The 72089-nt window shown below is 41.0% G+C and overlaps 2 protein-coding genes across 7 annotated transcripts; one reads left to right on the forward strand and one right to left on the reverse strand.

Moving 5' to 3' along the window:
• Nucleotides 1-27544: 27544 nt before the first annotated feature.
• LOC147857874 (uncharacterized) lies at nucleotides 27545-35552 on the reverse strand. Of its 6 annotated transcripts, none has more exons than XR_015530470.1 (6): nucleotides 35411-35552; nucleotides 34879-34944; nucleotides 34759-34792; nucleotides 29671-31175; nucleotides 29420-29545; nucleotides 27545-28150 (listed from the first exon to the last, which is right to left on the reverse strand). XR_015530470.1 is itself a non-coding variant. In XM_087327223.1 (5 exons), the coding sequence occupies exons 1-5, from the start codon at nucleotides 35512-35514 to the stop codon at nucleotides 29539-29541; spliced, it is 1716 nt and encodes a 571-aa protein (XP_087183349.1). In that variant the 5' UTR covers nucleotides 35515-35552; the 3' UTR covers nucleotides 28550-29538. The 6 variants fall into 6 exon arrangements, 3 of the variants coding, with proteins under 3 accessions (XP_087183349.1, XP_087183350.1, XP_087183348.1); XR_015530469.1 differs by having other exon boundaries at nucleotides 29420-29555; XR_015530468.1 differs by having other exon boundaries at nucleotides 27545-28387; nucleotides 29420-29555.
• Nucleotides 35553-60297: 24745 nt separating this feature from the next.
• On the forward strand, nucleotides 60298-63046 carry LOC147857875 (Single hybrid motif superfamily protein). The gene is made up of 6 exons (XM_087326657.1): nucleotides 60298-60477; nucleotides 60561-60609; nucleotides 62065-62191; nucleotides 62291-62361; nucleotides 62455-62527; nucleotides 62719-63046. Exons 1-6 carry the CDS (start codon nucleotides 60300-60302, stop codon nucleotides 62836-62838), a joined length of 618 nt encoding a protein of 205 aa, XP_087182783.1. The 5' UTR covers nucleotides 60298-60299; the 3' UTR covers nucleotides 62839-63046.
• The last annotated feature ends 9043 nt before the right edge of the window (nucleotides 63047-72089 follow it).

Genomic DNA, 72089 nt, shown 5'->3' on the forward strand with positions numbered 1-72089 from the left:
TACACTTGTGGGGGTTTCCCGGAGTGTCCGGACTATCGCGGCCCCACGCCTTGATAGCCCTCTCTAAAAATCCTCTCGGCTTTCGCCCCCGAGGGTCTCGCGGTTCCGCTCATGGTTCGGTCTCACCGTCAGGAACTAGACCAAGTGACGCCCATCCTGGCTCTTGACCCTTGCATAGGCCGAGCCGTTGTCCAGCACCTTGGTCTCCATCCGTGCTGTCGTGATGTACATTTCTCCTAGTATAACCGGATGTGAGGACGTCTCCTACACGAAGAAGTGTTGGTCAATCTCGACATCGACGATCTTTACTCGTACATTCGAGCAGGCTCCATGCAGTTCTTCGGTGGCACGCGTCGCTGCCCGTATTTTCCACCCGTGCTTGGTGTTGATCGGCCATTTCCCCTTCTTGTAGAAGTCCATGGACATCAAATTGATTTCTGAACCGTGGTCCACCAACGCCACCACCGGTTCATGAACATCTCCGATCTTCACGGGGGTCTCCGTGGTCGCTCTGGCCCAGTGCGGGCCTCGAATAGTGGCTCTCCGCCAACTCGTCTTCCAGCGCCATGTCCTCTATGTGCGTCGTCCACACCTCCACCGGCTTCTCCGGTTCTGTCTCCGTCGATAGCCTCTTCCTCTTCACTAAGTCTACGATGGAGTCGTGGAACTCCTTCTTGGTGATCCCGAGCAATTCCCTCAGCGACAGTTCCACCTTGCTGTCGAGGATTCGTTCTTCCAGGACCTTTCGCAGGTCCGTGGATCTTTCGATTTCTGTGCCCAGCCGGTACCGGCCCCTCCTGGGATTATCCTGGGCGCCGGTTACACCGGCCTCATTCCGCCTTTGCCCGAATCGAGTTTCATATCGTTGCGAGGGCCCAGCCCCTCTGGTTTTCCCTACCCGCTTGTCCTCCACCAGAGCCTCGTAGTTTTGACAAGCGGCTTCAACGAAGCCCGTCTTTTCTTCCACCGGGTCACTCCACCCAGTTACCTCCCGGACCCGTTTTTCCGCGTGGTCCGCCTCTTCTTTCCTTAGTCTCGCGCCGGCGAGGCCTTCTAGCATCGTCGGCCAGAACCCGGCTTTGTTCGTCTTCGGGGCCTCGCCACCTCCGACCTGAATACCAGCTGACACCAAGTAGTGGACGGTCTCAGCATGGCGAGCCGCCGCCTCCTCCATCAGCCTTTTCATACCTCCTCGCCCGACGTTCAAGTCTAGGGTCCTTCGGGTCTTGCTGGCGTGCACCCGACCGTTCCACAGGTACACCACGTTGCTTCTCATCGCCTCGGCAAAGTCCCCTCAGTCCTTCCGGATGTGGCCAACCGCGTCACACCACATGCACCTATTCCCAGCCAGAGGTCGTCGGTCACGGGCCTGTTCGCCACCATCCCTCCGTGCCTGGGCAATCTAGAGATCCTTTACCATCCACGTCAGTTCCTCTAGAGCTGCTCCCCCGGACGAGCCCTTGACCATGCCGGTCGAAGCCGATCCGGTCTCGAGCCAATCTCGGGTCTCTTCCCTTCGCGTTGGTGGTGTTGGCTCGAGCTTCCTTGCTGCGATAGAGCCCGCCCCTGTCGATCCTTTGTCAACCCATTCCCTCCGTTTGTCGAAACGGCCACAGACCCTCTTCACCACAGCCCAGTCGGCCGTCAGCCCATCATCAGTCTCCAATAGGAGGCCTACTTGCTCCCGATCCCGCTCGTCAACTGACTTAACAAACAATAGGACACGACTTGTGTCCAGAATGGTCCGGTCAAGCACCGAGAGGCGCGCGAAGCGTTCCTCAAACTCCCGGAGGAGCACCGACACGTTCCTTCCTTTGTCGGGGGTCTCCACCCACTCCATGAAGTCCCGCTTCGAAAGTCGAAGCGCATCTTCAAGCCCGTATTTTTCGAGGAGCCGACCTTCGAACTCCTCCCAGGTCCAGCTCTAGGCCCGTACCTCGAGCGCCTCCGTATGGATGCCCGACATCGCCACTCGAGGGAATCCGACTAGACGCCTCTCTTCCGGAATGTCCCTCATTACCATCTCAGCCCGGTAGGATGCCAAGTAGCTCGTGGCATTCTTCCCACTAAACCGGTCGATCGTTCCGGCAACCGCCTCGATAGCCCTATCAAGGGCGCCGGTGCCTTCGCGCGCACTCACTATACGGTCCACAACTGAAGCCATGGCTTCTGCGAGGTCTGATCCCCTCATCTTCTACTCCTCTGCCGCCGTTTCACGTTGGGTTCACCAAAGATGTCGCGTTGTTATGCGCGTGCGTGGAGAACAAGGCGGGACCACTAGGGTCTTGGACCAAGGAATAGGTGAGAAATGGGGGGAGAGAGGGAGACACGCTCACACACATATAGACAAAGAAGCGCAAGGGAACGCGGGCAACAACACAGGAGACACGGGTTGAGCAGGAGTTAGAGTATAAGAACACTAGTGTGTGTATATAAATATACGTATGTATTTGTATGTATGCAGACGACTCGAACGGTTACAACCGATCAGGTCGGCGAGATGGATGCTGACGCCTGATCACCCACGCACACAGGTGAGCAAGATGGAGATTCTGCCGGAAGCACACGGGTGCTCCACGGAGCAGAATCAGCCTCTCGAGAACCTGCGCAAAAGAAAGCTATGGAGAACGACAGAGAAGAAGAGCTCGGTCCCAGTCCGACAACACTTCGTCCCCCTTCCCTAACGTGCGATCCCCTCTCTCCCCGTCTCCCTCTCCTTTTATAGCTCAAGGAGGGAGGTCGTTTCACCCGTTTACATCGCATTAATTCTCTGTCCTTTCAGACAGAGATACTCCTCGATTCTCCCTATAGAATATTGCTACCTAGGATTCGACTTTTGTGCCTACCTATCTACTATACAACAAGGGGTGTGCCCACGTGTAAGGGCCGGTTCACACATGCTATACACAGTTTCCGCCTGGGGACGGTTTTCTTCACGACAGCGGATTTCCGCTATAACGGGTCGACGTATAATGTCACAGACATGACAATAGTTATGTCAAGATTTGAACTCTTAACCTCTTGTATTATAGTCAAGTGTTATATTGTAACATAACAACCACGTCCAAGTATATAATCGTGTTATATATATCTTCATAAATTATCTATTGATGTTCTAGGAGTTTTTAGAAAGTTCTAGAATTTGAAGGTTCTAGAGGCTTCTAGAATATTCTTGAGACAACTGTCACAGACATACCAACCGCGGACTTGAATGGCGCATGGATGATCGGGCTAAGAATGTTGACTACGAACTAGAAGTGACGAGGCTAGAAACTCGAGAGGTTGGGAGCAACGAAATGGCACAAGAGCATGAAGACAGAGATGAAGAAGGAGACAAGATGGAATGAAACACCAATTGTGGACTCGGATAGAAACACAGGTGATAAGGCTATGAGGAACTTAAGAAGCTAGGAACAACATAAGAGAACAAAGACAAAGATGTAGATCAAGGAGACAAGATGAGGCAAAACGAGAATACTGTATTGATGTGTCAATGATTGGTGTTGAATCCCTTGAAAGGGACCAAGGAGGTTATAAGTATTTATATTGTGAGTTGAAGTACATGCATTAGAATATTTTGGAGAATATTCTAGAACCCTCTAGAACCTTCTAGTTCTAGAACTTTCTAAAAACTCCTAGAACGTAAATAGATGATCTATGAAGATATACATAACATGATTATGTACTTGGATGTGTTGGTTACAACATAACTTTTGACTATAATACAAGAGGTCAAGAGTTCAAATCTTGACATAACTATTGTCATGTTTGTGACATTATCCTCCCCTTTATGGCCGCCTTTTCGAAAGCACGGTGTAGGGGTGAACAGGAAGTGGTGGGTATGAGAAACCATATGTTGTCCTCATTGGAAACACGAACACCAACGAACGTGAATGACCATGTGCAGTCCTCACCGTTAATTGGAAATGGAACACGAACGGGCGTGAGTGATCATGTGCGGTCCTCACCAGGAACTGGAACTAGAACACGAATACCAACAGGCATGAGCAACCCTCACCGAGAACTAGAACACCCACGGGCGTGGGCGACCATCTGTGGCCTTCACCAGGAACACAAACATGAATGGACGTGAGCGACCATGGGGCCCTCACCGAGAACTGAACACGAAATGACGTGAGAGACCATACGGCCCTCATCGAGAACTGGAACAACAACGGGTGAAGGAGTGCAAGTGAACCGGTCGACTCAACTTCTTACAAATAGTAGCGCTAGCGAGAAACCCATGCGATCCCCACAAGGAAAGTCAGCAGTTATGACCCCCACTGAAAATAGAAGGTGAGCGATCGAAATCTATCCTCGCGAATAGAAAGTGGCGCGAGGCTTGAACTATAACAAAAATGCAGTGCAAGCGAACAATAATCTGATCCCCACCAAGAAAGTGAGCAATTGTGACCCCCACCGAAACTGGGAAGGTAGCGACCAAAACCGTGATGCAAAATGATGACAAGTAGTGTTGATGACGACGATAGTTGGGGGAAGAGGTGCTGAAAATGATGACGTCGAAGACAAGGATGTTGATGACGGTAACTCTGGAAGTAAGGACGGTGATGATGGTAACTCTAGAAGCAAACACGATGACGAAGACGGGTGGTGCTCCCAGTTGGAAGGGATTCAAACTATCACGGACATACCAACCGCGGACTTGAATAGCGCATGGATGATCGGGCTAAGAGTTGTGACTATGAACTGGAAGTGACGAGGCTAGAAACTCAAGAAGTTGGGAGCAACGAAATGACACAAGAGGATGAAGACAGAGATGAAAAAGGAGACAAGATGGAATGAAACACCAATTGCGGACTCAGACAGAAACATGGATGATAAGGCTACGAGGAACTTAAGAAGCTAGGAACAACATAAGAGAATGAAGACAAAGATGTAGATCAAGGAGTCTACAAGATGAGGCGAAACGAGAATACTGTATTGATGTGTCAATGACTGGTGTTGAATCCCTTGAAAGGGACCAAGGAGGTTACAAGTATTTATATTGTGAGTTGAAGTACATGAATTAGAATATTCTTGGGAATATGTTTTGGAGAATATTCTAGAACCTTCTAGAACCATCTAGTTCTAGAACTTTCTAAAAACTCATAGAACGTGAATAGATAATCTATGAAGATATACATAACACAACTATGTACTTGGATGTGTTGGTTATAATATAACACTTGACTATAATACCAGAGGTGAAGAGTTCAAATCTTGACATAATTGTTGTTATGTATGTGACAGATAATCGAGAGGCATTGCGCTGGAGGAGCTCACCAAAGTGGTGCATGACCTCTAGATTGCCCAGGCTCGGAGGGATGGCGGGGTTCAATCGTGTGATCGACGCCCGCCCAATGGCCTTAGGTGGATGTGGTACGATGACGTTGATCACATCTAAAGGGATTGCGATGACTTCGTTGAGGCGTTGAGGAACAATGTGGTATACCTATGGAACGATCGGGTACACGCGAGTGAAACACGAAGGCCCCTCGAGATGAACACCGGACGAGGCGGTATGAAGAGGATAATGGAGGAGGTTGTGGCATGACACGTCGAAGCGATCCACTACTAGGCGTTGGCGGGTATTCAGGTCAGGGGGAGAAAGCCATTCATGGGAAATGATGTCAGATTTTGGCTGGTTATACTAGAAGGCTTTTATGGAAAGAAGCTGAAAAAGGAGGAGGCGGATCGCACGGAGGTCACCAGATGGAGCGATCCAGTGGAGGAGAAGACCGGCTTCGTGGAAGCTGCATGCCATAACTACGAAGTATTGGTCGAAGACAACTAGGTCGTGAGGGCCGGAGGGGCAGGCCCTTCAGGGAGGTGCGACACAAAGGAGTGAAGGTATCGACCCGTAGGAGAAGGCAAAGATAAAATTTATGAGCTTTCGACTGAGCTCGGAGATAGAGAAGACGAAAAACCTACGGAAGGTCTTAAAGGAGCGAATCCTCGACAGTCGGGTGGAACTCACGCTAAGAGAAGTACTAGGTATTGCCAAGAAGGAGTTCCACGACACGATCCTCGACCTGGTGAAGAGAAAGCAACTCTCGACGAAGCCGGAAAGCGAGAAACTGGTAGAGGTGAAAGCAGCCCAGATCGACGAGGTGGCGATGGAAGAGAAGTTTTCGGACAACCACGACACTAGGGCAAACTAGGCAAGGGCTACAATAGAGAGCTTGATCTGAGTCGGGGATGTAAAGGAGCCGGTGGTGGCCTTGATTGACCATGGATTGGAAATTAATTTGATGTCCATGGATTTCAACAAGAAGGGATTTTATTCACGGTTTATGGTGGGGAGTAGCGTTAATAAAGGATTATATAGATTTTTGTTTTAATTTAAACCACAATGCTACATCTTATGGGTTTTACAACATGTAGCATTGCATTCCAATGCAGATTCAATTCGTTTTTCATGTTTAGCATTGCCCTTTTGCTACAAAATGTGCATATGCCATTACGTAGTAGTGTTCTTGACAACTTTTAGGCTAATCTAACATAGAGACATATACATATTAGCCTCTCCTCCTTTAAAGGTTACATACGCATATGCATCAATTATATGTAGGTAACACATCTAGATGTTTTGGACCCGTTTGAGGAAAACAAAAATGTAATCCCGAAATAGTGCAACAAATTTGTACAATTGTTTGAAGGTGACCTTGACAATCACTTTTTTTTGTTCATATAGACATAAATTATATGTAGGCACATACAAATTTTTTGGACCACTTTGAGGAAACAACATGATTAGGGTATAATACAACTTTGGGCCCTAGATTAATTAAGGTTAAGAGCCCAAATTCGCTTTGATCACAAAAAACCATTTATTTATCTCCACAATCATAAAATTATATATGAGTAAATTACCAAACTTTTGGGCCAATTTGAGCAACAAACAAAATGCAACCCTACATCAGTTAATGTAGGGCCCAATATGCCCTTGTTCCAACTCAAATTCTTTTGTTTCCACACAAAGGAAATCATGTGTAGGTGACATATCTACAAATTTGAACCTATGTGACCAAGAAAAGAATTGCAATTCCAAAACAAAGCTAGTATGGGCCTTCCATCAACCAATGTTGGGTCCAAAGTGACACTATTCTAGAATTATTACTATTTAGTCTCTATAGTCATGAATTGTATGTAGGTAACAATCTTAAAATTTTGGACCTCTCTAGAGTCTAAGCAAAGGAAATATATTTTCTAAACAAGTTGAATTTGGCCCCAACTTTGGCAGGAACTATTCCAAAGTTTGGTTTTGTTTGTCCCCATAAATTTTTCAACACTCGAAAGAAATATAAAATGCACCGTGAAATGGTATTTGTTATTCACCTTGGGAGATAGGTCTTATGCTTGATTCTTGACAAACCTTTCGCAGTTTTATTTGTTTGTTTTAAATTATTTACTATGTGGGAATTCAAAGTAAATCTACGTTGAAGTTAAGTTTTATTTTAAGGTAGTGATTTCGCACAATTTGCAAAAATCCTAAGTTGGCAATACGGTTCAAATAAAATTAGAAGTGAATAAGGGTTATATTTTTCCATTGATATTGTTAATAATTAGAAGATTAACTAAGAGTTAATCAGTATCTAATTATGTGAGTATTTAATCACGTGTGTGATTAAGTTATGGAAGATTATGTGATATGTGTTTGTGAGAGGAAGTTACACTTATCAATAGTAAATGGGGATTGATTAATGAGTGTAGCACAAAGAACTCTTACTTGTATTAAAAAGATATCATCAAGTTACAAAAATACCCACAATGAGGTATATATACATCTCATGTGCAAGGGTGTACATGTGTGAGGAGAATATAGGTACAAGGATGTAAGTTCTATATTCAATGAACTTGGTAGTGGAGGAATCGAGAATCTAGAATGTATCCCACTCAAGTACAAAATCCTATTTAAGGTTTTATGGTCAACACTTCTAACTAGATTCTAATTATGTAACTACTAAGTTACATAGTTGACTAAATAGTTAAACCTAGTTGAGTTTGATATCTCAACAAATACTTTGAACCGAATAGCCATTATTCCATATTTGTATGTTTATGTATGTATATACTTTTTTGTAACAATAGGGCATTCTATTGAGAAAGATATGTGCACATGTGTGCATGTGAAGTATATTTTATAATAATTATGGTGCAATAGAACAAACCTAGGACTTAATTATAAATGTATCATGACTTCGATTATATTCCCTTATTTGGATTGTTATAAATTTAGTTTGAACAAAACAGCATGGTACAACCTATCATGTTGGACAATCTCCAAGGAAAGTATACATCAGATTTAGCGATTGGTACACAATTACATTTGGTCTGGTAAGGAAGATCATGTAACTCGTGCCAAGGTGGCATGGCCTATACTCACAACACTTAAGTCGAGAGGGACATTGGGTCTTATTGATCCCCTCTCACAATCAAAAGCCTTACTTGCCAAATTTGTGGTGCGAGAACTCCAACCAAGAAATGACTGTTGGAAAATGCTATTGCTGTTACGTTTCGCTTACTTTAGGCCACGAAAATGGGTCAATTGGGCCTCCCAAATGGGATGGATTCTAAACATGGATCTCAAACCTAGTTTCTCCCGCCGATTGGAGGATAGATTCAGTGCATCCATGTGGAAGGCATGGTGTGACATTAGACGAGGGCTCAAGTGCGATCAACTGAGTTCCGAACCTGCTTGGCTTAGCCAACGTATCCTATGGAACCCATGTATCAAGGATGAATCTAATCAACTACTTGGATCAAGTAAGGGGTTGTCATGGGGATACATTGCAAAAGGTCCAGGAAAAAGTATAGAATGTTGGAGATGGTTTATGTCATTGCCAATACAAGACCAAGCCAACATATTCCATGGAATCAGGGGCGGATGGATTATGAGATCGGAAATCATTAACGCTCTATTGATTAAGGAAGCCGCTACTCAAAGGACGACAATGGAGAAATGGATAGGCCACGAGGAGGAGGGATCTTTGATCTCGAGAGGTACATGAACACCAGACCGGATCGAAGGCTCTGAATTGAGAGTCACTGAGACACCAACATAGAATAACGCAATTCGAGTACTCGCGTATACTGGTCATAAATGGATTGTAGATCTTGATCTGATCAAAGTACAACCCGATTGGCACATATGTACTCATGAAAACACATGGCTACGTAAGGTTAGTTGGGACCCTTTGCAATGGACATGGCGTAATCCTTACGCAGGGAAGGAAGCAAACCCATCCCTTTCTTCCAATTCACAACTAGATTGGGTCGACACATTCTACCTGCTCAACCCGCCCGAGAGTCGACTGCTGCAAAGGTCTGGCACACATATCAAGTTCCTCAGACAATTATCACCAAGTTTTGGCAGAAATTCTGGAAACAACAACACGCGAGGCGAATTACCACATTCCAATGGCTATTAATACATAAGTCACTACCGGTGGGAGCATGGCAATGTGGGAACCTTAGCTCTCTTAATTGTGTAGCATGCCCAAATGCAATAGAATCAATATGACACGCTCTGTGGGACTGCACAACATCCCATCGAATATGGCGGGGGGTTGGCCGCTTGTTGCAATTATGCCAAGTGCAAGGCTCAATCAAGTGGGGAAATATATGCTAGCTATCATGGCAGACCCCAGTTGGCAGATACGAGCATCCAGATAAAAGCACAAGAAGTTTTTTTCTCCACCATCGGTAATGTCCACTCAACTCCTTTTAATGACAAATCTCAAGTTGTGTTGGAATTGGTCAGCCCAATAACTCTTTGGATTCTATGGAAACAACGGTGTAGGCGGGTCTTCTCCAACCAAATTGCGCATCCAACAATGTTACTACAAGAGATATGGAGTGAAATTGTAGCCACTCTAAAGAGCCAATATGATGGCCTAAAGGGCGGCTCCTATGGAGTTGAAAGACAACAAATAGCCTTTATCCAACAATGGTCGTCCTCTCCCTTTCTTGAGTCAGTGGGCATCCATATAAGATGGAACTATCGCGTCCCTACAGGGATTTGTACATAATAATCTCATTTGTGAAATTTTATAACTAATGGAAGGAGTTTTTTTTGGAAAAAAATAAAAGAAAAGAAAAGGTTTGAACAGAACTATTTAATAAAAATAAAAGAATACAATATGCACAAGATTGCACTAGTTTTTGTTAAGCATTTGAAATCAATACTTATCTTAAAGAAGAGCCAAAAATATTATATAATGAAATTAGACGAGCCACATGGTTACAACAAGGAAACACGTGGTAAAATGTGAATGTGTCTACCAATGGGCACGGTTTCAGCTCAAACCGAATTGAACCGTTAAGCCATGGTTTAACGGTTTATTGGTTCCAAAAAAATTTAATGGTTTGGTTTGGTTTGGATTCTTGATAAACGGTTCGGTTCAATTCTAAGGTTTACAAGTTTGGTTTAAAGGTTTTTGGTTAACTTTTTTTTTTTTACCTTAATAGTTTATTGATGTAATGGTTTAATTCATGGTCTTTTCTTGATTTAATTAATTTAACTTAAATGTTTATTTAATTTAATGGTTCAATTAAAGTTTCTTTTATTGATTTAATAAATTTAACTTAAATGCTTACTTAATTTAATGTATTTTTGTTTCATTAGATGTTTAACTAGTTTGACTTAAGTGGTTAGGTTTAAATTTTTTATTAAATGGTCCGGTTTGGTTTCAACTTTTCCCTAAACGGTTTGGTTTTAAATGATTTGTTTTTAACTTTTCCTAAATGGTTTGGTTTAAATATTGAGAGTTCATAAACTGTTTGGTTTGGTTTGGTTTGGTTTCTTTGCCTTGAAACCAAACCAAACCGAAACCGAACTGTGCCTATTGCTAAATGTGTCAACATACATTTTGTTGAAATCAAAGGCACCGATTGCAAGGATATAATTAAGGACAAGTGGATGTTCAAACGGGAACATAGCGGTGTATGTTCCAAAGAGGTGTTACTATTTTTATTTGGCAAGAGAGCTCTTGAAAGCTATATTTTCAGGTTTGGAAATTTTATGATTCAAATGCCTAGGTTTTGATAGTAAACCAGATCAGAGGGTTGTGAATCACAAGGGCATGGGGAAGCCCTATGACGAACAAGACAATGTTATCATCGATCATAGACTCACCACCCCAAAACTCAAATATATCCCCTCCACTCTATTTTATTGTTATTTCTTCTTACTCTATGTGAAAGGACTCACATGTCAGGTAATTTGGGTTATCTTGTTTGATTTTTCCATAAATCCATTGCAATCATTGTATATCATAAAAGACAATAGAAGCCATCATGCTAAGGTTAAAATTTCAACAATAGCCATTGTGTTAAGTGTTAGAGACCTCAATAGCAACAAATGCATGGAGGATCAAAAGCCTTAATAGCATTGTGTTGAGAGTTAAAAACCTCAACAATAATCATCATGTTGAGGGTTAAACCTTAGGAAAAACCATTACACGCATAGACAACCAACGATCATGTTGAGGTTGAAATTTTCAACAAAAACCATCATGTTGAGGCTAAAAACCTCAACAAAAAATCATTGTGTGCACAATTACGCCTAACCATAGTAGTAAGGTCCAAAAACTAAATGTCCCCAATCTTGCTATAAGGTTTTAAACCTTAACCTGAAATATAGCATAGAGATTACAATAATCACCATTTTGGGATCTAATCAAAATCCTCAATCAAAACATTTTGTAAAGCTCACCTTAAACAAATATGTTGAAGTTTAGAAATTGATGTGTAGAGATAGCCAACATTTCTCATTGTGTTGGCTAAGGAAAAGACCCACACCCGAATATAGTGAAATGCACGTGCATGCACATGATATACATATACATACACACACACACACACAGATATACATATACATATATATATTGTGGTGCGCATGTGTTTCTTTATGTGCATTTCACAATATATATATATATGTATATATATACAAACACATTCATCTCTATCCACATAAAATGGTTCCATACTACATGATTCTCGTAGAGAATTCCCCACTTTGCATCAAATAAATCAAACTCACCCTAAGGTACCCATGGTTACTTACTAGCAAGTTTATGGAATGATTTGGTTTCCAAGGTTGATAAGAACATTTGGAAATGGCACCTCCATGACACTTGGCCCTAAAAATACTAATGACAGGCTAGGAGGTGGGCATAAAATTATCGACCTAAATGAACATTATGTTATGTTTAGGGTTCAGAATTGGCCAACTACTTAGCCTACTACTGGTTACTTAGGGATATGATTCAACCGACAATGGCAAGTAAAACAAAAACGTAAAATACAACACATCGACACATTATGTGGAAAACCCTAAACGGGAAAAACCATGGGAGCCCTCTGACTCCAAAACTTCATTATGATCTGAGGTTCAAAAGATAAAGATAACAATCTCTCTAGATAACTCTAGAGGAATACCAGAAACTCAAAAGCCACAACCTTGGTAAAATCTTCGTCTCTCACAGTAGATGGAGACCACATATAACAGTAAGTAAACACAGAACGAAAGCATCTATTATTGTCAGATAGGAAAGGCTGCTCTGTCCAATGTGTTTGCAAGTCGGTAGGGTTTTTTGTCACTTTCACACGCTTTATTTTGTTCACAACACTTACATTCTCTTCTTCTATTTTGTTATTAGTTCTGCATAACAACACACTCTATGGCTTATGCATATATATACATACATATATATAATGTTTATGTGTACATATATATTATTTACATATTTGACCTTGAGCTGATTACAACGGCTCTTTGTTGTAAGCCGAATTGGCTCTCAGCCCAAAACGGCTCTCAACCAGCTTCTAGTCCCTCTGTCTACTTTCGGCTCTTGGCTGATCCATAGTCGGTTCATAGCCAGTATTTGGCTCTTTGACCAATCCCAAAACCGGATTTTGGCTTTCACTTCTCCCATATGGAGGAAAACAACATAACAAACTCCCCCTTCATTCTTGTATGGGAGAGTCAACTAGACTTGTCCTCAGCCAGCAAACAGTTAGCTTTTCCATAGACAAAACCTTTGTTAGCATATCTGATCCATTTTCGTAAGTATGAATCTTCACTAGAGCAAACTCATTTTCATCCACTCTCTCTCGTAACCAATGACACCTTCTTTGTATATGCTTGGTACGAGAGTGGTAGGCATCGTTATTGACAAGGTGGATGACACTTTGATTATCACAGTGAAGTAGGAATTTTGCTTGCTTTATTCTTAGCTCACTCAAAAAATCCCTCATCCAAATTAGTTCCTAGTTGGCGTCGACCGCAACCTTATACTCAGCCTCTATGGTCAACAAAGCCACAACCTTTTGCAATCTTGAATGACATGACATGGCTCCTATTAAGAGTCTATTACTAATCAATAGACCAAACTAAAGTAAAAGAAGGAAAATAGAATGGATAGAAGAACCCGTTCTACCCGACCACCCCCGAGCTATGATCTAGACATAGCCATCCTAATACCTTGGAAGAGATAAACACGATCGTCGAGACGAAAGCCTAGCCCGCACCACCGGTGTCTAAGACAGTAGCCTTCCGACGTAATGTCATTATGAGGGTAGCTAAGCCTCATATTTATACCTTTTCCTAGGCCCCTTGAATAGATGTGCCTTTCTAAAAGGCTCTCCATTCATTGGTTGTCCAAATCATGATAGTGCATGCACTTATCATTCCTTCTATCCAATCATTAGTCCCCTTTTTAACATTAGTGAACATACCCTTCACTAATGTAAATATTGGTGACCTACCCTCACCAACGTTATGTGTACATAACATGCTCCCCCTGCATAGGTCATTACATATCCTAATGTTCAGCTAGAATCAACATCACCCGACATATCAAAATTTGTGAAACCTTCAAGCATAGGTTTCTCGAAGCTATACTTGAGGCATACACTCGAGGTGCATTTCAAGTATCTCAATATCCATTTCACTACAACACAATGCTCTTTTCCTTGATTGCTCATGTATTGGTTGATTGTCCCAACAACAAATGCAATGACCGACCTAGAGCAAACCATAGCATACATTAGGTTCCCAACAGCCGAGGCATATGATACCTTTCTCATCTCAGCCTTATCCTTCTCATTTTTTGGACATTGACTAGAATTTGGCTTACAGTTTACCGACAGTGAAAATCCAACAAGTTTTGCATCATACATATTAAATCTTTGCAATACTTTTGTCACATATTTCTCTTGTGACAACTACAACATATTTTTAGTCCTATCCCAGACAATGTGCATTCCCAAAATTTGTCTTGTTGGACCTAAATCCTTCATAACAAAGGATTTCCTTAGAGCTTTCTTCAAGCTTGCAATCTTATTAGCATCCTCTTGAAAAATTAGGATATCATCTACATAAATTAGGAGAATCAGGAAATCACCTTTAGCATACCTATTCACAAAAACACAATGATCGGCTTGTGTTTTGTGGAATCCATGTTTCAACATGAAGGATTCAAACTTCTTATACCACTATCGAGGGGCTTGTTTCAACCCATACGAGCTCTTCCTCAACCTGCATACAAGGTTCTCCTTTCCTTTCACCTCAAAACCCTTAGGTTGCTACATAAAGATTTCTTCTTCTAAATCACCCCGTAGGAATGTTGTCTTAGTTGGGGACAAGGTCGTCAGTGCGGAAGAACAAACAACATCTGTGATGTTGAAGAACCTGTGTATGAGAATAAACAAGATACAGAGAGAGAGAGAGAGAGAGATAGGCACAAAGAAACGTTTTATTTCTTAATAGCAACAGTTACAAAATGACCACCAACACCCACTAAGGGTTACAAAGTCACTTTATATAGTGACTATCCTAGGGCAACTACCCTTTATGCTATTTACAGAAATAGTCCAAACTTGGGCAGTCCAAAGGGACAGTGTGAATACAGCCATTATACACTTGTATTCGACAGTCTTTACATCTAGTTGTTCAATCTCCAGATTCATATTGGCAGGTATGCTCAAAATAGTCTGGATGGATGTCATCTTTACTATTAGAGCAAATATCTCATAAAAAACAACACCCTTTTTTCGTTGGAAGCCCTTCACCACTATTCAGGCTTTATACCTAGGTGGCTTGCCATCTTCTTCCGTTTTTAACTTGTAAACCCACTTGTTTCTGAGTGCCTTCTTTTCCTCAGGTAGCTCCATCAACTCATCGGTATGGTTCTCATGCAAGGGATCCATCTCATCTTGCATTGCATTTAGCCACTCCTCATTCGCTTCTAATTAAGATGAGGCACCCATTTCTTTTCTTCTCGTCTCTTCATTCAAAAGAATCGTCTTAACAGCCTCCAAGGACAACTTGCCCTCTTGACAAGAGTTGGTGTGTGTCACTACAAGGGTTTCCTAGATATCCAGAAGGGTAGAAAGTAGCAATAGGACATGTAGCTCATCTTCTAAAGGCATCTTGGTTGAGGCTAGTTGATTCACTAGACCCATGAAAGTACCGGTGTGCACCACAATGCTATCACCAAGAGAGTACTTTAGCCTCATGAGCTTTCTCATTAGTGATGCTTTATGGAGAGCATTTTTCCTTTCATACATGCCGGCCAACTTATGCCATAGGTCGTAGGCATTAGTATCGTTTGCCACATGTTGAAGGATGCTCATGTCTACAAACTGTTTGATAGTAAGTATGGCCTTTCTATGCAACATCTTCCACTTTGACTCAACCAGACCGATTTTTCGTTACGCCCATTTCGTGCCGAAGGGACCAAAAGCGATCCGCCGAAAGACACTTGGTCATTCCATCTACAACATTATCAATTGTGGATATCTTCTCGAGACCGATTTTCCTTGAAATGACGCAGTCCCGAACAAACTGATATTGAACGTCGATATGCTTGGAGGCGTTGTGTTGAACCGGATTTTTTGACAAAGCAACAACACCTTGACTGTCGCTGTAGATAATTGGAGCCGAGTCGAAGTCGACTTGTCGAAACGTGTGCGCCAACCGACCAAGCCATAAAGCTTCTTTTGCCGCGTCGGACGCAGCTACATATTCTGCTTCAGTCGTTGAGGTGGTTGTGCACTCCTGAAGTTTCGACTTCCATGAGATTGCTCCATTGCCGAATTTGAAACAATATCCAGTTGTTGATTTTCGACTGTCCACACAGCCGGTGAAGTCCCAAGTCGGTGTAACTAACTACGCCTGAGGTTGAGTTCAAGCCAAAAAGAATGTCGTGGTCTTTTGTGCCAACTAGATATCCGAACACATGCTTGATTGTGTTCAAGTGCGATCGGCCTGGGTTGTGCATGAATCTGTTCACGACTTCTACGGCGTGAGAAATATCAGGCCGTGTCGCGACCATCGCGTACATAAGGGAGCCGACTACCGGTGCATACGGTATTGAGTTCATATCTTCCCTCTCCGAACTGGATGTCGGGCAGTCTCGCTGAGCCAGCCGAAGGTTAATGGGGAGTGGGGTCGAAACAGAATTGGCCGAGTGCATGTTGAAGCATTCCAAGACATGTTTGATGTAGTCGGTTTGAGACAAGAAAAGTTGTTGTTTATCACGATGCCGACTAATCTTCATACCAAGTATGTGTCTTGCCAGACTGAGGTCCTTCATGGCAAACTTCAACCGCAGTTTCCGAACGAGTTTGGTGAGCTCTCCGGCATGTCAGCCGAAGAGTAGCATGTCATCCACGTAAATGATGAGGAAGACGGGAAACCCGTCTTGAGCTGTTTTGGTGAAGAGACAGTGGTGCTCATTGCTCTTGGAGAAGCCGACCAATTGGATGAAGTCGTCGAACTTCCTGTACTTCTATCGGGGTGCCTGTTTCAGGTTGTATAAACTCTTCCTGAGTCGGCAGACTAGATGTTCCTGGCCGGATGCCACAAAGCCTTTCGGCTGCTCCATATAGATTTCCTCCTGTAGGTCACCATGGAGGAATGTCGTTTTTACATCTAGCTGAATTAGCTCCAAGTTGTCGGCGGCCACGACGCCGAGCATGAAACAGAGGGTTGTCACTTTCACCACTGGTGAAAAGATTTCGTCGAAGTCAACGCCATATTCTTGTCGAAATCCCTTCGCAACTAATCTAGCCTTGTACTTTGGGTTGGTCGAGTTGGACGTCTCTTTTAGTCGATAGACCCACTTACACGGAAGAGAACATCAATTCTTCAGTAATTCAACCAATCCCAAGTCTTGTTTGCGCGAATGGAGTGCATTTCCGACTCCATCACCAGATGTCAGGTGGTTGAGTCGGCAGATGCCGATGCTTCTTCGTAAGATGTCGGTTCACCGGCGTCAGTAAAGAAAACTCCGGGAGAGTACCTTTCCGAAGGTTGCGACAGTCTCTCAGATCTTCGAGGTATGACTAGACTAGGCGCACCCGGTATAGGTGTCGGATGGTCGGAAGCCGAGCCATTCGGCTATGCTAAATCGGTGGATTCAAGACGGGAGGTGTCGGTTACCCGTGAAACCGATCTCGTGTTGTGGGTTGGGCCTTCATGAAGGGTTGGCACTTCGGAAAATATTACCCTTCGGACTTCAATAGGCCTTTCGGCCGTTTTATGCATAGCCGACTCGTTGAACACGACGTCTGAACTTCGGACAATTTGTCTGTGCTCGGGGTCCCAGAGTTGGTATCCGATCTCGCCGTCGGGTCCATATCCAAGGAAAACGCATTTCCTTGATCTTGGTTCGAGTTTCCGGCGGTGGTCTTTTGGTATGAGGGCATACACCTCGCAGCTGAAGATCCTCAGCTTGTCATAATTCGACTTACTGTCGGTCCATGTTTCCTGAGGTATTTTAAGTCTTAGAGGTCTACTTGGCGACATATTTATTATGTGTACTGCTGTAAGTAGAGCCTCCAACCATAAGCTATCCGACAGTCCGGAGTGTTGGAGCATGGATACTATGCGTTCTTGAATCGTCTGATTCATGCGTTCAACAATTCCGTTCTCCTCTGGACTATAGGGTGTCGTATATTCACGTTGAATGCCGCGTTCCCGGCAAAATTTGACGAATTCGTCAGACTTGAATTCTCCTCCATTATCGGTTCGGAGACATTTTAGTTTCCGACCGGTCTGGTTTTCGACCATTGCAAGCCATTCGGAGAAGATCGAGAACACCCGATCTTTGGTTCTAATGGGGTAAGCCCACACCTTCCGAGTTGAGTCATCAATAAAACTGACGAAGTACGAAGCACCGCCGAGAGACTGATGTGGCATCGGGCCACAGACGTCCGAGTGGACCAAATCAAGGGGACTCGATTTTCTTGGTGTTGATGTCGGGTGTGATGAGGCTACCTGTTTGCCGTACTGGCAATGCTCCAGAATTGGTGATCCGAGAAGGAGAGCTTGGGGATGTACCCGGCTCTGGATAGGTCTGTTATGTCGACCTTGCTGAGGTGTCCAAGTCGTCCGTGCCATAACGATGACATGGGGATATCAACCAAAAATAAGTCACCCTCTTTGAGTGTGACATATAAAGGGTACAAAAGTGTACCTTTGGTCCTCGAGCAAGCAGGAGGTTCCCTTTGTGGAGTGTCCACCCTCCTGCTGAGAATTCGGCACGGATGCCGGCTTCGTCAAGTTGTCCGACTAAGATCAAGGGTCTTGAAAGCTCAAGAACATGTCGGACGTTGTGTAGTACAAGTGTAGAGCCACCCGGAAGGTTGAGCTCTACGGTGCCAATTCCGATTATGGCACAGTGTTGCGAGTTCTTGACTCGAACTGATTCGGAGTGCCGGTCCGAGTATTGCTGAAACTGAGATCGGTGAGGTGTCACATGATACGATGCGCTCGAGTCCAGGAGCCATGTGCTCTATTCCTTAGTCGTAAGCAGAACTTCTAATTCGACCGGGTTCTCTAAGGACAGTATGTTCAGGTCGGTCGTCAAAATTTCGGCTGAAGAGCCGACGTAGTTGACCTCCTCATGCCGGCTACTCTTTTGATCCGCTATCGTGAAGAAAACCGGCCATAGGCGGAATCGGAGAGAAAGCGCGCGAACCGGCCCCTACACGGATGGATGCGTGACTATATACTTTGTACACGAACCGATGGATGTGACTACTATCCCACGCGCATTTATTAGAGGGGATTGTGCGTATCCCAGAGAGGGGATAGGGAATAAAAGGAAGAAGAGAAGAGAAAAATGGGTATCGCGCGCGAGGGAGAAGGGGGGAAGGGCTACTGCAGAAGGGAAGCCGAGCTCTCTCTCTATTCCTCGAGCCGTCGTTCTCTGTGGATCCGTAGCCTCCTATGGGAGTGCGTTGCCTCTGCTTCGTGGATAGCCCGTGTGCTTCCAGCAGAGTCACTCCCTTTTCCCTTTGTTTCTTGGAGTCGGGTGACTGTCGTCGGGGTGCGTGAGTAGGGTCCCCGTGTCGGGTCCGTCGCCGCCTCATCAGCTGTAACTGTCAGGGTTTTGTAATCTCTGTCATTATAATTAAGTGTTACGTCTCGTTTCTCTCTTCCTCGCTTCTACGTGTCGGTGAATCTTTCTCTCTCTATATATATCTCTCTCTCTCGCTCCTCGGTCCAGGACCCCCGTGGTCCCGCCCCTTTCTACGCGTACGCGCGTAACAACGCGACACCGCTCTCTGAGCTTTGTCAGTTTTTGCTTTGAGTGCCCGACAGTCAGCTTTGATGTGTCCTGGTTTCTTGCAGTAGTTGCAGATTCAGTTGTCCCAGGACTTGCTCCGGCTTCACTGATTGTTCGGCGGTCGGGAAGAACGTCTTCCCCGGTTGTTCAATGATAGGAATACACGCTCCCAATGAACAACACTCGGCCACAACCAAGCCTAGAATCAAACACAAAAAACGGGTAATGAACGCACGACACATTGAAGAGAAGAGTACACAGGATGTTAACGTGGAAAACCCAAACTAGGGAAAAACCACGGCAGCCCACAGACTGCAAATTATCACTATATCACAATGTACAATAGTACATTGTGATATAGTGATAGGAATACACGCTCCCAATGAACAACACTCGGCCACAACCAAGCCTAGAATCAAACACAAAAAACGGGTAATGAACGCACGACACATTGAAGAGAAGAGTACACAGGATGTTAACGTGGAAAACCCAAACTAGGGAAAAACCACGGCAGCCCACAGACTGCAAATTATCACTATATCACAATGTACAATAGTAAAGCACCAAGGCAACGACCTCGAGCTTGCTATCTTCGCCACAGGCGGCGGTTACAATAGAGGCAACGACCTCTTCCTCTCTCTCTCTCTCTCTCTCTGTACACAGTTACGCACTCAAATCTTGCACCAACAAGAATGACAACTACAATACCACTAAGTTTGCCCTAAGTCATATTTATACTAATATGACTTTTTGGCTATTTACAAACATAGCCCCGATGGACTCTCAGAAAACATATTTACGAATATGTCCCTTCATCCGATGAGTACTTCTCACCGGGCCTTCACCATCCAGCTCTTGTTGGGTACTCGTCATCCGGTTCTCACCGGGTCTTCCGTAGCTGGGTACTCCACATCCAGTTCTCACCGGGTCTTCCGTTGCCGGGTACTCCACATTCGGTTCTCACCGGGTCTTCCGTTGCCGGGTACTCGTCATCCGTTTCTCACCAGGTCTTCCTTGCCGGGTACACCACATCCGGTTTCGGCCTCGGCCGAGTTTGCTCATCAACATTGTTCTTCTCACTTCCCATCCGAAGGGACCTATTTCCTAACATTCGATTGGTCGGTCGAACCTTGTACTACGTAAGCTTCATCTGTCGATTCTTTGGCAAAAGAATTTCTCTGAGCTGCTTCAGTCAAGATTGCGCTCGTGATTTCGGAGTACTTAATGGCAGTTGTTGAAGCATTGCACACGGTTGTGACGAAAGTTTCCCAAGAAGAGGGGAGACTACTCATGAGTATCATTGCTCTGAGTTCAATGTAGTCACGCATTGTTTCCTTCAATTCTTTCTTAAGCTTCGTCAATTGGGTTCCATTTTGTTTTTTTACCTATCAAAGTTGGTGATGACCACCTCCTTGTTTGCAATGCTTCATTTAGGAGGGTTTCGAACCACATTTTGACCTGGACATCGAGAGTGAGCGCAAAAGCAACTAGCTACCTTGTGAGCGGCTCATAAAACTATGTAATTTGTTTGAAACTACAAGATCAACTTACTTGACACTTTCACTACTATTGTTGATCAATCATGGTCTACGGGTGATGATTTGTTCCTCCTTCTCCATTAGGGATACTAGCATTTGTATTGACTTGGGAGTTGTGGACAGCTATAAGTTGGGTTGGGCAATGAGGTTTGGATTTTCATTGATAGTACATCCCATAGTTGATGTAAAAGTTCTTCAAATAACTTGTAAAGAATCGGATATGATTCTTGTGAAGCGGAAGAGATGTGAGTTATGTGTGTGTATGAGAGAGAGAGAGAGAGAGAGAGAGAGAGAGAAGGAATAATACACAAAGAATACGCAAGGTAGATTATATTAACAAAGGAGAAAGACTTAACATGATATAAGGTGGGAGGAGGGTGGTTTATATAGTCACCCTCTCTCTTCATTAACTACAAGACTCATGGAACATGGGGAATGTGAAAGCTCATAAGTTATGTGTCGTAAAATATGATTCTATTACTCATACTAAATGCTAGAATACAAAGTGGTGACATAATGGTGACTCTTGACCATTGGAGTGTCTATTCACTCTCAAGGTGAGTTCACACACTAGACCAAGTTGAGCTTAATTCTCAACACGCCCCCTCAAGCTCAAGTCGGGTCGGTTTCAGACGGTATCCGAAATCCACTTCGACTCGTGTTCCGGAGTCCGCGTCGACTCGCATTTATGCGGAGTTGCGGAATCCGTGCTCCAGCTTGCGTTGTGCATAGTTGCGAAGTCTGTGCTTCGGCTTGTGTCTTTCTTCGTGACTTTGTGCGGTAGATCGGCTCTTCGCGGCTTCGTTGCGCAGTTGCATAATCCACGTGTTATTGCATAGTGTACGCGGTTTGCGGAATCCACGCGTTATTGCGTAATGTCTTCAGTACTCCCCCTCAAGCTTGGCAGGTCACGGATCGTCAATCCGAGATCGGTCATGAATTGCCATAGCTTGTCAGCTCCTAAGGCTTTAGTGAAGATGTCGGTCGTTTGAAGATTGGTGCTAATGTGTTGTAGGTCAACATCGCCAGCTAGAACGCGCTCTCGGATGAAGTGATACTACACTTCAATGTGCTTTGTCCGCGCGTGGAACACCAGATTCCGAGCCAAATAGATATTGCTCATGTTGTCATAGTAAAGGAAAGTCGGGTCCTTGATGGGTACGCCCAGATCCTTGAGTATCCTTTTGAGCCATACGGCTTCACATGCGGCCACTGTCGCGCCCCTGTATTCTGCCTCTGTGCTCGAAAGAGCGACGGTTGGTTGTTTTTTGCTGCTCCAGGATATTGCTCCACTACCAAGGAAGAAAACAAATCCGGAGGTTGATCTTCTATCGGCTTTGTAGTCGGCCCAATCGGCATCGGTGTACCCCTCGAGTCATATTGGCATCGCGGTCTTGTAGAGGATGTCGCAATCCATTGTGCCGCTCATGTATCGTAGAATTCGCTTGGCGCAATCCAAGAGAGTATCATGCGGTGTTTGCATGAATTGGCTAAGGAGACCGACCAGATAACTGAGATTGGGTAGTGTGATCGTGAGGTAGATGAGACTCCCAATGAGTTGCCGATACTGAGTCGGCTCACATGCTTTGGTGCCGGAGTTTGCATCCAGTTTGAGATTGCGATCGAGCGGGGTTGCCGCGGATTTGCACTCAACCATCCCGAACTTGTACAGTAAGTTGAGGATGTAGTGCCGTTGAGAGATCATGATTCCGGCCGGAGTTCGAATGACCTTGATGCCGAGGAATAGTGGAGCTCCTTCATGTCCGTCATCTCGAACTTGTCAGAAAGGAGGGATTTGACCTTATTGATTTCGATGAGATGCTCACCTCCAATGACTAGGTCATCCACATATAAGATGATGACGATCGAACTTGCGGAATCGCTTCGTATGTAGAGGGAGTTGTCCGATTTTGACATACAGAAGCCGATTTGATAAAGATATTGCGTTATCTTCGAATGTCAAGCACGTGGTGCTTGCTTGAGGCCATAGAGTGGCCTCTTGAGTCAGCATACAGCTTTCGGATGGGTGCTCGAGTTGAAGTCGAGTGGTTGTATCATGTACACCTCTTCTAATTCGCCTTGTAGAAAGGCGTTCTTGACGTCCATTTGATGGAGGTGCCACCCTTTCACCGCGGCAAGCGCAATTACAGTCTGCACCGTTTTCATCTTTGCCACCGAGGCAAAGGTCTCCTCATAGTCAACTCCGTACGTTTGGGCGTAGCCTTTCGCTACGAGTCGCGCTTTGTAGCAGTTGACGGAACCATCGGCGTTGTACTTCACTTTGTAAATCCATCTGCATCTGATCCCACGTCTCGTTCTTGCGTGGTGCCTGCATCTCCTCGTTCATGGCTTCGATCCATCGCGGATCCTTGGCTGCTTCGGAAAATGTTTCTGGTTCACGTATTGTCGCCACCTTCATCATAAAAGCATAGTGATATGCCATGTAGTCATTGTAGCCGAATCGGCTGATCGGATTCTTTTCACGGGTGGAGCGATGGAGCTTTTCATTTGCAGAGATGAGGGCTTTCTTAGCTCCGATTGGTACATCAAAGCCGTCGAACTCACTGTCGAGTGAGTGAGTCGACTCATCGTCGTCGAAGCGATTGTCTGCGTATTCCGCCATTTTCGCCTTGCCTTTATCCATCTTCGAGCTAGGCCGTGATGTGCTTTGATCGCTCAAAGGCTCTTGTGGTCCACTCAGTCGGGTCGTGATCGGACTTTCTTCGAACATGCGCGTAAGGCGCTCTTCATCCTCTATCTCTTGTTTGGCGGATTCCGGGTCGAGCGAAGTCGGAGTCGAGATTTTCTCTCGTGCGTACCAGCATGCGGACTTGTCAAAAACGACGTCTCGACTTACTCGAGATTTTTGATTTGAGGGGTTGTAGCACTTGTACCCCTTTTGCTCCAATGAGTATCCCACGAGGATACATTTCTCCGATTTCGGGTCAAGCTTTTGACGCTTCTCGTCGGGGATGTGCACGTACGCTATCGCGCCAAATATGCGGATGTGCGATAAGTACGGCTTCTTTCCGAAGTATTTTTCGTGCGGAGTGACCTCGTGCACGCCTGATGTTGTGCACTGGTTCATTAGGTAAACGGTCGTATTTGCAGCTTCGGCCCAATATCACTTAGGCATATGCTTCTCCTTCATCATGGCCCGCGCTACTTCGAGGATGTGCCGATTTTTGCGCTCGGCTACCCCGTTTTGTTGCGGAGTGCGTCGGCAAGTGAATTCTCGCTGAATTCCTTCCTTTCGGCGATACGTCGTGAAAACGTCCGAGAAGTACTCCTTGCTGCCATCCGATCGGAGACATCGTACATGTCGGCCCGTGGCTTTCTCACCTTCATTCTCGAATTTTTGGAAGTGTTCGAACACTTCACTCTTTTGCCGCATCGGATAGATCCAAGTGTGCCTAGAAAAGTCATCAATGAAGAGCACATAATATCGACATCTGCCGAATGTAGCCGTCTACGCCGGTCCCCATACGTCGGAATGGACTACGTCGAGTAGACCTTTGCTCACGTTCCGCTCTTTCGGGAATGGGTGTCGGTGTTGCTTGCCGAATTGGCATGTTTCGCATACACCTTCAATCTCCTTCTCTTTGAATGTCAGGAGTTCGATGACGACTCCTTTCGTTTTCATTGCTTTGAGTTTGTTGAGATTGATGTGGCCGATTCGCTTATGCCATAGCTCTATGTCGGAGTCGGCTTTCGTGCTTTTCGCGAACATGGCGGATTTCATCTCGTGTGAATCGAGAATGAACATCCGGCCCTCTCTTCTTCCGCGTGCGATGATTCGACCTTCTTTTTCGATGAAGCACCCTTCTTGGTCGAATCGTACTTGCATCCCTTGCTCAACCATTTGGCCGATCGAGACCAAATTCTTCGTGATGGAGGGAACATGCAAGAAATTTTTAATGTATGTTTGCTTACCTCTTTCGCCGAACAGAACATTACTGATGTGCCGAATCGGGTGCGTAGTGTCATCTCCGGTTTCGACATAACCGGGTCGCTTCGGCTCTCGAAGTTCGAGAAACCATTCTTTATGGGATGTCATATGGTTTGACGCTCCGGAGTCAACAAACCATACGTCCTCCGAATTGAGGGCACTAGTTGAGGTAGAGGCCGACATAGAGTTTGCTCTATGTTTCATCATGAACATTTCGCCACGGTTGGAGTTGCGTGCATACATTTCGCCACGATCTTCGTAGTCGGAGTTGTTCCCATACATTCCGCTATACTCTTCGTAGTCGGAATTGTGCACATAATTCATGAGTTGTCAGCTTGTGGAAGCCGATTCACGCATCTTCTTTCGGCACTCTTCTTCGTGGTGGCCGAGCTTTCCGCAATATCCGCATTCGGTTGCGTTTTGAAGGCTCGGGCCAGAGTGGAAGCTCCCCCTTCTTGCGAAGGTTCCTCGTTGGCTTTCGTTTTGCGGCCGAAATTGGGAGTTGTTATCGTAGGTCGGACCTCGTCCGCCTTGTCCTTGGCCGAATCGGCCTCTCGACCGTCCACTTCCTCTTCCTCCATTCAAGTGCGTGTAGAGCATGTGGCCTTCCGACTCATTGCTCCTTGTACGCACGTGGTTTTCTTCCCGTGCTAGAACGGCGGTTTGCATCGCGCCGAACCGTGGTGCGAGGCCGCCGAGGCATATTTAAACCATCTCATCATCATCGATATTTACGCTTATTGAGCTGAGCGAATTGCAAAGCTCCTTGATCTTCGAGGTGTATGTCGTAATGGACATGTCCCTTTGTTGAATGTTGTTCAACTCTTGGAGTTGAAGCCTTCTTACAGTTGTGTTCGCCGCGAAAATCTTTCGTAGATTTTCCCATGCCTCCTTCGACGTCTTGGCTTCGCGAATGTAGCCAAGCATGTGATCGTGAACACATGTTGCCAAGCAATACATCACACGACTTGCAGTTTGCTCCCATGTCGCGTATCCGGGAGCCGCTTCAACGAGTCGGTCTTCATGCGCTCCTTTGATGTAGCTCCAATAGCCTTGTCCAACAAGGTATTGGTGCATCTTGTACTCCCAAGATGCGAAGTTGTTTCGATCCAACTTCTCGGTAGGGATTTCGCTCCCCATTTGAGTATTCATTATGTTGATTCTTCTTCTTCTTCTTCTCTCTTTGAATGTGAGCTATGTAGCGAAGCTACGATAACGATGAGATGATTCTTGGTCATCGGCGTGGAGCACAACACACGATCACAATGAGGCAAATGGATCGAGCTACCAAATCGCTCTGATACCATGTAAAGAATCGGATATGATTCTTGTGAAGTGGTAGAAATGTGAGTTATGTGTGTGTATGAGAGAGAGTGTGTGTGTGAGTGAGGAAGACAAGGAATAATACACAAAGAATACGCAAGGTAGATTATATTAACAAAGGAGAAAGACTTAACATGATACAAGGTGGGAGGAGGGTGGTTTATATAGTCACCCTCTCTCTTCATTAACTACAAGACTCATGGAGCATGGGGAATGTGAAAATTTATACTAAATGCTAGAATACAAAGTGGTGACATAATGGTGACTCTTGACCATTAGTGTCTATTCACTCTCAAGGTGAGTTCACACAATAGACCAAGTTGAGCTTGATTCTCAACATAACTTTACATTGATGGAGTGCTAGAAGGTAATTTTGCGTGAGGATGTGAATTTGACCTATTTTTTGGAGGATTTTCCTCCTATTGTCCTTTTAGCTAACGTTCAATGTGCATAAGTCTTTTGTTGAGTGCCTCACATGTTAACTTAAGTTCCAATATAACAGCTCCTATTTTTTGCAATCATGGCCTCAAACCTTCCACCTTTTAACAATTGGACGAACCATATCTTAATTCCTTTCTCAAGAAGCTTGAGTTCCTCATGGATGTCTAGTAGGTCATGGGGGTACATACATGGTAACATACATTCAAATCTAACTATCTTTGTAATCCTAGCATTGCGTGAACAAGTGGACAACTAATTTGGTAAAGAAAATTATGATCCTTCACAGAAATACTTGCACACATCCTATTTTGACAAGCTCATTTGACCATGATTCATCCAGAAATGGTGGCTTTATGAATCTCTCATCGTCTTCACATAGGCAACACAATTAAGCAAGAACCATTATTATTTGTCACGTTTGTCTCATGTCCTTCCTTAATGTCATAGTTTAAATTAATTTGGTAAATGAATTCATGATTCTTCAGGAAAATACTTTACATACGATATTTTGACAAGCTCATCCATGCAAAATGCATCTAGTAATGGTGGCTTAAGGATAATCATGTAATGAGCAGTACCTTTTCTTGGTAAAGGAATGGTGAAATTTGCTCTAGAACCACAATATCATATCTTTTGGTGAAGGAATGGTTCTAGAGCAAATTTCCCAACCATAGTACCCAGATATGCAATATTTATTGTGGATGAGAAGTAGAGTATAGAAACCAGAAATTTTACTCTCCATGAATATATGTACTTCCTACATCTTAACCAATAAAACCTCTTGTTGAGCATACAAATAGACCTTTTCATAATCTGTACTCCATGAATTACAGTTTATGATCTCCTAGCCTCCTATACCATACCACATCATCAATTTGGCGAGAATTCGTTAGTTTAGATGTTTCACCATCAGAGTCATTGTAATGACTAAAATTCAGATGAGAACAAATGGGTGCAAGAATGAAGAGATTTTACTCGTGGGTGCCATGCCATCTTCTCCGGTACTCCATTGCTGCTGCACTTTCCCCTCAAAACCACAGAAATAGGAATGCTCACAAGGTGGGTCTTTGAGGAAAGGAAGATAAAAGAGTTCATATCTGATTATGCCACTTCTTCCAAACCCATCTTCCATAATGGCCTAGAACCACTTTGAATTTGTAATGTTAAGTTCAATATGAGGACCCTTCTTGGGCTTTTGTCGACTTGAGGCATCTCATAATGTTCTAGCACTTGCTAGTACAGCAATCAACATTTGGTTGGGCAGGCAAACAAGCAAGAAAAGCAAGCAGATATCAAGGTTCTCCAATATATCTGATATTCTAAAAAATACCCAAAAGTCAAGAAAGCAGTGCACGCACAGGGGTAAACATTTCCTTATGAATCTTTGGCAGAGGTCTTCTACACAGAAAAAAGAATTAAACCTTTGAACAAAAACTGATACAAAATCTTATTCTGTTTCCGGCGCCTCCCACCAGCCAAATAGCATGGCAGAAGCACAAGTAGGAGTAGAAGCTGCGAAAGAACTTTGCAATTTATCCTAGTGGGCTAGCACCTATCTAATCAGAAAATATGCATCTAATCAAGCGTAGCAGTCAAGGTCACTACATGACCACAGATCTTTCTCACACCATCTATAGTGAAGGGGAGTTCGATTTGCAATTGAAAGGACGAGAACCAATCTCTTTCCAAAAGGTTAAACTCGATGACAGCAGATATACATTACTTCTCGAAAATAACACAAACAATTGTGGCAATATTCCCAAACACATTTAAAAATAAAAAGGGAAGCAAAGTACAACAAAGATGAATGTGCAAAAATTCAATATTCAAAAAACGAAGTTGTTAAACTAATCTGCACTTTCAAAAATTCAATTAAGAAGTTTAATAATCTGTCTTTGGAATGTCTATGTAAATGTGCAAACATTTCATCCAAGCACTTGCAGCTTATAACGCAATGCATGAATGTGTGTAGGATTACTTGACACAAAATGGTAGCATTAAATTTTACTGTGCAAATTTAAAATAAGGACTTCTAAGCTACAAAGACAAATACGAAGGTGTCAAAAAGATTTATGGAGGTAAACAACGTAAGAAAGATCATTTTCTTTGTAACATTACTTGAATTGGGAGTGAATGACCAATCTTCTCTCACACATCAATATTGCAAAATGGTAGAATACATGAGTGGATGAGAAGTAGAGTACATGAGAGTAACACACAAAATACGAACGAGTTAAATATGCCACACTTTTATGCATTGGACTTCTACCATTACAAGTTCCTTGAACCTATATAGGTGATGCTCCACCTCCTGAATGTGGCTCGACACTGCACACATTCCCTAATGTATGTTTCACATTCACTTCCTACCCAATAGCTCATATAATCAAATTTGATCATATGAAGGCCTTCACATCATAGGAGGTGCTCCATTAATCAACAGATTTAACATCAACAGAATTAGATTTTAGGCTGATGATCTTTGATGCACATAATGAAGTTTAGGGCCTCATTTCCTAAAGAAGAGAAATGTATCATGTGTCTATGGGCTTCGCATGATACTGATGAGGTATTCAAAAAAAGCATACCATTTACACTCGTGTCGTTTGAAGAAACGGCCAACTGCAGAAGATATTAGTATGTAACCAATAATCCCCGAAAGTAGTTCACTTAGTATCACCCTCAACAATGGTATTCAATCGAATTTCTACTTCCTGCAGCACACTGACAGATGTGTTGTTTGCAGTATAAATAAATGAAGATGATAAAGTTCCATATAACTCTGGATAATGATCTATTACTATAATTTTAAATGGCTTCACTCCATAAATTACCTTACCTCTGTGGAATGATGTCAAGACTTTTGGCTATGTCCAAAACTATTCTTTCTTGCGAGAGGGATTCAGAAAAGCCATAGCATGATTGAAGACTCGAAGCTTGGAACCCCGTCTGTAAATAGCCAAGTTCTTCTATATTTAATGCAACAGAAGAATGTCGTGACACTTTTTGGAGTAAGCATCCAATCAATATATAAACAGCTTTTGCAACTTCATCAGAAAGCTGATTGATATCACACTCTATCTCCTTTTGCATTACTGTGTTTTCTTCAATTTCCATTTCTTCTGTATTAACATGAACTCTTGTATCATCAAGTAGTAAAGGGCTCTGACCTTCTAGGTTACTTTTTTCACAGTTTGTATGGTCAACATTCATACCGGAAAGTCTAGATTCCATGTTATGGTCCTGAAAAACTTCATAGGATTCCCAAATGAGATTCCGAAATTCAGCGCTTACATCCAATATGGCATCTAGTTCTGCCCTTAGTCTTTCCTTCATTTGACTCTCCTTGTATTCCCAAGGCCTTCCACCCATGTTTTCAGCCTCCATATTTTCAGCCTTCCAGCCATCATTGATCATAGAAAGCGCCTTTGAAACATCATCTGGAATATCTATTCCATCATATATACAGTGAACAGAGGCAATCAGCCAAATCTGAATCTCATAAATGTATCGACTTTTCGTTTTCTGTGTCTGTTCAAGTCCAATCATGCCATAAATCCTCGATAAATCTTCTTTCCCCATATGTTTTAATCGTAAAAATGCTGATTCATATGTTTTTTCTAAAGAGCACTGTTTAGGTGACAAAGGTGATAACTGTTCTTTGAGGTTACCATCATCACCATACAAAATTCTAGCTGATAAGCTAATAAGCTGAAGTACTTTCTCCACGCACGACGGTAAAGGATCCCCCTCTTCCAAGCTTCCTAAGAGTTCTTTTAAATTACGTTGCACTCTCTTTAATATCTTTGATTGACACAACTGCTGAATAGGCAATTTTGAAACCCTATGTTTATATATGGGAAGAAGTTTGTAAACCTCAACGATTACAGAGGAAGGGAATTTATCAATATGTTTGAATGTTTCCAAGGCTGCAGCAAAAATTGATGGTGGCATTCGAGAGAAAGGTTTGATATCAAGATTAGTGAATTGATAAGCATGACAATATGAATTGGGACGTCGCAAGATAGTTGCCACAATTAATAGCCGATCACTGTGTATAGTGGAAGCTAATATTGATTTTGCCAATTCTTTCTTAAGCTCACGCTCAACAAGAGATCTATGTGTAGAAGCAAGATGGTTCCCAGTTAGGGCAGCTAATATGGCCTTCAAAGATCTCATATTTAGACTAGAAAACAATATTGGGGACATCTTTAAAAGATCTAAATCAGGCAAATCAAGAATCGTGCTTAATGAAATATCAGGCGATTTCATACTGCCTTCTTTATGATGTCCATATAGTAGAGTGACACTATCCTCAACAATTGTTCTGACAGCAGCAATATCCTGCACATGAATAGATTATGTGAGCGAATCATGGACCAAGGGTTACTGAAAAAGGGTAGCTAACATATACATTGTCTGAACTCAAGATACTTTGCCATCTTTATTGAATATTCTCTTTTAAGTAAGTATGCCTCAAAGCAGCCCCAGCATATGAAACTATAACGTTGGCTAAAAAGCCACTTCCCATGATCTTGATGTTGAGAAATGACATATAAGAACAGAAACCACACGAGAAATATGACTCTTCAAATTTTAATATGACTCAGAGTGTGACCTTCATTGACTGCTTTAACTGCTAAGATATATCTTCGTAACACCGAACCAACAGTTTGACCTTACAAGGTATGAATAAAATATATAAAGAACCACAAGGGAGAGTGAAAAGGGAAGAGGGGGGAATTATAATTATGGTGGAAGTAAACAAATGAATGGGGCACTATCTCACTAGAGTTGGTTGATTTTGTAGCATATACCCATACCAAGGATGGTGTTCCTGGTTTGCAAGAATTTCCATGAAATTTTAGCAAAAGATTACTCCATGTATTTGGCATTGGAGGCATATTCAATTTCTATATGGCTGAAATAGCTGTCTATATATGTTGAAAAAGACAGTGGAAATTTCTATGAGCCATATCTTCCAATTTTACAGTGTAAACATACATACCTATCTATCTCTATCTTTTATTTGTATATACACCATTTTGGGACAAGAGAGATGACTTCTCTTTCATTTTATAATATTGGGTCTACACATTAGTGATAAAGTCATATTAATAACAACCCATATACCAGGGTTGAAGATTCAAATCTGAAAAATTTACTACATGACTGCGGAATCTATGGGTTGAACACATGACCTTCAGGTCAAAGCTTCTTTCTCTGGCTTTTGGTTTCATGGTTTACACTGTGGCATCAAAAAGATAACTTAGGAGATTTCATGTCATGGCCCAGCCCCATCCAATAGACCATATTCAGTCTGCTGTGAATGTTACTAATCTTTCTATTTATCTCTCCAAAAGCAGTACATGCAAAGTATATGCATCTAAAACGACTTATGAAGTAAGACATTCGACTCATTGTGTCGGTCGACAGTGACAACATAAAGGTTATGACATCATGAAAAAGAAGGAAAGTAGTGCAGTATACAGCACTGGAAGAGTGATGATAATCACAGACTGACAATGGACGTGATAGTTTGTGACTTATGAGACTGCCCCAAAGATCATGATTTGGATTGTGAGTGTGGTCTATCATACATATGCAGGCATCTTTGAGAAAACACTCAAAGACAGAAACTTCAATGTACACAATGACACATCAATATAAATGGGCGTGAGGTGACCATCATCAACCATGCATTATAGGACTTACTAAAGGCTCAATAGGTGGGAGCAGTTTTATACACATGCAAGCATCTTTGAAAAAACATTCAAAGACACAAACACTTCCATGTACACAAAGACAACTCAAATATAAATGGGAGTCGGTCTATCATCCTCAACCATGCACAATAGGGCTTAGTAGAGGCTCAATAGTTGGGAGCCGTTTTATCAAACAAAAACTGCAAAGTTTGGCCAAAGTGGTGTTACGTGCATAACCATATCTGACCATGAGATAAATTTTCCATACTCTTACCTAATTTTACGAAGAGTATGTGTGCGTTAAATCCAAAAGGAGCGAGGGTATGAATTGAATATTACAATTCATAAAGTGTGAGATAGATATTATGTGTGTTATCACTTCACCACTTCACATAAAGTAGTAATGTGTGAACAACCCAAGGCCTAGGGTTTCTGCGTATATAAGAAGGCTAGCTACCTTCTTATTAGGAGGCTTGACTTATGTTGAGACTATGTCAGTGTGGCTATGGATCTTGTTAGCTAGGCATGTGTGATCCTCTCCCAGAACCCAAGGTACGACTCGCATCAACCCTTGATGGTATGGGACATCAAAGAGGTTTGGATCCATCTCACACCATTGCTAGGGTGTGATCATGTGGTTTGGCACCCCTCTTTCCTTTCTTTTGTCAATAATTCTTTATGTTTTACTTAATTAATTAGTTAGACTCTAACAGGTGGTAATAAGGATCAAACAGCAATATATGTGTGGATTACAGACTTAGGGACATTTATATAGAAATTTGTTATTTCCCACCAGCATCTTTAAGATATGACCCATAGAGTGGTTGTTCATATACAACCACCTATAAATGGGAGTCAGTCTACCATCTTCAACCACGCACAACTAGAGGCTCAAAAGGTGGAGCATGTTTTATTACAAACTCCAAATGTCATCTGAGTAGCGCATAAGGATCAACGGGTGTCTGGTCACACACAACTCGTTGAAATTACAAGAAAGGGCCACAAACAGTCACTACAGCAGACTATTAGAAAAGGTTACGTACCAGATATTCAAAGCTTTGATCTTTCTGACACAATATCTCCTTAAATACCCAAGGTATCACTTTTCTAGAGATCTTCGGAGTTTACAGTATAGTGGCCTCCAAGATCTACATTTGATCCTCACATTACCCCCAGAAGAAGTCACAAGGAACTTGCGCAACTGTTGGACACCACATCAACTCGAGAATTGTGATACAATAATTCCTAAATATATCATAAGATGGATTTGTCATTCATTCTAGCTACATGAATATTCATGTTTTATATGTCAGATGATGCTTGATTGGACAGATCACACCTTATCACATCAATCTCAGATGGAGACATGAAATTGGAAAGTTTAAAATAAAATGATTATTTGCCAGTTACACTCTGCAGGGTGAGACAGCAACACGACATGTCACTGATCCAGATCAAATCACATCAATTGGAAAAGGAGGCATGAAGAAATGACATTATGGAACGAAAATATCATATCCTCAAGTTATACTCTTGAGACGACCAAGACAGAAGAACATCACAAATGTTACTATCCTGTTTTGTATGATATCATAGGAAAGTATCATTGCCTTTTACCTCTATATAGAACATTACAAAACATCATGAACTTCATAAACCAAAAAATATTTGGGTATCTTTTTGCTAGAACTTTGACACCATGAAGAAACTCTCAAGAGAGAGAACGACATACATCCTCTAGGGGGAAGCAACAAACCAACCCACATAGACAAAACCGTCACTAAGTTCTTCACAAGCCATCCCCCCATCCCCATCATCATCCATTTCTGCCCCTCAGAATTCAAAATAACAAAACAGTTTTTAGAGTGGTCATTTTAGAGTGCGCACAGAAAAGTTTCAATTGAGCTACCCACAACCTCACTATATTAGAAAGATCAAAGTCTTCATAGACGGTATATGGCATGTTATTATAACCCTTTTACTCTAATACATTCATTGAGAGACACTCTGAGAGAAAAACTTCCGTTTTCACCTGCAAATGTGTCTATATAAAACTATTTATCGTGATATGATTAGACAAATCAATTGTAAACATTTGTCAATGAAATGCTTTGGTCTCATAGGATACTTTGGTCTTTACTAAACATTGTATATTTTTCATTCGTTCTCTCTCACAAAAAACATTCATGAATGGGAAAAATAGAAAGACCAAAAGCAAATACCTTGTCACCTCGCAAATCTAGCTCTGATACGCATCTGAACAATTGTGAAACCAACATCAAACAACTTTGCGGCATACCTCTGATAATTATAATGATTGAACTAAGGGAAGACACCTCTACCTTGCATTCAGAAATTCAAGCTTTTTATGTTTCTTAGTATCCTCAGGCCATGTCTCCAACATATATCTGCTGAATTGTCTTTCTATTAGAATCAGATATAATGCTTATTTCCCTGTAGAATCTTAGAAACCTCATATATGCATATATACATATGTAGACAGATTCATACATATGTGTGTATACATATACCTGAATAAACACACAAAAATACATGTCTGTGTATATATAAATATATATGAATACACACATAAATAGACCTATCTATGTTGCTACATACATATAAATACATGCATGCTTACATATATACATAAATCAATCAACCAATAAATATAGGTATAGGTATAGTAGATATGCCCGTACGCATGTATGCACATATACAGGTATATGCATACATATACGCATATGTGTAGTGCATACATAAGTATATATGCATGCATGTGTATACATATATACATATTGTATGTGAATATACGTACGTAACATGTATACATGTATACATATGACAAGGGAGAGCACACATCTCTGACCGTACCTTTTTTTCTGAGAAAATACCTCTTCTCTGTGATGGAGAGTGTTCATGAGCCTAATGGCCATCTGAGAGTCACTCTCGTACATGTCGACGGTGTGCTCCACCATCAGCCAGACTGTTTTAGTATATCGTTCTGTTCGAAGAACAGCATCATGTATGCTTGTAATGTATGTATGTGTGTGTGTGTGTGTATGTATGCTTATAACGTATGTATGTATGTGTATCTGTGTATGTATGTACGTATGTTCGTCGTACGGAGACTGTTTTAAACATCCCCACAATTAGGTCTCATTTGAGAAATACACCATTGTATTGTTCCCATTGTGCCCTTTTTCAAATTGTTTCGAATGTGATCATGTGCTTTATTTAGGTATATATATATACACACATCTGAGCCATGAGCTCAATTTGTTGCATGGCACTTGCTACGCCACTATATCATGATTTGTGCAGTTGAATTTAAAAAGTCATCGACACTTATACGCTACTTGGTTGTGAATCTGTCATTGATCACTTTGCCGAACCCAATTGGTTGTCAGCATATTCAAGAAGGTCATGTAAACCTTATTCCCATACTTTGAGATTCTGGATTTCTAAAAACTAAAAGCTACTATGGATCCATTCGAAAACTAGTTTGCTTTACAACTCTTTTGTTGATAGTGTTCTTGTTGCGACAAAAACAACATTTCTTTGATTCTAACCCAATCAATATATGCATTTTGTCTTGAGGGATACTTGTGGAGTTGCAATCCATGTCACATAAATCTATGAAATGCTTTTCTATTGTGATTTAGTCGATAATGTCTTGTTATTAATTATAAGTAATTAACTAGAGCAATTTTGAGCATATTGTCTAGTTAATTAGGTTTCAATCATAAAATCGTTGACGAATAAAAATCATTACTACATCTATCATACAAAGTATGATAATCATGAATTGATTAATGAGGATTTCAAAGTTGATCATTATGGTGGGTATAGCTGATGGATGAGTGATTAAGAGTGTGTGTGTGTGTGTGTGTGTGTGTGTGTGTGTGTGTGTGTGTGCCCGCATATTTTAATCCAATTTACGAATGGGAATTTCCTAGTAACATATAATATAACAGCAAAATCATAGAATACATCAAAAACCTACAAAATTACCTTACCATCAACTTCCACATCATCCACATCCTTATCCATGCATTCTTTTGCTTTTTCTTCCACAATATCAAACAATAAAGTATTGGCAATACCCCATAAATTATCTCAATTATGATTATCCTTGGGACTCTCGTTTATGTGTATTACCTCAACATATGTCAATTTCTTAAAGCTCCCCAAATTTTCATTACCACAATTACATTCTAACATAATATTGCTCTTTTGTTGGAGCAATTGTTTCCATATTAACATCCCCCACGTCCTCTATTTTTTATGTCATATCGAACCAGGATAAAACAGATTTTCCATGAATAAGAGAGAAAATCTAACCTCACTGAATTGAAGAGAACAAAGACAAAGAAGATGATAGGAGTATTGTAATGGATGTGTAGGTGTACTATGACAATCAGGGCTTCTTTGTTTCTATTGTTGTTACCAATACATACCACCAATTATAACTTGTTATATATCATTAAGAGGATTTGATCGAAGGATTTCTCTCTGCAAAAAAGTGTTACCGATAGAGACCACAACAAAAAGAAGATAAGGGAACATGAGTTACCTCGCCTAGAAGTTGTGGTCAGGATACCTTCTACATTGGATCCACATCGAAACCCTTTGACCTCCCGCTCATTTTCAAGTGACTTTGATAGAAATGTAACTAATATCAGCACATAGATTTTGCTAACTAATGCGAAGTAGTGTTTTTTTTTTGTAAAAAAATGAAAAGGAAAAATATTTGCACATAGCCATTTCCTTTATAGAATATGTTAGACCTCATAATATCTTTTTGTACAACACTGAAACTCTTTTATCTATGTTTTTTCTTCAATGATTGGGTACATATTCCATTATTTGTAACCAATTGTCTCATAAGCCAAATCTGGTCTTAGATGATGTTGATCGTTGTGCAACAAAAATTTCCTACCTAATGTACAAGTGTGGGGTATTGGCCGGTTGTCCAGACTATCATGACCCCACGCCTTGATAGCCCTCTTCAAAAATCCTCTCGGCCTTCACTACCGAGAGAGTCCATGTTGTGCTCGTGATTCGGCCGAACCATTAGGAATTGGACGGAGTGCCAACTGTCCTGGTTCTTAACTCGTGCATACGTTGAACCATTGTCCAACACCTTCGTCTCCATACGAGCCACCGTGATGTACGGTTCACCTAATATGACCGGGTGGGAGGACGACTCCTCCACAAAGAAGTGTTGGTCGATCTCAACGTCACCAACCTTCACCCGAACATTCGGGCGCTATCGTGCCTTTCGGCTCCGGATCGTTGTGTGAGTCGGGTGGGAACCACTGAGGTTTTGGACTAGGAGAAAGAAGAATATAGTATAAGGCTAATTATGAATAGGTAGAAAGAGAAGTAAGAAATAAAACTTGTGAATCCCACGTGTTTAGTGCATTTAATCAATATTTAGATTGTAAGAAAGAGAATTTTGATGATAAACTCGTGAATCCCATGAATATATTAGATTGATCAATCCTTGTAAAATAATCAACAACACCATACATCTTTCTCTCCTCCTTATATAAGGACGGAAGAGGCTAAGCATAGCTTCATGCTTTTTCTAAAGTGTTCATGCACACTAAATGTGCATGAGTTGCTTTTTACACTATGCTTTTATTTCCTAAATATAGTGTTCATGCTCGCTAGATGTGCACGAGTAATTTTTTATTGGTGTACATTTTTCTTATAAATTAAATATTCACTCATTCTAAAAATGTATGACTTACATTTTAATAAAGGTAGGCATAAATAAAGGTCTTATACGTATTAAATCTATATTTAAAACACTTAGGATAAGTTAGTATAATGGTAAGGTTGGGGTTTGTCTACGTGGAGGGAGGTACAGGGTTTGAATCTTGCCCCATGCATGCAACAATTTTTTTCTTCTATTTATAAATTTGTCTCTTCATCCAATGAGAGACTCTCACCGGCCTTCTTTATCCGGCTCCTTGATCCGGTTCTTACCGGATCTCCTTACCGGGTCCTCCTTGCCGGACCCTCCTTCATCCAGTTCTCACCAGTTCTCCTCACCGGTTCCTCCTTGCCGGTTTCTCCTTCATCCGGTTCTCACCGATTCTGCTTACCGGTTGCTCCTTGCTAGTTCCTCCTTCATTTGGTTCTCACCGGTTCTCCTTACCGGTTTTTCCTTGTTGGTTCCTCCTTTATCCGGTTCTCCTTACCGGTTCTTCCTTGTCCCATCCGGAGGGACAAAAATGCAATTTTCACGTAGTGTGCGAATTACACTACGATAGCGCACACCATGAAGCTCCTCTGTTGCGCAGGTAGTCGCCCGTATCTTCCATCCATGATTCGTGTTGGAGTCTCCTCATAACGTTGATTGAACCCCCGCAATTGCTCTTTTCCTCAAGCTACACATACTTTTTCTAAATCTCATACCTTTCGTTAGTTTTGTCGCCACACAAAATAAGGGGTAGGTGCATACATACTCGAATGAATTTAGGGTCTACATAGATAACTATGTCTTGACTAATATACTTACACATGTGCATATTACTACATTCTATGAAGACACCATTATTTTGATTATTTGTTCCTCAACTGTTATTTATAAGGTTACCAATAGTCCTTGCAAATATAGCGTCCCATGTACGTAAAGTTTTCACCAAAGCTATGAGCAATTGTATGTTTAGTTATAAAGGGGACACTTGCATTGCTATATTCTTTTATGTATCTTACTTATTGATGCCTTGAGTCCATGTATACATAGTCCCACAAAGGGACATAAGTGTGACGTTAGAATGGGCAAAGGCATTTAGATCCTATGCATGAACAAGCCTCCGTGAGCATTTTGAGAGATTGTAGATGGAGCTAGCACATGAAGTTTGCCCTAACTCTAAAAATTAATGCCAAATAAAAATATGAAATTTTGTGGGAGAGTAAAAAGTGGGGAATTTATGAACCTTTTTTTCATTTTTTTATTAAAAATAAAACAAATACTTTAAAGGCTTACATTTATTAAAATATTATTAGTGTAAGTCCCTTTTTAATGTGAAGTAAAATATCCATGCACGACTTTCTCTGACCATTACCCGGTAGTTGGTCGTTTTCAATTGCACCGAAAATGGGGCCCATTCCAGACTCACATCCCACACACTATTTACACATTTATAGAGGTGAAGGAACAACTCTCCAACCAATGGTCATTACCCGTCAATGACTCATCAACATCTAACAAACTTCTAGTTAAATTAACAAGAGCTTCAACTCTCCTACATGAGATTGTCAAGACCAGAAGCAAGGATGCTCAAGAGAAGCAACAGAGGACAAAATGGGGACTAATAGCCTTACAACGACTCCCATAGAGATACCCGTTATGTAGTTGGATCGCTAGACAAGTCGCCATGGCCAAACATGAACTCAGCATGGCGAAAAAGGAAATATATGACATGGAGTTTCATGGAGGCATGGCGTGATGGATTTGAGTAGGGGACAAAACCACGAAGGAATTCTTCAGCTCCAAAGGCCCGAGGCACACTAGAACAATGATGCGTAGCCTCAACCGAGAGGATGGAACAACCACTAAGGATGGCAACGAAATGAGGAATATTGCCACAAGTTACTATAACTGTGGATCGCTGGACAAGTTGCCATGGCCAAACATGAACTCAGCATGGCAGAAAAGGAAATATATGACATGGAGTTTCATGGAAGCATGGCGTGATGGATTCAAGTAGGGGACAAAACCACGAAGGAATTCTTCAGCTCCAAAGGCCCGAGGCACACTAGAACAATGATGTGTAGCCTCAACCGAGAGGATGGAACAACCACTAAGGATGGCAATGAAATGAGGAATATTGCCACAAGTTACTATAACCGTGGATCGCTGGACAAGTCGCCATGGCCAAACATGAACTCAGCATGGCGGAAAAGGAAATATATGACATGGAGTTTCATGGAAGCATGGCGTGATGGATTCGAGTAGGGGACAAAACCACGAAGGAATTCTTCAGCTCCAAAGGCCCGAGGCACACTAGAACAATGATGTGTAGCCTCAACCGAGAGGATGGAACAACCACTAAGGATGGCAATGAAATGAGGAATATTGCCACAAGTTACTATAACCGTGGATCGCTGGACAAGTCGCCATGGCCAAACATGAACTCAGCATGGCGGAAAAGGAAATATATGACATGGAGTTTCATGGAAGCATGGAGTGATGGATTCGAGTAGGGGACAACACCACGAAGGAATTCTTCAGCTCCAAAGGCCCGAGGCACGCTAGAACAATGATGTGTTGCCTCAACCGAGAGGATGGAACAACCACTAAGGATGGCGATGAAATGAGGAATATTGCCACAAGTTACTATAACCGTGGATCGTTGGACAAGTCACCATGGCCAAACATGAACTCAGCATGGTGGAAAAGGAAATATATGACATGGAGTTTCATGGAAGCATGGTGTGATGGATTCGAGTAGGGGACAAAACCACGAAGGAATTCTTCAGCTCCAAAGGCCCGAGGCACGCTAGAACAATGATGTGTTGCCTCAACCGAGAGGATGGAACAACCACTAAGGATGGCGACGAAATGAGGAATATTGCCACAAGTTACTATAACCGCCTACTTATCGATGATACTATGGCTACAAGGGAAGACATAAGAGAAGATATTATCCTCCAAATCATACCCAAGAAAGTCACGACGGAAATGAATACATGGCTCGTGCGTCCCCTATCAATCATCGAGATATGGGAGGTACTCTCTGATTTGGATGCTGATAGTTGCCCTAGAATCGACGGCCTCACCCCGCACTTTTTCACATGCCTTTGGGACACTATTAAAGAAGACCTCCTCCAAGCATATGAGGAGATCATCACCTCTGGAAGCATGCCGGAGGAATTTGGACAGGGGATGATACATCTCATTCCTAAAAGTGGTGGGAGTGCCAACGACATTAGCGAGTGGTGGCCCATAACTCTTCTCAATACTATCTATAAGTTGCTCGCAAAAATCGTGGCACGCCGTTTAACACCACTTCTCCCTCAACCCATTCATCCGTCCCAGACAGGGTTCGTTAGAAATCGGAGCATCCTAGACAACCTCTTCTCATTCTAGGAAGCAGTAGCCCTTGCCAAGCGTACCAACAACAAGGTAGTTGTGGTGCTCCTAGATTTTGAGAAAGCATATGATAGGGTATGATGGAACTTTCTAGAAAGTGTGATGGGGAAACTCAACTTTCAAGAGACATGGATCAAAGGCATTGCAGGACTTTGTAGGAACGACAACAATTGCGTTTCACTGGCAAGTGAAAGGGGCCCCTTTTTCCGAATATCCCGATCTATATGACGGGGCTACCCACTAGCTCCATCCTTATTTCTATTATACGCCGAAGCACTCTCTTGCTTTCTCAACTTGCGGCATCTCAACCTACGTGGTCTTCCCGTACCTCATTCTCACCAAAACATCCTAGATATATAATTTGCAGATGACAAAGCGGTCTACCTGCAAGGGGACTTGGAAAACCTCCAAAAGCTAGAAAGTGGGTTAGCTGTATTTTGCAAGAGATCTAATTCCATGATCAATTGGCACAAATCCTGCGCAATATGACTTTCTCATGAAACACATTTGACGTGACACCCACATCCCACTTTCAAATGGATCAATCAAGGAGCGAGCACCAAATATTTGGGTTTCCAAATTGGTTTCAACATACCGCCGGAGACTATGATTGCACCAGTTATCCATTCCATTCGACAAAAGTTGATACATTGGAGTTCGAAAAAACTGTCGCTAGTGGGTCGCATCATAGTGGCAAACCAGGTACTACTTGCAACAGGATGGTACAGTCTATCATGCTAGACAATCTCCAAGGAAAGTATATATCAGATTCAACGACGGGTCCGCAACTACATTTGGTCTGGTAAGGAAGACCATGTAACTCGCGCCAAGGTGGCATGGCCTATACACACAACGCCTAAATCGAGAGGGGGATTGGGTCTTATTGATACCCTTTCAAAATCAAAAGCCTTAGTTGCCAAATTTGTGGTGCGTGGACTCCAACCAGGAAATGACTGTTGGAAAATGCTACTACGGTTACGTTTCACTTACTTTAGGCCACGAAAAGGGGTCAATTGGGCCCCCCAAATGGGATGGATTCTAAACATGGATCTCAAACCTAGTTTCTCCCGCCAATTGGAGGATAGATTCAATGCATCCATGTGGAAGGCATGGTGTGACATTAGACGAGGGCTCAAGTGTGATCAGCCGAGTTCCGAACCTGCCTGGCTCAGTCAACGTATCCTATGGAACCCATGTATCAAGGATGAATCTAATCAACTACTGGGATCAAGTAAGGGGTTTATGTCATTGCTACTACAAGATCAAGCCAACATACTCCATGGAATCAAGGGCGGATGGACTATGAGATCGGAAATCATTAACGCTCTACTCATTAGGGAAACTGCTACTCAAAGGACGACAATGGAGAACGGGATAGACCACGAGGAGGAGGGATCTCTGATCCCGAGAGGTAGGGGAACACCAGACAGGATCAAAGGCTTCGAATTGCGAGACACCAACACAGAATAACACAATTCGAGTACTCGCGTATACTGGTCATAAATGGATTGTAGATCTTGATCTGATCAAAGTACAACCCAATTGGCACATATGTACTCATGAAAACACATGGCTACGTAAGGTTAGTTGGGACCCTTTACAATGGACATGGCGTGATCCTTAAGTGGGGCAAGGAAGCAAACCCATCCCTTTCTTCCAATTCACAACTAGATTGGGTCGCCACATTCTAGTTGCTCAAACCGCCTGAGAGCTAGCTATTGCAAAGGTCTAGCACACATTTCAAGTTCCTCCCACAATTATCACCAAGTTTTGGCAGAAAATCTGGAAAAAATAACATGCAAGGTGAATTACCACAATCAAATGGCTATTAATACATAAGTCTCTACCAGTGGGAGTTGGCAACGTGGGAACCTTAGCTCTCCTAATTGTGTAGAGTGCCCAAATGTAGTAGAATCAATATGACACACTCTATGGGACTGCCCAACATCCCATTGAATATGGGGGGGGGGGGGGGGGGCGCTTGTTGCAATTGTGCCAGGTGCAAGACTCAATCAAGTGGGGAAATATATGTTGGCTATCATGGCAGATCCCAGTTGGCGGATACGAGCATCAAGAGGAGGGGATGACTTTGGTGATAAAATCACAAGAGGTTTTTTTCTCCACCAACGACAATGTCCACTCAACTCCTCTTAATGACAAATCTAGGGCAAATCTATGGAAACAACGGTGTAGACGGGTCTTCTCCAACCAAATCGCGCATCCAACAAGGTTACTGCAAGAGATATGGAGTGAAATTGTAGCCACTGTAAAGAGCCAATATGATGGCGTCAAGGGTGGCTCCGATGGAGTTAAAAGACAACGAATAGCCTTCATCCAACAATGGTCGTCCTCTCCCTTTCTTGAGTCAATGGGCATCCACATAAGATGGAACGATCGTGTCCCTACAGGGATTTGTACATAATCGTCTCATTTGTAAAATTTTCTAACTAATGGAATGAGTTTTTTTGGGGAAAATAAATAAATAAATAAATCCCCTTTTTATTGTCAAAGTCCTCTTTTTTATATTTAAGAGACTAAAAAGTAGGGAATTTATGAAGTCTTTTTTTTCAACGAATACTTGACCATGCATTCGTATACGTATTTGTTTGCATTCGAATGGGAAAACCCACGAACAGTGTTGGGCAAAGTCTCTAGCCCCTACCGGAAATTTTCATGCTGCTTACGAACCTAACCGAAATTTCAAAATTTTAGCCGGCCATTTTCCTACAAGTGATAATGTCAACCGGAACATGTTGAAAAACAAAATTTAGCGCGTACCAAATCAAATGATTTTTTAGCATAACCTATGGATTCCATTTACAAGAAGGGGAAACATATATACACAAACCATGTTTTCTAAAGAGAATAAGCAAATTAAAACACTTGGGATATATGGAAGATTTTGAGGCAATAAATGATTAAGTTTTCATTATGGATCTTCTGATCTATAAAAACATAAAGAAGAAAGAGGAAGGCTCGCATTAGCCTACTCGCACATGGAATCACCTTTAAATCATAATTGTATCTTATTCCTTGGAAAACATGTGGAAATTCAAACTACCATGATTTTGGCAATGTGAGAACCAACAAACCCATTCACTAAAAATATATAACTAAACAAGGTGGATTGCAATTTGCCATCATGCACTTAACACTCAAATAGATTCAAACTAAGAGAAATCAAGAGGAAAACAGAAAAATACAATGGTTATCCCTTAAATCATCTTCAGATTTTGCGATACATTTGAGCGATCACAAAAACTTTAGATAGAGATTAGAATTGATTTACATATAGCAGTAATGGACAGAAATGGATACCTTGAAGACACCTAGAATTCCATGTGCTTACTGTGACATGCCATCATGGACATTACAATCTGCATGGGGATAAATGTAATAACTTACAACGATATGAAGTGCTAATTCATGCACATAAAGATTTTTGCCAAGGAAGGACATCATATTCAACACATAGAATCACATGTTGCTAATGTAAATTTCCAAACAAAAATGATTCCATTTTCTTTTGCGAGGTAACATTGACTTTTACAAACAAAAAGATGGTGATGTTGAGCATATAAGAATATAAGATGGTGATCTTTCTTAGCACATACCAATGAGGTTCTCAACTAGGGAGAGCCAAAAGAGAAGCCACCCTAAACACTACACATCAACTACAATAAACCAGGTTGAAATCATATTTATAATTATGAAGAAAAAGAAACCTTAATTGACTAAAAATAGGTTAGTTAACAAATTGTATGTTAAGAAATTTGTTTTCCCACAAAATGCATCTAGTAGGAAAGATTAGTCGAAAAGAAAATTTCTAGTCCTGACTCCTACCAGATGAACAATAGGTGTAACAAGGTCAAGAGCACAAGGACAGACAATCACTTACAAAAGAGTTAACAAGTTGCATATATAAATGATCTTTCCTTTTAAAGAAACCTAATCATTATGCAAAAGGATTAAAAATTATGCTAAATATAGGAGCCTCAAGAGACCAACCCAATCTACCGAACTTTACATATCACATCCACATATACAACAATGGGCATTTAATTTATTCGTTTTTGCACAAAAATAGAGCTTTTATTAACTGTACATAAAGACCTCAACATGCAGTATAATTATGAAGGAATTAGATCATTGAATGTTTTATTATAGCTCATCTACAACAATAATGAGCACAACCTGCAAGATATTGTTTAGCTGGAGGAAAGCCAAAATACATACCTCATAAGAAAAATTGGTAGAATCCATACCTCAGAGTGGTGATTTGTGCACATGGAGGAACAAGTTGGGAGCGGTGACCAAGGAACAAGGAACATCAATCAAGGAGCAACGACCAAGGAACAAGGAGCAGGGAACGAGGAACAACAAATAGGGATCAACAAACGTAAGGTCTTGACTCTCAAGAGGAGGGAAGAAAGGGGGAAAGAGGGGGAAAGTTGAAACTATACTTAGGTTTGCAAAACTATATAAATAGCCGGTTGAAAAAATATCAACCAGCTAGATTCCGGTTGGTAGGAAAACTTAGCCGGAATCAATTCCGGAATTCCCCCACCTTGGTTGGCAAAAGTCCCAATGCAACCGGAAGCCTGACACTATTCCTAGAGGCTGGGACTTTGCCCAACACTACCCACGAATGTGAATATGTCAATCTATGATTGCACCTATAGATATGGAATTTTGCATCACATCTTGATCTAAATCATATATAATTTTTGCACAATTTTGTAACACATGATTTAATAAAGACACTTTTACTTATACACCATATATTATTTAACTTTCAATTGAAGAATTTCAAAGCAAGAAAAGTCATATTGCGAGTCATAGAGTGTGAACGATAGAAACAATTGCTATAAACCAAGTGCACAAGAACCAAAAACCCAAAAGATGTGTGAGAGTGCTAGAGAGAGAGTGAGAGAGTGAGAGAGAAAGATATATATATATATATATATATATATATATATATTAACGTCTTCTAAGACCAAATTTGGCCCATGAGACAATTGGTTTACAACAAAATGGGGTGTTTGCCCAATCATTGAAAAAAATAAATAGAACATAGACTAAAAGAGTTCTAGTATTGTACAAAACGTATTATGGTGTAGCATATTCAATAAAATAAATGGCTTTGTAGTAGGCCTAGTTTCATTTCCATCCAAGTCTCTTGAAAAGAAGTGGGAGGTCAAATGGCTTTGATGTGGGTGTAGCGCGTGGTCCCAATATAAAAGGTAACCCAACCATAGCTTTTAGGAAATGTAACTCACGTTCCCTTATCTTTTGAATCGTTTCTACACCACGTTGAGTTGCGTTGAAGCCCAACATCCGAGGGTGTTTAGTTGTTATTAAATTTTCTGCTTCAGCAAGGAAGAGCCTGAGTGGTGTAGGTGTGTCCACGTTCATCGTCTCCCCCTGTCCTTGGGTTACATATTGGTGAATATTAGAAAAGTTATTGTTAACATTTTGTCTAAGCTTATTCTCTCTATGTTTGTTTGGATAAGCTCGTGTCTGATTTTGACTTTCGACCCCTAGTCAATCGTTTGCTTTCCACTCGTGCTTGCTCCTGTGCTTCTTACTGGAGCCTCGATCTATTTTTAGCCTCTTGGCATTCCGATTCTATGGACTTTGCCTTTTCGGCTCGTTTGATGGGGTCGGTCTTTGACTTTCCTTCTTTCTGCTCGATCGCTTGTCGTAGTCATATCATTGTCCTTAGTGCTCCGAAGCGTTGTTGTGGGAGTGGCTTCGTTAAGCAATTGATGATGTTCACCTTGGTGTCAATCTTCCGTACTTCGAGTTTCTTCTTTGTTAAGAGATCCCGGATATGATGAAACCATACCTCAATATGTTTCGCGTTCACATGATAGACTGGATCTCGAATGAGGTGTATTGCACTCTGAGAGTTGAGTAGATGGTCAACGTTGGATGGTCGATTCGTCTTGTTGCTGAGAAGTTGGCTGACAGTCGGTGCAACTAGATGACTTCCTTTGGTACTATGTACTCAACCTCTATGGTAGACATGGCCGTGCACTCTTGAAGCTTCGAACCCCTTAAGTTACATATAAATTTGTATATGGTTTACTATTGTATAGTCTAGAGCATATAATACATTCAGAATATTCTAGTTTTTAGTATATTCTAGAAATATTCTATGGTATATTCTAGAGATATTCAACCTCAGAACTTGTATAAATATGTGTGTTCACCTAGATTACAATCAAGGTAAACAACACCAGTTAAGGAGTCTACCACGTGGGAATCAACGAAGAATTCACAAACCGATATCCCCACAAACCGGCGATCGGTTTGGGAAGACATCGTAGGAGGGGGGATAATGTCACATTCTAGACTCGAACCTTTGACCTATAACACACCCAATACATGGTATTAGATAAACCATATTTACGGCATAGGCAAGATCGGGTCGGGTTGCCACCATTGTGTAAATGATTCTTCCTATGGCCAATGCGTAGGGTATCTTTCCAATAGCTTTCTCTATTCATCTGTTGAAGGAGAGTCTCTGTCCAATAGTCGGATTGACGTCGGAAGCGGGGTTGATGCTGGCTTCGCGTTCTCCATGTCGAAGCGCTTCAACACCTTTTGTATGTAGTCGGATTGGGAGAGCCAGGTCTTTGCTATCCAATTTCTCTCTATTTGCATGCCTAGTATGTGTCGGGCTTGGCCAAATTCCTTCATCGCAAATTTGTCGTGAAGGCTTCGCTTTAGTTCTCCGATCTCTGCTCGATTGCTCCCTGCAATGAGCATGTCGTCGACATTGTCGAGGAAATCCTCGCGTGTTCGCGAAATGAAGCGGAACCACCGGGGTCCTGGACTGGAAGGATTCAAAGTTTGTACTAGCTTTAGCGAGAAAGTATTGAAGATAGATAGATAGATGGATGGAAAGAGAGAGAGAGATTGAGATAGAGATTGAACCACTGACTTTAGTTTTACAAGACAAGATACATCACCATTAGGATAACTCAGATCTTTGATTAAAAGTTTTTTCCTTACATCACTTGCCCCCCTTACACAAGCCTTATGAGGGTTTTTATAGGTCTATTCATGCTTCTAACATGCACAAAAACATGGGCTTGGATCCATGGTTTTTGGGCACATGGTTTTTCTTGTGGCATGCACAAAAACATAGGCTTAAAAACCATGGTTTTGTGCACACGGTTTTGTACATTTGTTTCCTATGGAATACTGAATATGACAAGGAAATATACAAAATTTAGACCTTGGTAGTAGCTTTAGTGGTAAGTTAATTTCCTTTTATCTTGGAGGTGCAAGGTTCAAGCCTTGCTTGCACCCCTCTGTATGCACTCAAATGTTACTAGGCTTTAGTATTACTTTTATATTTACAAATGTTTGATTGCACATCACATGTGCACATGTTTAACTTTACATCTAGATTTTCTTTTACGATTCTCATTTCAGTCCTATTTAAAACATGCTAGCATATGTGTGTGGCCTTCACCCCTTCCACACGTGCACATTGCACCTTCTCGATTTCGTCCGTTGCACACAATTTTCACACTGTTGCCGAAAATCTTCACGACAACGTATAGGATCAGATAGATTCGGGACCTGTCGGCCAATTACCGAGTGCACATACATGGGTCGGAGTTGGACCGGTGGTAGCCAAGCTACCAAATGTAGGAGTCAAACTTCTAGTACCACATTCTTGGCGCTTGTTTTAAGCCATAAAGGCTTTTCTTCAGTTGACATACGAGGTGACTTTCCTCCCCTGTCGCCGTGAAGTCTGCTAGTTGAGACATATAGATGTCTACTTCTAGATCTCGGTGTAGGAATGTTGTCTTGATGTCCAACTCCTCAAGCTCAAGATCTTTTGTCGCCACGACCCCAAGTAGAAGTCGAAGGGTGGTCATCTTGACTATTGGTGAGAATATCTCATCGTAGTCGACCCACGTTCCTATTTGAAACCTTTGACGACAAGCCGAGCTTTGTATTTGGGCTTGTCCGAATCGGATACATATTTGTATCTGAATACCCACTTGCACAATAGTGTCTTTCTTCCAACTAGTGATTCAACCAACTCCCATGTTTGATTATGATATATTGAGTCCATCTCGGATCTCATGGCTCGTAGCCATCCGACATCCGGCACGACTATAACTTCCTCGTAGGAGCTTGGTTCGCCTACGTCCATGTAGTTGACGTAGTCGAGGTCCGGTTGATAAAACTCTATCAGCCTTCTAATTCGTTCGGATCTCTTGGGTGCCGATGTGTTTAGTTCGGATTCTTCAATCACCTCTGTTGGTTGATCGGTATTTTGTGAACCATCTTCAGGAGTCTTTCTGGATGACTCGTCCTTGGTATAGGATTTCGGCGATTTTTGGTCATCCTCCCCTTATGCGGGGTCGATTGATAGAGGTATGTGTGCCTTGACCGGTTCAGCTCTGTCCTTTGGCACTTTAACTTGTTTGGGCAATTTGATCGTGTAGACTTGTCTTCACCTTCTATCAATCTCTTAGTCGAGTTGAATCCAACTAGTGGACCTCTTATCGAGTCAAATTCGATAGAGGGATCGTTGGCTTGGTTTTCTTCGATTCTTTGTCAAGTCGCCAATTAGCAATGGGCCCGGTTTTGGCCCGAACCAGACCGAACAGTTAAATCGTGGCTTAATGGTTTATTGGTTCAAAGATAAATAAACAATTTAGTTTCGTTTCAAATGTTATGGTTCGGTTTTGAATTTCATGGTTTGGCGGTTTATCGGGTTTGGTTTGGTTTGGTTTTAAGTTTCATGGTTTAGTGGTTTTTTAGTTTCGGTTTCTGTCAAATATTCCTAAATTTTCATGTCTAGGCTCTAACTTATTAAATTTTATATGCATTATATGTAAAGTCTCTTAAATTTGATTTATGATTATCAAATTTATGATAAGTATGATGACCAAATTTATGACGATTTTCTCACTCAAATTCATAACAAGTATGATAATCAATATCTCTAAAAAATGGTTTGGTTTGGTTCTAAATTTTCCATAAATGGTTCGGCTCTAAATGGTTCAGTTTAAATGACTTCATAAATTTTAAATAGCTTGGTTTGGTTTTTATTATAAATAAATGGTTTGGTATGGTTTCAAGGCCAAGAAACTGAATCGAACCGAAACCGAACCGGGCCCATTGTTATCGCCAATTTGGCCCAGTTGGTCAGTCCTTCTACGATATATTTGTCAAAGGAGACCTTTTTGTCACTTCTCTTAGGCTGATATGGGTTTGAGGATAGAATGGAGTCTTAATTGAAGACTACGTCAATGCTCTGGATTAATTTCTGATTCTTTGGGTCCTATAACCAATAGCCGAATTCCCCATCGGTTCCATAATCGAGAAATATGCACTTTGTTGCATGGGGTGCCAACTTAGTCTTTTTGTTCTTGGGGATGAAAGTGTAGGCTTTGCATCCGAATATGCGGAGCCTGTTGTAGGTTAGTTGTTTGCCTGACCATAGTGCTTGTGGCACCTTGAGCCGTACTACCCCGACAATGATAGATTTATCAAATAAATGACCGTCTGCAATGCCTTGGCCTAGAATTCCAGCTTCAGTCCGGATTGCTGGTGCATTGCCGTCACCCTCTCCTAGATCATTCGGTTGATCCGTTTTGCCACTCCATTCTACATGGGTGTGTAGGGAACGGTCTTTTGGTGCCGGATCCCTTTCTTAGACAGGTACTATTTGAAGGCTTGGGAGGTATATTCACCTCCGTTGTTGGATCGAAGTGTCTTCACTCGGTGTCCAGACCACTTCTCCATTTCGATTAACAATCGAGCGCTTCATCCTTTGACCTAATCGAGTAGGCCCAGACCTTCCGTGTATAGTCATCTACGAATGTGATGAAGTATCGAGAGCCTCCTAATGGCCTTTCCGGCATCGGTCCACATATATTTGTGTGGACCAACTCTAGGGGTTGTCATACCGTCTTATAATCGAGCGAGTGCAGACTTCGGGTCTGTTTCCCATAACGACAATGCTCATAGAAGTCCTTCTTCGATTGGAGTTTCAGGATGTAGCCGATTGCCATCAACCGGTCTAGTCCGGCTTGAGACTTATGGCCGAGTCGGCCATGCCATAGATTCGACTATGTTCACAGCCCCTTCTGGACTGATCGCCATTAGTGGGTATAAGTTATTGTACTTGTGCCCATTATTGATTTTTAGATTTCCTCGGCTGAGCATCCATGATGACTCATTGAGGGTCGTTCTGTACCCGGCTTCGACTAGCATGCCAATGGAGACCAGACTCCTTTTCAGTGTAGGTACGTGCAGGACTTGGTGTAGGGTGATGGTATTGTTGTTTGGCAATTGGATGGGGGTTTCGTTGATCCTTGCGATTGCTCACTCATGCCCGTTGCCTAGTCAGACTGTGTCATTGACGCCAGCTGAATAGTTCGAAAACCATTTGATGTTGGGGGTTATGCAAAATATGGCTCTGGAGTCCAGTAGCCACATTCGTGCGTCTTGCGCACTGTAGAGGACTTCTCCAATCATCGAGTCCTCCAGAGAGAGGATTTATCTTGATCAAGAGTCGACAACATTGATTTGGTTACCAACTAGAGAACGGTTCGATTCAGATCGTCCCAAGTTCCGCTCCAATTGCCGACCGTTCTCCTTCCTCTTGATCGACCAGCAGTCGGAAACATTGTGATCGGCTTTTCTGCAATGGGTGCAAAAATCACCTAGTCGGCTATTTCTCGACTTCGATCGTTGTCGGTCCTCCCTCTTTCTCGACTGACTGGTTCTTTGGTTGGTTCTTCTGGCTAGCTCGGTTGAGTAGTGGGCTTCTGCCGAGTCGTCAATGGTGAGGCCCATTGATTTTCATCGGATGTCCTCTGTGAGGACTTGACCGATCGTTTCGTCCAAATCTAGCTTTGGACAACTGTTGGCGAAAGTCATGCAAAATACCTCCCATCTTGTCGGCAAGCTCGAAAGTAATGCAAGGGCTTTCACTTCTTCTTCGAAGCAATCCCTTGGGAGGAGAGTTCAGATAACACCTCGCTGAAGGTGTTAATGTGGGAGGTTGTCGGATCTTTCTCTCTCATCTTCATATTGAACAACTGTTGGATCAATATGAGCTTTGATGAGGAGGATTGCTTCTCATAAACGGCTTAGAGCTTCTCCCACAAGGTAAATGTTGTTGTCTCTTTGACCATGTTGAAGTAGACGTTCTTGGCCAGATGCATTGGAATGGTCGACTTGGCTATTTCATCCAGCGAGCGCCATTCATTTGTTGTCATCGAGGCTGGATTGTTGTTGTGTTGTATTGCCTCGATTTGACACCAGATGATAAGTACATCTTGCATCATCTCCTTCCATAGGGCTGAAAGTTTTTGCCGTCAAACTTTCGGATTTCTACTCTTGTACCAGATGTAGAAGCCATGTTTTGTAGGAAGTAAGATTTTTTTGACCTGGTCCTTTCCTTAGGTTGATTCTTCTCTTCTCAGGTTTGTGTTGCTATTGCCGCCAGACTATAAATAGAGGCATATAGCAATTGTAATACGAAATATATTTTTTTCACTTGTTATTTCATTATAGAAAATTCATGTATATTCTAGATTACTCTGGAACATTCCAGAAACTTCAGGAATACTATTGCCGCCAGACTATAAATAGAGGCATAGTTGGGAGGCTTAAGACTGGCGTTAAACCGAATTGGTTCTTAATAGTGCCATATGCCTCTATTTATAGTTTCTGGCATATGGCACTATTAAGAACCAATTCGGTTTAATGCCAGTCTTAAGCCTCCCAACTATCCTTGTATTCTTCTTCATCTAATATACTTCTTGCTATCATAATTCTATATGTCTGTCTCTCCATCTCTCGTGATTCCCACACAATCTTTCCCTTCTCTCTACATGTAGTACTAATTCTCTCAATCTCTAGTAATGATTCCCTCTGCCTCTAGTATTATTCCTGGCAGTTTAAACCAAATTTCTCATCTTCTTATCCTCCCTTCCTCTAATACTAATTTTCTTATCCTTCCTTCCTCTAATATTAAATGGCAACGGTTAGTGCACAAGAATACCAATCCGTTTTCTCAGAGCTTCAATGCTTGAAAGAAAAATTTGTAGCATTAGAACAAGAAAATCAATGTTGGTTGGGGATCTTCAACAAATCAGTTTAGAAAAGAAGCAAACGCAACAACACAACGGGGAGTTGGCATTACACATGCAACAATTGGAAGCAACTATCATGTCGTTGCAACAACAAGAATCGAGTGCTCAAGGGATCCCCAAAGAACACAAGATTGGTCTTCCCATGAAATTCGATGGAACACAATCATAGTTCAGAGGGTTCATTAATCAGGTATGCCTGGTGATTCAAATGCATCCTTCTTGATATCACACCGATGCATCGTGAGTGGGACTAGTAGGCACATTACTTACTGGTATAATGTTAGCATGTTTCACCCCTTTGTTAGGAAAAGGATCTCCTTTGTTAAATAATTTCGAGGAATTTATTAGCGAGTTTAAAGTATGTTTTGGAGATACCGATAACGTTAGGATGACAATCAATAAAATCTGAAGACTACGTCGAGGAGATCGTCCGGCCTCAGCTTATGCTGCAGATTTCCATCTACTTGGCACTGATATCTCATGAGACGACCAATCATTGATGGAGCAATTTCAGTATAGCCTACGCAATGATGTCAAAGACTTACTCCTGACTTTCCCTGAAGAACCAAAGTTGCTCATAGAGGCAATCAGTCGAGTGGTGCGATGCGATAATCAACTTTTTGAACGACGTTCAAAACGGTAGTTACAAATGCCAAGGACAAGATTAGAGCCCACATACACATCAGTCGTAGCAAAATCTTTTCCAAAGGATTCATATCATGCGTCCTTGGCAAATACACCAACACCAATGGAAATCGACACAACATGTTGTCGCGGACCATTGTCGAAAGAGGAAAAACAACGACGCTGAGCAAATCACCTATGTCTATATTGCGGTGGTCCAGGGCATATTGCAGTAAATTGTCCCCATAGGCCAAGAAGATATGTAAATCAAGTAGTTGCTAGTACTAAACCCGAGTCTATTTCATTAGGAGTGCTTGATAATCATAGTACCCCAAGTTTATCAAACAAATTTGAAGTCCTCAGTCAACTAGAATAAGAGTTAAAAACAATTAAGTCCAACCAATATAGGAGTCGTTTCGTTGGACAACCCCGGATCTGTGCAACCTATTAGTGGTTCCATTCCTTCTAACCAAGTTAGCAAGGTGTTCTTAGATCAAGTAGAAGTTAGTACTAGAAGTGACCCTCCAATACATGTCTTACCACTCTTATATACCATACCTAATTCTTGCTTCATGGATAGGAATTTGGCTCAAGTTCATCAGATATCCCTAAGAAAGCTTCCTTGCCCATCATTCGTAGTAGTCATTGATGGTCACCCCATTGCTTTTGGAAATATCGTAGAAGAGTCAAAGCCAATTTGTGTTGTCTTAGATAATTTGGTATGTGCAAAATATCATTTAATATAATTACTAGTCCAAAGCATCCAATTGTCTTAGGATTACCATGGTTCGAATTACACAACCCCGAAATCGATTGGAGAATGAAAGAAATCAGGTATCTCCAATCTCAAGCATCCACTCATAAAATTTCAACCATTTTGCTACATCAATTGCATGAGGAAGGACGAAAGGAACCAATGTTTTTATTCACAATATCAGTGAAACCTTCTAGTATCATTAAGGAGGAGTCAACAATTCAACTTCCAAAGAAGTATCACCATTATGCCGATGTTTTTGATAAGGTAAAAGCTAATACTCTTCCTCAACACTGACTATATGATTGCCCCCTTACTTTACAACTAGGAAAAGAGCCATCGTGGGGATCAATCTACAACTTGTCACCCATTGAGCTTGAGGTTCTTGAAGCCTACATAGACGAAAACTTGGCAAATGGGTTCATTCGACATTCGAAATCTCCAACCAGCGCACCTATTTTCTTTGTAAAGAAAAAGGATGGATCACTTCGTCTAGTTGTGGATTACCGTGGCTTGAATAAGGTCAGTATCAGAAATAGGTACGCACTTCCCCTAATCTTGAGTATTTTTGAAATGATTAATGGTGCAAAGTTTTTCACAAAGATCGACTTACGAGGAGCATATAACCTCGTACGGATCCGACCGGGAGATGAGTGGAAGACAACTTTCCGCACCTGATATGGGCATTTTGAGTATATTGTTATGCCATTTGGGGTCACCAATGCATCAACAGTTTTCCAACATGTTATGGCAAATGACATTTTTCGAGATCCTTTGGACAACTGTCTGATCATCTACCTGGATGATCTACTAATTTATTCAAAACACAAGAAGAGCATTATTCTCATGTACAATTAGTATTAAAACGAATACGAGAACATGGCCTTTATGTAAAACTTGAAAAGATTTGTAGTTTTGATTGTAAACATGTGGAATTTCTAGGCTATGTCATCTCCTCTGAAGGAATCTCTATGGATTCAACTAAGGTCCAAATGGTGTTAGAGTGGCAGACTCCACGATCAGTGTGAGATGTGCAATGTTTTCTAGGATTCACAAATTTCTATCAAATGTTTATACAAGACTACTCAAAGCTTATTTTGCCTCTCACACAACTCACAAAGAATGGGCAATCATTTGTTTGGACTAATGAAGTGAATACTGCTTTTGTGGGTCTCAAGAAAGCATTTACATCACCTCCTATTCTAGCTCATGTTGATATGTAAAAACCATTTATTATTGAAGCAAACACGTCATATTTCGCACTTGGTAGTATTTTGTCACAACAAGGCGACGATAAGAAGCTACATCCCGTGGTTTAGGAATTATTAGCTATAGTGGATTCCTTTGCACAATGGAGACATTTTCTAGAAGGATCTCCTAATCAAATCACAGTATTCAGTGATCACAAGAACCTTGCCTACTTCTAGAATGCTCGTGTATTAAAGCTTGGTGGGCCCAATTTCTCACTCATTTCGACTTCAAGATTGCAAGAAACAAGGGAAGGCAATGTCACAACACAGTGACATGAAATACATAGTTGGTGAGGATTGAACCTAGTTGGGTTACATATTGCACCAGTCTTAAGCCACCCAACTATCCTTGTATTCTTCTTCATCTAATATACTTCTTGTTATCATAATTCAGTCTCTCTCTCTCTCTCTCTCTCTCTCTCTCTCTCTCTCTCTCTCTCTCTCTCTCTTTGGTAAAAGCACACAATTATATTAATTGTATGTAAAATCCACTTAGTTACAACACTTCTTAGTTTCCTCTACCTATCATATGCCTATGTAGGGAGAGGGATGTTCTTTAATGCTACTAAAAAACCTGAATATGCATTTGAGGAAATGATCCCCACATGCTCTAACATCCAAAAATTCCACATGAGAATACCTTTAAGCTTCTTTATATAGGCTTTCACCCCATGTCTATTATCAAACATGAAAGCATTACACATATTCCAATTGTGTTATAGACCCCAATAACATAAAATTTGGAACAATATCTCCATCTCATCATTTGATCCATTTTGAACATATTGAGAAAAAAACCATTGTTGAGGTCTCTCTCTCTCTCTCTCTCTCTCTCTCTCTCTCTCTCTCTCTCCCCCCCTCCCTCTCTTGTGATTCCCACACAGTCTTTTCCTTCTCTCTACATCTAATACTAATTCTCTCTATCTCTAGTACTGATTCCCTTTGCCTCTAGTACTATTCTTGACAATTACGATCCTCATGAGAGATTAAAGTGTTATCAATCTCATTGTTGTACCTAAGGAGAGGTAGGTTATTAATGTCTAGGTCGTTTGCAAGAAGCCAACTCACCACATTGCTATACCAAGAGTTACTATCTCCGGACTCATAGAGTGTTTGAGATGCCTCAAAAGCTTGGCGAGATATCCTATCTTGTGGTTGGTGATGTATCCTATGAATAAAAACTACAAGTTGGAAATGTGCTTCTACTAACATCGGTGGTAAAGTGAACTTTGCACTAATAATGTCATGTGGTACTGTCGATTTGCTTCAGAGTTGACGTGATAACATCGTCACCATATGGCCTCTCTAATTGCATCTACATGAAGAGATAGTGGCCCTAGAGCCCAAACCATTGATGCATACCTAGGGGAAGGGGTCAGTAATGAGTCGAAGAGCCACCCCTTAGTCTGTGTCTCTTGAAAGTATGCTTTGTGGCATTGTCTCTTTAAGAGTGAGAGGGATGTATATCCTCTCGTTAGTCTACCTTTGGCTGCTTGTGCCATCGAAAATTTACTTGAGTGAGCAGTGAAGGTAACTCCAAGATATACATATGATCCAACTACCTCAATTGCTCTATGAGAGATGGTTAGGTGACATTTAGTCCTAACTCAAGTAGATGTGTGAAAGATAAGGACTTCAGTTTTTCCTAGATTCACTATCAATCCTCGTTGTGTGCAAAAGTCATCTAAGCCATTAAGGTGCCTTTGTAGGTCATGTTCAGACTCAGAGAGCAAAACTATGTCGTCTAGATAGAGTAAGAGACTAACTTGCATACCCCCAAGGACTACTCCGTTGCCTCCCTTACGAGCAATAAAATCATTGATCTCATCAAATTTGTAGATCCCAAAAAGAGTCGATTATAGGGAGCAACCTTGTTTCACACCAACGGTGCTAGTGAAGCAATTGGATAGGACACTTGGGCATTGTACGTACCCGAAGACTTCCCAAATCATGTCATCTGGTATCTCTAGACTTTTAAGCCTATCAAACAACCACTCTCTAGGGACTATGTCAAAGGCTTTGCAGAAGTCCACAAAACAACAATATAATTTCTTCTTGTGAGCCTTTGTTTGGTCAATTAAGCATCTAAGTGTGACGATATGGTCAATAGTAGAGAAGGCTTGTCTAAATCCAACCTGTTTAGGTGCTCGAAGACTTAAGGTCTCCATATAATCGTTGAGCTTTGCTTCCATTAATGCACCATATAATTTCGTGAGCGTATGACCTATCATAATGGTCCTATATGTATTTGGGTCCATGGTGTCCCCTTCTTTATGTATAGAGGCCACTGTTAAGCATGTTAGCCTACCAACTTGCTTCTTAACGGTTGGTTACTTCAATATGCTCAACAATCAACACATATAGGAATGTCATACCCCCCTTAACATGTGATAAACTCCGAGTGGTTCCATGAACCTTGTGTCCTCATAACTAGTTAGGTCTGAGCGCATTCTAGTCTTTGGTTCATTGTATATAAAATGTCGAGGAGTCGTGTTTCGAGAGATTCATGATATATATATATATATATATATAGACTATACATATATATGTACTGTATGCATAGAACGTAATATTCGTGTTCGTGGAGGCATCCAAACGTTTGAATACGTTTGAAAGGGGAAAAATGCGTGGTCCTTTTTTTCCCCTTTTTTTGTATTTTTTTTTTTAAGATACGTTGTCGCTTCCTCTCTCTCTCTCTCTCTCCCCACACACACACAGAATCATAGTCTGCATACTTTTTTGGGTGGGAGGTGAATGAACTCTGTAACCCGAATTAATTAGTAATGAATGGATCCACAAAGGAATGAATGGCTTCCCAATTCTGATGCGATATGAGATCTTAAAGGGGGCATTTCTCTAATGAGGATGTAGGAGACACTCCACACTCTCATTGGTTTTTCTGCTGCACCAATCCAATGGGGGACTTTCGGTGGGGTGTGGGCAAAGCTCAATTGGAAGAAGAGAGAGAAAATGGGCGGGGGGGGGGGGGGGGGGGGGTGGGCTATGTCTGTATTTTTATAGCAAAAAAAAAAGAGAATTAGCAAGAAAAAGGCAGAGAGAGAGAGAGAGAGAGAGGATCATTCCTGCACAGGGGAGAAAAGAAACACCTTTTTTGTGTTTTGTCTCTTTTTTGTTCACTTGGGATTTTGATTAATCGGATAATCAGAACAACGAGAAAGATGCTTGATTAATCATCATCATCATCGTGGCGACAAACACATGTGATCTATACATACTTGCACACTAATTTACAGCTTCTCAAGAGCATCAAAGAAAGAGGTTACACCCCATTGGAAATTACAATGGAAATGGTTGATAAAGAGGAAGATGCTGAAAGGTTATTGAACTTGCAAAAAGAGCGAGAAATTTTAATACTGAAAATTCAAATGATATCCTCAATAATAGTATGCAAGATGAGGACATTGAAGACAGTTATGTTGTTGGTAGTAATGAGGCACATTCTAGTGAGAGTCCTCAAACAAATTACTATGTCAATTGAACTAGTAGAATTTTTTGTTAGTGTCATATTTTCTTCGTATTCTCGAATATAAGCTTTATGAGTTTTTGAATCTTTGATGATAGTTTATAATGACATAGTCCACTTGTTGGGATTGAGAGTGAATCAATATATAATATAGGCCATATTCAATCCAATCAAACTTGTCAATCCAATCCAACTTGGAGATGATTTACCATACACGTATGATACGTATGGTTCATTCTATGACTGTATGTATATACATGGGTGTTTTTTTTTTGAGGAATGCTCCTGTTTTGGGGATACTTTGGTGAAACATGGGAGGGGGGCTATTTTCGTAAATTGGGAAAATATATGCATTTAAAGAAGGATCCATCACTTGTGAAGAAAAAAGGTCTTTAGAGAATGGAAGAAGAGAAACCTCAGAGCGATGGCGGAATAGCTCCTCCTTCCTCCTCCTGCTCCTCTTCTTCTTCTTCTTCTTCTTCTTCTTCTTCTTCCTTCATCTATCCGACTGCTCAGGAACTTCCTCCTCGACCTCCTCTTGCTATCGACTATAATTATGAACATTTCTTCGTCACAGGCAAGTGCAATACCTTGTTCTTTTAATATTTCTGAGCTCTTCGTCTTCTATAAATTTTGTTCTTGTGTTTTAAATTCATGCAGACTTTATGAAGGAGATGCATGACCAGTACATTTACAGGCACAAAAACGGGTAAGTCTGGTTCTGTTTCTTTCTGAAGCATTCTCTTGTTTTCCAGTTTCTTCTTTCTGAATCTTCGTTTTGGTTTTGTTCCTCTCAATCATGCCTTGTCTCCTAGTTTTCCTTCTCCTAATTATGCTCGTATCTCGTTCTTTCCAAATTATGATTTTGACGCCTTCTGAATCACGTTGATAGAAAGTAGTTGAGGAGATTAATTGTTTCTTTGTCTGAATTGATCGAAACATAAGTAGTGTTCGGGATAAAAACTTCCGAATGTCGTGATTTGCAATGCATAAATTTTCTACAAATTTATAATAAGGTTGTGTTACTTTCTCATCATTCCTGGTTGAGATAGCCTGTTGGAGATACCCAGTCTCATTCGTGTAAGGTTTTGGAACTTTTTTATGATCACCTAGATTATATTGCATGAAAAAGTCACTCAACTGGTTCATATTAAATATATTCTGGATGTTCTTGCTTTGAACACCAGTGGTACCATACATTAAATGATGTTGATATAGAAGATATATTTTTGAAATCACTTGTGTTTGCTAAAAAGACTTGCACAATGTCCGTTGTATTCTGAAGGTAGTACCTCGGAGAATACTTTGTTTTCATAAAAAATTTATTCTCTTTGTGATGACAACACAAGGGTTTTAGCATTATTTTTTTAGCATGCCATGAGAATTCCCAGGCTTATACTTTGTATTCCTTAAGTGATGATGATAAGCCTGGGGAATAATACATATTACTTCAGCATAAGATGAGGCTGCTCGTGCTACAAATTTGCATCAAGATGATACTGGTATGTAGGATTCAATGCTCATATCCAATAGTTTTTGCAGGAGTTCTTGGTAGTTGAGGATATGTGAATGAAGCCAAGCCCATTCATTAGCGTACCATGGGAAAGTTCATTCCTAATTTTGCATTACAATACCGATACACAAGATATAGTTTTGCACCAAGAATAAAGGATTATTATATACATTTTTTGACATTTCACGATAATTTTCACCTAAATTTGCATCATGTCTCTGATATGTGAGTTTTGTGCTTGGGAATATATAATGTTGCAGAAACCTTTTAATTCTCCTTATGTCTACGTAATACAACCTCAGTTTTGGAAAATTTCATAGTAATTACATTTATCTACATTATAATGCCTGATGGACATGAAAGAATAACAAAACCACCTTGCACTCACAAGGTAACTGGTTGAACATTATTTCACAGGGTGTAGCAAACATTCTTTTGTTTATGGAAAGTAAACCTTGATGTGTAGATCGTGTATTTATAACATACTAAATCTGCATTATAAACTTGTTTTGGAAATTGTTGGTTCTAGTAGATTTTATATGATTGAAACTTTTCTTGAAACAAAAACATTTTCTTTGGCTACTTTGATGAGTTATTGTATCTATTGTGTTGATGAACGTCTTCATTGTATTTGATGTAGTTTTCAAAAAGATTATGTGTTGTAGGATTGGCTTCAACACACATTGCACTGGATGGTAATGCTTCCATCACCACTGTGGATTTCAATGTTGGGAAGCAAAATAGAACTGAAATGAAGGTCACAGGAAAAAGGAAAAAAGTGAGTGTATATCAAGGAGTGACATTTTCTCTGTAAAAATGTGTAATCTTTATATTTCTTTGACAATTATTTTGCATATTTGGATCAATATTGTTGTAGGATGCACATATCCTGGAACCTAACTCCATACTATGCAAAATCATTTCAAATGACAACACTTTTGTTATCCGGTATCTCTTCTTAAATGTCTATGACAATTTAATGACAAAATGTCCCTATTGTGATATCCTTCATTTGATTTTTACTGTATACATTTGGCGCAGATGTTGTATAAAGGGAGCTCTTTTGGAAGTCAATGAGCGGCTCCTAAAGGAGCCATCTCTGCTTAAAACAAAAGTATCTCATTTTCCTCTAATTAAAGTACATGTATCATGCATAATGTCTTCATCAATGCATTCATTACACAGCGTTCAGATAGTTCGTGCATTTCACACGGTCTTCATGGATATGCTTCATTTCATATCTTCGTATTTTCTATTAGGCGAAAAAACTTACCATTCGATTATATCATTTCATTTATTTTATAGGCTGCTAGTGAAGGTTACATAGCCATCATAATGCCTCGGGGAGATGATTGGAAGAAGGCATCATCATCTCTTCTCACAGCTAAAGAGTATGAAGAGAAAAGGCCTTTCCAGAAAGCATAGTTACGTTCTTCATGAAACACCTGGAAGATAATTAGAAGTAAACTTATTCCTCCTTTCTTACCTTTTCTCTTTGCAATACACTGTATGGTGTTAGTCTGGGACAAAGATTTCATTTGTGCTTCACAGCTAAAATCTCCATTGCACCTCCCATCTTAAATTTTGATTGTGAATGAATTTTTAATGTTCAAACAATTGACAATTTTTCTGATTTTTCATGATAATTTCTTGTCTATTATCAACCTAAGAAATTGTCTATTCCTTGAAGAGGCCAGAGTAGGAATTTTCTTTTTTATGAAACCTAAAACGGAAACAGTGAAGTAAAAAAATGTTATTCTATTTTAAGTATGCATAAAGCTGCATTGTAAACATTGGTAGTTTGATAACAAATATTCTCCTTTTCTGCCAAAGAATTTTGTAGTTAATGACCATTGTTAACTAAGGCTCACTAGTCATCAACTCATCAACTTCCTCGACCTTCGTTGGGTTGGATGTGTAACTTCCATCGTGTAAAGTGCTTAGAGAACATATTTGTGTAATAGTTCAGGAGGGGAAGTGTGCATGAAATGGACAAAAGAAGCAAGGGAATGATGAAAAGGAAAGTTAGTGATAGGTGAAGGTAAGGTAGGAAGGGGAAGAAGGTGAAACAAAAGGAGAAGTGTTCAAACTAGTAGTGAGGCAAGAGGAAAAGATTAAATAGATCAAAACCACAAAATCATATCCCCTATACATAGAGAACAAATAAGAGCATGAGGCTTGAGGTGAAGGTAGTCAAGGGTCAAACAAAAAAGAAATGTGTGCATATACTCATCAAATTCAAAAAGGAGTGCATATACTCAATGAATCGAAAAAGGTGTGCATAAATTCACACTACTAATCAACTGTCCCTTAGGTCAACCATATGAGATACAATCCCCTCATTGGGGATAACTACGGGCCCACTAGTGGAAACATTTGGACTTAGTGGCATGAGGACACTATTAAATCACCTAGGGTAACATATTAGGCAACAAATTTACAATGATGCTTACTTGCTTCTTTGTATGGACTCTTTCCCATTGTATAGTTAAGGTGACCTTGTGAGAACATTTTGTTATGATGGTGTTGGCAAGTGATCCTTTCGCGAAGTTGTTGACACCTACATAGCAAAAATACCTAACACTTCATCCTTTTTCTTTATAGTGTACACCTACACTCTTTGAGAAAAAGCATCAACAAATGGTACATAGTAATGTTTTCCTCCCATTGAAGCTGTCTTGGAAGGGCGCATCATAATGGACATAATCTAGAATGCCCATAATCTAGAATGCCCTTGGTATTATGGATTGCAGTGCTGAATTTCACTCTTGTCTGCTTGCCTTTAATACAATGCCCATAGAACTCAACTTTCTGGTTTGCACTTCTTTCAATAATCCTTGATTTGATAACATTTTCATGTATTTGTTACCAGCATATCCCAAGCGGTTATGCGGAACTCTAGTTGCATCTATCTCTCCATCATTCATAGTAGCAACATTTGATGATGTTGTAATAACTGCACTTCCCTAATCGTAATACAAGTTATTGCTCTTTCGAGTTCCTTTCTGTGTCCCCGATGCTACGGATATGATTTTCATTACTTCAGTTTTTAACTTAACTTCAAAACCATTTGCTCCCAAACATCCCATGGAAATAAGATTCTTTGTCAAGGTTGGTACATATTTGACATCATTTAGCATTCTGAATAATCTATCATCATTCTTCAGACAAATTGAGCCTTTACCATGCATTTCACAAGGAAACCATATCCCATATCCCATAACTATTGTTGTAGGTTGGGCCATATATTGGTACTAGGGGTATTGTTTTGCCCCTAACACTAACTATGCGTAGGAAACCAAAATTGGGTTGCACATTTGTGCTAGTCTTGAGTCCTTAATTACTTCCAAATGCACCACATGGCTAGATTCCCTTAAAGGTGTTATAATGATTGGTTTGTTATTGAAGTTAATCACATTAACCTCATAAATATGGCTTAAGGTATTAACGACAATATTCACACATCATTAATTACATTTATGTAATAGAAAATCAAAGCCCTTAATGATCTTCACCCCTTGTGCCAGATGACCCCATGAGGTTCTATTGGTCACCTGAAAATGTATCAATATAGGTAGTATCTCCTTATTTCTTTGTGCATTCTAAATCTTAAATAGTTCTATTCGTGAACTAAGTACCAATAATGAGTAGAAGAAAGTTTCCTACTCCTAATTATTAGATTCTAACTAATTAATTAAGCAAAACATAAGGAATTATAAACCAAAGAAAAGGGGGTTCTAAACTACCCGTCCACACCCCAACGATGATGTGAGACGGACCCAAACCTTCTCAATGCCCTATACCATCGAGGGTTGATGTGAGTCATACCTTTGATTCTATGAGGATTGTGCTGAGCTACCAAGAGCCACAACTAGGCTGTCATAGTCTGAACATAAGTCAAGCCCCCCTTATAAGAAGGTAACTAGCCTTCTTATATAGGCAAAAACCTTTGGCCCTAGTTCGTTCACGCTTGTCTACTTTATGTGAAGTGGTTTAGTGATAAAATACTTAATAGTTAACTAACACTATAGAATTCAATATTACAAGTCATACCTTTGTTCCTTTTAGAATTAACCCACACATATCATAAGATCAAGGAAAACTATGGAAAACCTAGCGAAAACTATGGAAACTTATGGTTATGGATGTAACAATTTCCCATCCTCTCTAGGTCAAATCCCTGGTGGTCTTGTTCATGTTTCACATGCATGCATGTATCTTCATGGTAAAGTTTCCCACACATGAGTGAAATCAAAGGACGTGACCTTCATTTAGGTCTAATTCTCTTTCTACTATGAGGTGAACCAACCTTGTCATGTTTTCTTTAGCTCAACCGACCCTTCACCAATGAGAAGTAGTTCTTTGTTGTCATTTTTTATCATTAGGTTGATTTTAATAATATCTTTGCAAGGTGTCCACTTTTTCAATATTTCGTTTGTCTACCAAAACAATGTCCAAAAAAATATAATTTCAATCCAAAATGAATTGTTCTTCTAAATTCTTTTTGCGCGAGGCGGTCTGAATATTTCAAGTGATACCATCCAGACATTTGGGTTGAGATCGTCCGACGTTGAAATCAAGAAATTGGTGAAGGATAAAAATGTTAGTACGTTTTGCTTCTTCTTTAAATTCTTATGCTTTTTATAGAGATTCTTGTACTTGACTTATAGGAGAGAAATTTAAATGAGAAAAAGGAAAAAGAAAAATAGCAATAAATTACAAAGGCATCAAGTGATTAGATCAAAATAACTAGATTAAGATAGTAACGTGATTATAGAAACATGTGAGATTGGTTGTCTGCCATTCTCAAGCTACTAACACTAATATATTATAACCTAAGCAAACTTTTTGTATGCTCTTGTAAATATCTAAACTAAGAAGTTTATATTGCCTCAATATGGCCTTTAGTGTTGAATGTAATAAGGTATGATCCATCAAAGCATACATAAAGAAACAAACGACACTTCAATAATTCAAAGATACACTTTGTACAAGACGAAAAATCATTGCATAGCTACATCACATGTTTGCATCAACTTTGCTCTATATGTGGCTATCATCAAACTTAGCGTGACTATTACATGACATTACACTTTGTACAAGACGAAAAATCATTGCATAGCTACATCACATGTTTGCATCAAACTTTGCTCTATATGTGGCTATCATCAAACTTAGCGTGATTATTACATGAATTTTCCAAGAAAATAAGCAACTCCTTAGTTCAAGAAGTTAGTTAGACCCTTAGTCATTGACAAGTTTTATGTTACACTCATAATTTGTGATGATGTTCCCGAATCAAAAACTTTGTTGTAGACCTTGAACTATTATTTACTCATGTTTCGCATCTAGATCCATTTGATGTAGTTTTTTTTTTACCAAAAAAGAATATATTCCATTAGTTAAAATGTCATTCAGTACACAACTTTAGTCCCTTTATCAGGTAGTCATTACCTAATTCCATATGGGCGACATCACTTATTTATCTTAGACATCACCTGCATTCAATAGCCCACATGTTTGGTCTCTATTTATTTATCTCATGTCATTCACACCCCTCTTTCATCTAACGGGAGGAGGGAACAACCATCTGGGTACTACGTATACCCATTCCAATTTCTACAACCATTGGTGTAGTACACCAACGTTTTCTAAAATTAAACCTCATTAATTCTGAAGCGTCATCTCTTCCATCAATCCGCCTATGTTGTGCCCTCAATGTAGTTATTAATGTCTGCCATATTAGCTTAATAGATTTTGCTAGAGGTCGTTTGTTTGCTAAAAATACCCTGGTACATCTTGTCATCCATATGCTCCATATGGTAATGGGTGCAAGCAACATCCATAGATCTCCAATTTTTTGCTTCTGGGCACTAACTATAGGTGCCCTGTTATCAGTGATCAATCGAATAGTTCCATTCTCCCCTCTGTACATTGCTTTGCATGCGCTATCAAATTTCTCCACATCATCAGCAAGATAGTTCCAACAAGCATGTCCCCATTTGAGGGTAAATGAGCTAGAGGCATGACATAGCAATCGTAATGCCCTTCCTCGTGACATTCCCATAGACAATGGGAAATGCTTTCTAGTTGTCCACATGCACTACATCTAGGGTCTACATTGGGGCCTTAGCCCACGCCCCTACCGGCAAGGCTTTATGCGCAATAAGCCATAAGCACATCATTATCTTGTGGCTACCACTGTCATGCCATATCATTTTCCAAAATTTATCTAATCTCCTTTCACTAATGCCTTCCTATATCCAATATTTATGTGCTGCAAATCTTTGTGTTCTTGCTCTAGAATAATTTGCCTCCCGATTTTCATGTTGTACTTGAAAATTTGAACCAACTTGGCACCCTCAATTCGTCCTTGACTACTCCAAAAATACATCGTTGCATCCCATGATAGCTTATCTGCATGCCCTTCTATCGGCCAACACATTGTCGTCGGTTTGATCTCACTCAGCTTGGGGTCAACCATCATATCCTTTCATTTTTTGCAATTAACCTAATTGGTCTTTCAGTTTGATAGGTTGGTTGCTCACATATTGCCATTCCATGCTCTATTTTGTAGTAGCATGCCTCATTAGATCCAGCTTTCATTCCCTTAATTCCAGTTAGATAATTTCCAACATCTATAAGTCTTGTCCATTCAATTTTGGGGGGACTTATAGCTTCATCTTCCAAGGTTTGCGTGCAATGGAATCTGTAATTCTCGTTAGCATGCTTTTACCCTTGTTTATCCTCCATATTCTAGCCTTTTGAATGCCCACATCATTAGACAGAAATCTCGTCCAATCCGCTAACGCATTCCCTTGGGCATTGATTAAGTTAGCCCGTTTGAAGCCTGCTTTTTGTCCTATCATCAACCCATCCACATCTCTGGTCAGTGGGTTCCAAACAATAGGCATGTACATTCGGGCATATGCATCATTTCTCCACCTACAAATGATTCCCTTTCTAATTCCTTGTCACGTCTTCATAATTCTAGCAGCACATACTCTGCGTACATCCCTAGTGTTTGGGTCACATTTCTGGCACAAAACCCCAAAAAGAGCTCATTGGCCAGCTTCCACCTTGTCTTGGTAACCACATCTTTCATATACGTTTCCAAAGAATTTTCCAAGGTGCCTCAAGTGGTTGCAAGCTCCTGACCACCAATTTGCCTACCAAGGCCTTCGTTTGCACCACGGGATCTATTAGTCCCACCCCACCTTCACTTTTTTCTTGTATAAGTGTGGTCCATGCAACCTTTGCACCAACATGAGTTTCCTCTGTGCCCCCCATAAGAAATTTCTAATAAGCCTTTTTATCACTTTCATTGACTTGGGCGCGATTATCCAGCATGCAGCAGTATGCCATATAATGGCCATTAGAACTTGATTTGCAATCACAATCTTGCCTGCAAAGGATAGTTGTCTTGCATTCCAGCATATTAGCTTCATTTTTATTTTGTCCACTAATAGATTGTAGTGTTCTGATCTGTAAAGAATCGGATATGATTCTTGTGTAGCGGAAGAGATGTATGTTATGTGTATGTGTGAGAGGAATTAGAGAAGAGAATAGAAACACAAGATAGATAAGCTAGAGAAATGAAATACTCAAGAAGAAGATGTATATTCACAAGTAGAATGAGAAATGAATATGTAGCATTACAAGGAGTCTCAACCGACTTAGTATGAAGTAGGAGGGTGCTTTATATAAAGTCACCCTCTCTCTTCATCAACTTTACAACAACCACTCTCTCTCTCTTGGGGAAGGTGAAGACTCATAGTCATGGGGAATATGTAACTCATTAGTTATGTGTCATAGAATATGATTCTATGACACATAGTTAATGTGTAGAGAGTAGTGGTGTAACTCTTGACCTTTGAGTAATCATAGATTCTCAAACGGTGTGTTCACACGTTGTGCTATGTTGAGCTTGATTCTCAACATGATTGATCAATGTCCATATCGATTTTGAAACCCAACTATCTAGTATCTTCTCCTCTCCTCAACCATTTGAAATTGGGGTCCAGAGCCCAATTTAACACATGCTTATTACTAATCCAAATGCCCACTAATTTATTCCAGTTTATTTTAGCACCTAAGCCCCTACAAAATTCATTAATAGCACTTTGCAGTCTATCCAAGTTGTTTGCATCACCCTTAACGTATGTTGTTGTATCATCAACATATTCTGTATCAAGCAACATTCCTGCATCCTCGGGCAGGGGAAGGCCTTGTATTTGCCAAGATCTATCAACAATCTGATAATGCAATGCTTTTGCTGCAATAATGAATAGGTATGAGGCCAATGGGCATCCTTGCCGTGCCGATCGTGACGTCTTAAAGCTCTTCCCCATGCTTCCAGCCATTAACTTGGTTGGATGCATCCCTGTAAAAGGCAGTCGTTCCAAGGATCCATTGCTGCTTGAAGCCTAGGGCCTCCATCATTGCTTCAAGGAATTCCTATGAGATCCTGTCATATGCTTTTTCAAAGTCAAGTAACATTACTGCCATGTCCACTTCTTGCTCCTACGCCCATGCTGAATACTCCCAAAAAGTTATCACATTGTCAACAATGCTCCGGTTTTCTAGGAAGTCAGTTTGCGTTGTATGTATAATGTCCCCTAGTACTGTTTTCAATCAACTACTTACAACTTTAGCCATGATATTATAGGCATTAGTGAGAATCGTCAATGGTCGCCAATTACCGAGTATTGTCAAATCATTCCTCTGCACATTGTTGTAGGCATTAAACCTTCTGCCATAATGTATTGCATCCCTACCAACACATCATCCTTAATTAGATCCCAATGTTTGATGTAAAAGTATATAGGGAGTCCATCAATGCCTGCACAACTTTGTTTGTTCATATCTACAATTGCATCCCACAATTCCTGCATACATATAGGGGTATTTAGTCGGTTCATTATCCGAGCAGTAACCCTCTTCGGTATCCTATTTATTATATTTCTAAAGGCATCCTGATCAATATGTTCCTCTTTGCACACATTTAGTAGTTGCCTATAATAGCTCATGGCCATTTCAAGCATTTCCTCCTCGCATGTGGTCATTGTGACATTTGTCTTTTTTAAACGTGAAGGTTGGGTCCCGGAGCCTCTGCATTTGACAACTTCAAAAAAACCTTTAGTAACACGGTCTCCTACCCTCATCCAACTTGCTACTTTACTTTGATAGGCATTGGTAGTCCTTAGTTTCTGATACATATCCACTTTGCATTTTGCCTCCTATAGTCGAGCCTCAATGTTTGATGTAAAAGTATATAGGGAGTCCATCAATGCTTGCACAACTTTGTTTGTTCATATCTGCAATTGCATCCCATAATTCCTACATACATATTATTAGGGGTATTTAGTCGGTTCATCATCCGAGCAGTAACTCTCTTCGATATCCTATTTATTATATTTCTAAAGGCATCCTGATCAATCTGTTCCTCTTTGCATACATTCCGTAGTTGCCTGTAATAGCTCGTGGCCATTTCAAGCATTTCCTCCTCGCACGTGGTCATTGTGCCATCTGTCTTTTTTAAACATGAAGGTTGAGTTCCAAAGCCTCTGCATTTGACAACTTCAAAAAAACCTTTAGTAACACGGTCTCCTACCCTCATCCAGCTTGCTACTTTACTTCGATAGGCATTGGTAGTCCTTAGTTTCTGATACATATCCTGTTTGCATTTTGCCTCCTCTAGTCAGGCCTCAATCCATACATTATTCGGGTATTGTTCCATTAGTCGTTGCATAGAAGCGACTGTCCATTGCATTTTCTGTAGTTTCTCCCTCATCTCTTTTCTAATTTCAATTACTTCCTTCCGAAAGAAGCATGCACATTCCTCAATTTTCCTAACCAACCTATGAGCGGGATCATGATACATCCATTTGACATTAGACCGTATTCTTCTTATGTCATCGAACTTTTATTGTCCATAACCAATTCCTTGCTCACCTTCACATTATGTGGCCTACATCGATTGTTTTCTTTTATATGCAACAAAATTGGTGCATGGTCTAAGAACATCGTTCCAGGACAAATTATGCATTTGCCTTTCCTTTCGATGAACTAAGGGTCCAAATACCATTTGTTCAACTTGGACATTGTCCTCCCATGCATGCTTCCTCCTACTTTAGAGTATAGAAGAGATTTTTCTTTTTGCATCTGAAAGTTAGGTGCATTCCAATAGTCTATCACATTATATGCTAAGCAAAACTTATCTCGTGCATCTTTTTCCGCCCCTTGCACCGTGCCATTTGCATTTCCTCTTCTATCTTCTTGTTGCTCCACCATATTAAAATCTCCTCCAATGATCCACAACTCTGCATCTGGTTTCTTGTCCACTAGTGCAACCAGAATTCTTTTCTTTCAGTAGCTGAATTTGGGGCATATATGTTCAATATGCCCAAGTGCCCATATGTGTGTTTTATCCTTATATAGATAGCACGACCCTCTATTAAATACCCCCTACCTGTGTATGCTACATTATACTTAGCTTTCATTGCTATAAGTACTCCCCCATGAATGTGTTCATCTCCCGTAGTTGCCAACCATGTATTGGTCCAACTCCCAAGGCAAATGTTTCCAATTTTGTCAATCTTCAGCCAATACATTTTCCTTCATCTGGAATTGGGTGCCACCAATTCCTTATCTATTCCATGTTAGCAACCTAAGAT

This window comes from Azolla caroliniana, unplaced genomic scaffold, assembly GCF_043228905.1.
Source record: "Azolla caroliniana isolate FFs.n. ecotype wild unplaced genomic scaffold, voAzoCaro1.0.p SCAF_11, whole genome shotgun sequence".
Taxonomy (NCBI): Eukaryota; Viridiplantae; Streptophyta; class Polypodiopsida; order Salviniales; family Salviniaceae; genus Azolla; species Azolla caroliniana.

Excerpts from the sequence above, each read along its gene's own strand:
- LOC147857874 (XM_087327222.1), bottom strand. The coding sequence starts at position 35,514 with ATGGTGGAGCACACCGTCGACATGTACGAGAGTGACTCTCAGATGGCC. Across the intron at positions 34,945-35,410 it reads GTATTTTCTCAGAAAAAAAG|ATATATGTTGGAGACATGGC; the intron begins GTACGGTCAGAG and ends ACAATTCAGCAG. Across the intron at positions 31,176-34,758 it reads TAGATTTGCGAGGTGACAAG|GATATTGCTGCTGTCAGAAC; the intron begins GTATTTGCTTTT and ends ATTCATGTGCAG.
- LOC147857875 (XM_087326657.1), top strand. The coding sequence starts at position 60,300 with ATGGAAGAAGAGAAACCTCAGAGCGATGGCGGAATAGCTCCTCCTTCC. Across the intron at positions 62,192-62,290 it reads TCACAGGAAAAAGGAAAAAA|GATGCACATATCCTGGAACC; the intron begins GTGAGTGTATAT and ends ATATTGTTGTAG. Across the intron at positions 62,528-62,718 it reads CATCTCTGCTTAAAACAAAA|GCTGCTAGTGAAGGTTACAT; the intron begins GTATCTCATTTT and ends TTTATTTTATAG.